The sequence below is a fragment of the Motacilla alba genome, chromosome 2, assembly GCF_015832195.1.
Source record: "Motacilla alba alba isolate MOTALB_02 chromosome 2, Motacilla_alba_V1.0_pri, whole genome shotgun sequence".
Taxonomy (NCBI): Eukaryota; Metazoa; Chordata; class Aves; order Passeriformes; family Motacillidae; genus Motacilla; species Motacilla alba.
In genome coordinates this window covers 137,551,123-137,623,211 of record NC_052017.1, presented here as the reverse complement: position 1 = coordinate 137,623,211, position 72,089 = coordinate 137,551,123, and the positions used below count along the sequence as shown (strand labels likewise).

At 40.9% G+C, this 72,089-nt stretch overlaps 1 protein-coding gene across 1 annotated transcript; it reads right to left on the bottom strand.

The window, feature by feature from the left end:
* Positions 1 to 41,481: 41,481 nt before the first annotated feature.
* Positions 41,482 to 62,447, bottom strand: SLC30A8 (solute carrier family 30 member 8). Its single transcript, XM_038130096.1, has 8 exons — positions 62,198 to 62,447; positions 53,823 to 54,031; positions 49,796 to 49,942; positions 46,091 to 46,244; positions 45,386 to 45,575; positions 44,896 to 45,001; positions 43,136 to 43,270; positions 41,482 to 42,128 (listed from the first exon to the last, which is right to left on the bottom strand). Exons 1-8 carry the CDS (start codon positions 62,275 to 62,277, stop codon positions 41,983 to 41,985), a joined length of 1,167 nt encoding a protein of 388 aa, XP_037986024.1. The 5' UTR covers positions 62,278 to 62,447; the 3' UTR covers positions 41,482 to 41,982.
* Between the last annotated feature and the right edge of the window lie 9,642 nt (positions 62,448 to 72,089).

Here is a 72,089-nt window from a genome sequence, read left to right as displayed (position 1 = left end):
CTCTGCTATCTTATTTCTACAGTTGTGTTAGTGTATTATTATGCTGGCAATTATTGTTATTTGAATTCTTTGCAAGTTCTACAGCATTTATTCCAGGGAATGACAAGATTTTGGGCTGGGCACTTCTTCAGTCTTCTGTATTACTAAGAGTCACTTGCTCTGATTTCTTACACCTTCATATTTTAAACTGTGGGGAACTATGGCTTAATGAAGCTAGTGCAGTCAAGTAATGAATTCTGGAATAGCTCTGTGTATCTGTGATTGATACAGTGCTTTTTATATGGCCATATCAAATCACCTGGAAGTAACCTGATTTTATTTTCTTTGTTTCAGTACTCTCCAAGATTTCCTGATTTTTAGTCTCTTGGCAAGCTACCAGAGAAGTTCAACCTCCTGAAATAAGCTTCTCAGTCTTAACATGGACCTCTTAGCTTCCAGCTATTAGGGGGTCCTTACCTACTTCTTTATCTTCTTACTTTAGCCAGCTGGCCCCCTTTCACATCTCTGATGGGAAGACATGGAAAGGAATCCATTTTCACAAGGACTGCAGTTTTCCCAGGCTATCAACATCAATATTTTTCTCTTCTAGCAATGTCATTCACAATGTCATTCACAATGTCATTCACAATACAGATAGAGGTAGACCAGCACGTGGTTTTCACAGTCTGTCTTAAAGGCTGAGTACAAATAAGCAATTGTCAATGTAATAAGGCTCACCTGAGTACAGATAAGCAATCGTCTATGTAATAAAGCTCACAGCCATCCCCACTTAACTTTGCTTCCTGGCCAGAACAGTTTCAGACACATTTTCACTTTGCAGAGCTAGTGCTGATTTTATAGTTGTATAACATTAATTACTCTAGATTCTGGGGAGAATACACATGGAAGAGAAACAGACCACATACAAAACGATGTTTGGATTAGGATGTTCTATGCTGACAATGCCTGGAGTCTGACAGAATAATAGGGGGAAATACCTTACATGCTTGCTGTGGTCTTACTTATCCCCGGCTGTCTGTTTATGGCTGCTGTTAAAAAGGAGATATTGGGCTAGGAAGACCTCTGGTCCAACCAAATGCTGCTCTTTTGTGTTTAGCAGTCATGTCACAGAAGTCACTACCAGCATATATGCCATGCAACATAAGAAGAATTTTCAGCCTTTTTCAACAATGCGTGAGCAGCTTCTGCAAAAGATTATGGACCTCAAATCTCTAAAGAAGCTCTTTGTATTCTATATTTGAAGCAGGTATGTAAAGTGTGGATGCTTTCCACAAACCATCCAGGTGGACAAAGCAGGATCTATGGTTGGGTGTTTCATGTAAACTGTGGAGAAGCTTTTTGCTATTCATAACTAGAGGGAATGCATGGGGCCTAATTTGGGCTGAGAACTACTCAGTGAGTGTCCTTCTCAGGGCCAGATTCAACTTCCATGTGCCATGAGACACTGAGACTTGTTTGCCAGGAGTAGGGCCAAAGGGGCCTGGCTGGCTCCATGGCTTGTGGATGGAGAAGTCATGCAAAGTTAATGCTCAGGGCCATGAGCCAAGGCACTTAGGAAATTTCTTTATGTTTTATTTTACTTTTTTTTTTTTTATATCACCTTCTATTCACATTCCTCTGCACAGAACTGACCCCAGGGATCAATCTTGTGCCTCTGAAATGAATAACAGGACTTCAGTCAACTTCAGCAAATATCATGACCAATGTTTATTCAAGTCTATGACAGCTTAAATATCCATGCTGCTCAGATAGATAATGTATCATTGCCATCCAATTTCATACACCAGTTGCAGGGACTCTTTCCTTACTCTCATAATTGTTCCTCTCATCTCTGTTTTCTTGCCACTGTTGTGTTCCCTGTCCAGAACACCACTCCCAGCACAGTAGCAGTGTCTTTGGCAGTGCTAATCCCATCCCTGCCATCCAGTAAAGGAGCATTGTAACTTTAAGTCGCAGAGTTCAGCGTGTGTCTGCTCAGGTTTTGTATATAGTTTATCCAGTGTTCTTTACCATAATGATTCACCTTCATGTCAATCCAATGCATTTAAAATCTGCCTCCAGCTAATGGGTTCATGGTGCCAGATCATTTTCTGACCTCAGAAAGCCCTGATACTTCATTTTCTAAGGGGAAAGTCTGTGTCATTGAACAAAATTATCAAGTCAGCCTCTTAAAAATGCATTTTTCAGTCTCTTCTGGTTCCCTCCTAGACCCCATCCCTCCAGCTGTTTTTTTTCACCACATAACATGTAGAGAATGGTCTTGCTGAATCCCTGACATTATATCTTGCTCTCAAACAATTACTTGGATATCTGTTAACTAATAAATTCTACAGCCATAATAAGAAAATAAAATTATTTGTGGTTATAGAATTCAAAGAGTTATATGAATTTGCTAAAAACAGAGAGGATTTCTTGGAAAAGTTCATTGCGGTCTACATCTTTCAACCTAAATTTATTGGAGCTAGCATTAGTCAAGACTGACCCTTTTCTTACTAGAATTTGTGAGAATCACAGTTCACATAGCTTTGTCAGGGCAGTCCTGAGAATCAACTACCCTGATCAAACACCAGGCACTGAGAGCAGCTCCAGGCACGATGCTTGGGGCATCTTGTGCCATAACAGCTACCGCAGAAGCCCCTCATCCCAAAATTTGATTTTCCATCTTGAACTTTATGGCCTCATGATATAGTGTCCCACAGGGGAATAACCTCACCTTGAAGAGCCTTAAAGGAGAAGGATGGGACAGCCCAGAATCAGAACTCATGCTTTATTCCTGTCAAGAACCTAAATACGTTGGTGTGTGAGGTGAATGACACTGGTCATGGGCAAGCAACAGACCCCGTATCTGTCCCCAAGGAACAGCACTTGCATGACCATAAAGTACCCAAAATCCTGGAGAAACAGGACTGTTTTTGGAGAGGGTGAGGAAGGGTATGTACAGTTGGGCACTGGAAGGGTGGGCACTGGTTCAGACAGCTGGGGTGTGCTTACTTCCACATGTTCAGCTTTGTAATATTTCAACAAGTTTCAGGGGATATTGTCATCAGAATAACTGTACCTGAGGCTGTACAGAAACTCCTGATGGAGGAGCTCTCTCATGCAGGCATCTGGAGAAAACAATGACATCTCATGAGGATACCTTCACTGCTGGGCTGTGCTTCCCCAGCATGTCCTTTTCAGGAAAAGGCCCATGTGCAGCGATGCCAGGGTGGGAAGGCAGGCTGGCTCTGGGGGTGCAGCAGAGGGGAAAACAGCACAAAGAGGGTGGCAAGAGCAGCCTCAAGCAGACAATGAGCTGGCTCAGGAGTGGGGAAGCTCCATGGGGGTCCTGGCTATTTTCCCTTTAGCCTGGTACTGTAGCATGTGGGAATGAAAGGTCAAGTTGTTGGCAGCAACAGAGATGGAAAGCCTGAGAAATCACTGATGTTGGGCTCTGAAAGGAAAATGTTTTCTCTCCCACTGAAGACAGATCCTGAGTGAAATATGTGTATTCATGAATTTGAGTGTTATCTTTGTGCTATATAGTGACAAAAAGGCCATGTAATATCTATTCCACCTGGCTCCTGCTCTCTGGTGGCAAAGGACCTTGGTTAGAATTTTGGGCAGGAGGGAGGTCTGGTCTTGGAGATGGGCTGTAAAATTTGCCTGTCAGTGGAGGCAAGCTGGTGTAGGACCTGCCATCTGGGAGGAGGGAGGGAGGGCTGCCCATGGGCCTGTATGAGAGATGACTGGGCAGCCTGCATGGACCATGTGGCTTTACAGGGAACATCAGGGTGTGATGTCACACTGTGTACATACAGGTAATCTGATCTTGCAGATCCAGCAGCCTGGATGCAGTAGGAGCCAATGAGTCCGGGGATTGAGACCATGCTCCTTGCTAAAGTATTGCAGCCATGTGCAGCCCATGGCAGCCATGATTACCAAAATGTGGGAGCAAAGGAGACATCCCTGGAGGGAAGATAGCTGTGAGCCCATGAGAGGAAAGTGCTGGCATAGCACCAGCCTACCTCTGTGTCTGGTCCTAATGTTGTCAGCAGGACTTACTAGCTTGGGCACAGTGCCACAGTAATGCTGCTTTTGGACACAAGCTAGGTTATATCTGGCCATTTCAGAGTGTTAGCAGAGAGAGTACGGTTCAGTCTGCTCCTTCCTGCACTAACATGTCCTAAGGGGGTTGGAATGGAGTCACTCCTCTTGGTGGAATTTGCTCAGGAGATTGTTAGGTTTTAGTCACTGAAATCTACCAAATTATATTGACTAGTGAGTGGTATACCTCACTTCTGACTGACATTTAGTAGGACTAGTCTCCTTAGCAAGTCCAAGGACACTGCCATTATCTTCAAGCAAAAATTGAGCAAAACTTTCATTAATTTACCGAGAATCCCATGTGTGTGTGATTTACAGTGTGGTAGGTTACGCTTCAATATCAGATGCTCTAGGCACATACTGAATGCCACACTGAACCTTACATGGGACCAACATAAACCAGAACTGAGGTCAAGTAGTTATATAATATTGCCCCCTAAGTACAATGCCGCTCAGGAAGAATTCAATTTATTTTTAATCTTTAGTCATCTGTTGCTTAATATTAAAAAAAAAAAATATATCTGCTAGCAATTCTCCAAAGAATAAAAATGCATTCATCTTGTGACAATATAAGGCATATGGTCCCATTAGAATGGAAAGGGATTCTTTTAAAACACCAAAAGCTAATGTTTCAAGTTATAGTTTGAGAGGCAAATTGACATCTAGATGTCTGGGGTAACTGAGTTTGGGTCTAAACAGAGAATTTCATCTGCAGTGTCTTACATTTGCAAACAACAGCAAGCAAATTTGCTAACCCAGTGGGACTGTTCAGTCATACAATGGATCCAGCAGGAATTCAGGAAATGTGTTTCTGCCTTAGAGGTTACATCAGACAACATGAGTAAGGATTCCAAATCCAGGAGCTATGAGCATTGCAAGTACTCACAGAGTGTGAGAGACAGCTGAAATACAAGACCTCTGGTCCCGAAGGTGGTACTCAATGAAATGTGTCAAGTTCAGTAACATGGCAATTTTTTCAGTGAAATGTTCCAGGAACACTACTGCAGTCAGGTTGTTGGGGTTTTTTTTTATATTACACACCCTGGAATACATTCTCACCATCTTCACAATGAGCACCTTGATAACTAGATTCATTCACTCATAGGTTTATATGTTTTGATGTACTTAACCCAGAGGGAAGAAATTCCACTAGTGGAAGGAACAATGCCCTTCTGCAACAGCAGTGCTGATATACTTTTCTGGACAGAAAAATATTTTCTTCCCACTTTTTCTTCCTTTGGGAAGGATTTGAAGTAGACTCTTCTCCAAGAAGCTGAACTCATAGGGGAAAAAATTAGAACCAAGAGGAACCAAGATGTGGCCCACCACGGAGCCCAACTGCCTACACTTCCTTGAAACTGTCTTTCAGGTAAGATAGAGTGAAGATTATAAATATAGATCCCAAAAGATTTAAATTGAGGTGGGCATCAAGTTATGCAGCACTATCATCTGAACTGAACAGCCTCTGTTACAAGAGGACTTTAGCACCTAAACATAATCTCATTCTCTTGGGATCCTCTGGAACACAAAGTGGTTATGACAGTGATGTTCCTGAGTCACACTTTTCAGCAGAGCAACACCAGGTACAGCTGGGTCGTTATCTCCTGTTCTGAGTCTTTTACCTTTTGCACAGTCGTCTCATACTATTTTCCAAGTGATTCTGTGTTTTATCGGAGACTTATTGCAGATCAAGTAAAGCATTGCTCTGGGGAGTATGTGTAGATTGCAGAGCTCCAAGGCAGCACAAGGAACAATGGAAGGATTTGGAGATTGGTATGAAATTGTTACTTAGCAGCAGAAAATAAGGTAATAAAATGAACAAGGATACAGTTAACAAGCCAAGGCCAAGAAAAATATAAGATGCCAAGAAGAGAAAACTTTAATAGAGGGAAATGTCACAAGAATCAATAAAATGGGCAAGAGAACTGTGTCTTTCTGCATTAAATGATGCAGACAGTGTGAAACAGATGCTCTTTCAATGTCATCAGCAACTTGACAAGTTGGACAAATAATTGTTGCCAAGAAAAATAAAAACATGTGCTGTCAGTGTGGGTGGCTGCTATGATTGCCATGGCCTCTGGTTCAAATGCAGTTACAGAGATGATGAAAAAGAAAAGAAATATGGCAATGGCTGGGGAAAAACAATTAGCTTCCCACAGATGGGCCTTCGGCATACCATACATTGTAGCTGCCTTTTTCCTCATTACTTGGGGTGGCAACATGGGAAATAATAAAAGGTGGAGAATTATAGGACAGCCTTTTTCTGAGTCCTTCCCATAAAAAAAAAGAAGAAACTGTTGGTCTGGAACTGTTGGTTCCTCTTGTTATGAGGAATCTGTAACAGACAATTCAGCTGCAAAACAGCTAGACTCAAAATTCCCACTGGATTGCTGCCAAAAGTGTCAATACCTTCAGAGCTCCGACTCTGCAACCATGTACCACGAGGCCACTGATATGTCATTAGTAGTTCTCTCAGAGAGCTCAAAGTTTTCTTCAAGGCATTTCTACACTTGGGGCTATCAGTTGCAGTGTGATGAGGGGCTCAGCTCATGTACAAACCCCCTGAGGATGGAAGGAGAAGGCACTCCAGTGCCTTGGAGTATCCTTCTCACATAATAGCTGGATGCCAAGTGTTCATATAAAACCGAACAGGAGGAAACCCTTGCTCAGGTCACTTGGTCTAGATATGTTTACTTCATTCCCATCTTTGTCTGATGGGAATAATTCCACATCTACAACCTCTTGGATGAAAAAAAGGTGTCTTCTATGCAGAGTCACAGACAGAATCACCTGAGTATCACATTCATTCTCGACACACATCCTCTAAATCCCATAAGACCTGAGAAACAGATTTATATTGATGCCAATCCCACTTAAATCTTACTTTAGGAAGGTGAGAGACAGGAAAGATGTGTATTGAGTCAGTCACTTGGACATCTTGTCTCTATCTCAAGGACAAACAATGTATTTTTATACCTCCTCTATAATTTTCAATTCCTTAAGCATTTCAGCCATTGAAAATCCTCATCTCAGTCCCTGAGCAATTTCACTTACATAAACACAGAAGTGGATGTTGGTATAGTTTGCTACAGTCCCAAATAATCTGTGAGGTAAATTGTCAGTAACAAAGCAGGGAGTGAATATCAAATAAAATACAATGTTGTTCTTTACTCATGACACTTTGTGAAAGAAATAAAGTCTGGCTGTGATTACTTGGGAGGCTGATTTGTGTTCTGTACTGACTAATGGGTGAAGGAAGAGAGTACAGAACTTTAGACTATTGACAGGATTTGTCCAGTTAAAATGCATGCCTTGCCTACAACCATATAAAAATAGCACTGTAATAAGCATCAACAGTGGTGACATAGCTAGAGCAGTGACAGAAAAACTCTCTGCTTTAACATTTGGTGTAAGGCAAAATTTCAGGCTGTTTATTCATTCTTGATCTAGGACTGAAATCCACTGAAGATGGGTTGAAATATTTTGACTAGAAGGAAGAACAACCACAAACCACGCATCTGAACTGTCATTGTGGCTTTGTCCTGCACAGGACAAATCTGGTGGCCTGGCTGGGCTGCCATTGGAAATAGAGCAAGGGTGGCACAAGTATGAGCTCCTGGCAGGGTCTGGGGTTTCTGGCTGGAATGGAGGAACTGGGAGGCTTGGCTTGGCTGTCTGGTGTCATCTTGATCGAGGAGGTGTAAATTTCAAATCATCAAAGGGTATTAGCAGTTTTAGGCTTCTCTGAAATTTCAGAAAATTTACACCCTTAGTCCTCGTTACTTTTGAGAAGAGAACTAAAAGCTTTTATGGGAGCACTTCTGAACTTTGGCATCCAAAATACAAGTTTAAGGTTTACTTTCAGCCCTCATCCCTCATCCCTCATGCATATGATGACTTTGCTCCATCCTTGAAGCAGATGAAGGCTCATGCTCAAGCTTGGCTCAGGTCATAGGTTTTGGGTTGCTCTCTGGTTTTGTTCCCAGACCAAACAGAAATGTCAAGTGTTTTATTTCAGAATTTTGCTCTAACATCAGTAGACTAAGACCAAAGCCCCAACAGTAACACCTGTTGTTCTCTCTGAAGATTTAAAAAGAGCAAGTAATACAATTCATGAGCAGAGCTGGCAAAGTATTTTGTGGTCAGTTGGGAACAAGGAGGGTCTCAGAAGATTCAGCAAGGACAACTGATCCCTATCTACTGCTCCTCAGAAGCCACTGGACGATATGGTTAATGTCTTGCTGATTCTTGAACACCTGCCCAGTTTCTCTGTGTGATCCTATCACTAGCATTGATAAATAGGTCTGCCTAAAGCAATAAGACCACAACATATTTGCCTCTTTGAACTAGAGTAATTCTGCTGCCAAACCAGAGCTCCCAGCCTTTCAAGGTTCAGCTGGCAGTTACATGTATATTGACATTTCTTTTCACCTCAGGCCAGATGAGGGAAAAACAGTTTCTTACTTTGTAAAGCACTTTTCTTCCCACTGTGTGACAGCTTTTAATACTACATTTTGAAAGGAGAGTGAAGGTGGTTTCCACAGAAATAGAGATATCTTCAAACTTTTCTGTTCCCAAAGAGGAAAGACACACTTCATTTAAACACACAGGACCTGAAACACTTTCAGACTTACCTTTCCAGTAACCTACAGTGCCTTTCCTTTGAAAGCTGTCCTCTGAAGTTAATCAAGATGCTTCCCAGCCTGTTTGTAGATTACCCATTCTGGAGAGGAGCTTTCCTTAATGCATTGCTTTGGTGTACATTACTTTTTCATATCAGATCATCCAAGAGGTTTTGAGAAGGACTTACAAAAAAAAGGGTAAATACGTGTGTCATGTCACAGAAAGAAACTGTGTCCATTCCATCATCTGCTCTTCAGAGGATTTAGTTGTAACGCTGCAGACAAAGGTTTATGTGTTATGAAAGATTACACTTCTACATTTCTTAACAGGTTTAATTCTATTTTTTGCAACTTTATGTGGAAGGAAATCTGAGTCAGGCTTCTTTCTCAGAAGAGTGAATTCTCTGCAAGAGCCTGGATCTGATGTCTGCATAAACCAGCATTTTTATCTTACAGTAAAAAATAGATAGCTATATGCCTATGAATTCTGTTCTTGCTGGCAATTCACATGATGTGCTGTATTCTCTATTCCTCTGCAGAGCAAATTTCCAGTATATTTATCTACTAAAGATTTAATGTTTGTCTGGCCCCCTCCCCTTACTCTGAGAAATGCCGTGGGGTGGCATCTCTCCACCTTTCTTTAACTCACCAGAAACTGCAGGATCTTATTCTTTCTTTTTGTGTATTTTCCCTGATACATTTAGGAAGCAGGAATTTAAGCATTAGGAATTTCAATCAGAGGCTGAGAAAACAAGCATAGCTGGTTTTAGGAGAATTATAGGGTCTCTTCCTATAAACTCGTTCACTATTTCTATATTAATGATATCATGTCTGAAATAATTTGATCTCTTCAGTTTAATGCCAAGGTAGAGACAAGCAGAGTGGAGTGCACAGAGTGGTTTTTTCCAGGCTCTGTCAAAAAGGGTCTGTGTCAGACATGTGCTAATTTCACTTTATTTTAATCTCCTAGTTACAACATAGCAGCAGTTGGAGATGGAGCAGACTACCAGGTCTTGCTTCTGATTTATACCCATGGACCAGCACAAGGTGTTTGTCATACATTTCATTAGTCTTGTCCTCTCAGATTTAAAATATAGCTTGATTGGTGGCCAAGTGTTGTCACTGGTCACACTCTAAAAGTTGTTACAGCAACAGCAATTACATGGAGGAACTGCAGTTTAGAAATCTGGTGGAAATGCTTCTATTTTGGGCTCTAATAGCTCTTCTCTGCTAGAGGAGGTAGACAAGTTTGGCAGTATGGAAGAACAGTTGTAAAACTGGAAGGTGTTGGAAAATCCAGATTTGTTCTTATAAAACCTGTCAGTTTGAGACTGATGATTTCTTTCTAAGCAAGCTCTATGAAGCTGTGAGTTGTCTTTCTTTTATAGCATACCCATGTACTCTTGAGAAAGAAAGAGAACCAGTGAAACACAAAATAGAGTTAAAGGCTTGTATACTCTCCAACATCATGCCATGATTTAGCTTTATATTGTCCATTTCTCTACTTAAAGGCAAGAGTTCAAAACTGAGGCAATTGATCTAAAAGGGTAGACTTTGTACATGGTACTTTAAGGGATAAAGATTGCAATAGCTTTTGAGTGATGGCACTTTCATGGACGTGAATGGTACATTATCAAATCTTTAGACTCTTTATTTTGATTTATTTTGAAGTGATTTTTTAAAAATGTGACCACAATCACACATCTATTTACAGTGCACTGTCCTCTCAGACCTGAAGGCACAAGCACAAACATAGAGCAGTGATTCTGCAAGGAGCCCTGACTCAGGGCTGCACATGGGCATTTTAGAAAATGAAGCCTTGAATATTCTTGCATACAACGATCCCCTCATTCTCATGCATTTTGTAGCCAATCCCTGTGAATCCCTGCGTAATCTCATGCCTAGGAAGCCATGTGTCACAGTCTCTTTTTCATTCTAACAGCTGCAAATTGTCTGACAGCAACATGACTAGCACTCAGTACTGTGCCCATGTCTATCTGCTGATGTGAGCAGGGTTTCTTGCCCTCGAATCAGTCAGAAAACATCTCCTGGGATGTATGAGGTGGGAAGGAGGATGTGGCTGGCTTTCCCCAGTGTATCAAGATCCCACTTAGGCATGCCCAGACACAGGGAGAAACTTTCATGGCGGACACAGCTGTAGCATCAGCCACTGGCTCCTCTGGGCTCCCCAAGTGTGTGCTTGGTTTTAGGAAAGGGAGTAGAGCTACCCTTGGCTTAGACTTGCCAAGGCTCAAGGCTTGCTGCTGCACAGAGGATTTTGTTCCCCACAGCACTGACACAAAGTACAATAGTTTAGCATGGAAGCCCAAAGGACTTCAAGGAGCCAATTTATATGATGAAAGGTACCTCCACCCTGAAGTGTTTTGCTGAATGAGGGTATTTTGAAATACTTTTTTTTTCACATGCCTTACACTTGAAAAATCATAAGCAGAGCTGAGAAGGCCAAGAAATAAAACCTGAAAGAAATACATAGGGAATTCAGGATTCTAGACATAAGTATCTGCAGCAACTATTTTGTGCAGCCATGCCAATTTGTGTGTGTATAAAACAGGCTTTTTTATTATATTTTATTAATTGCCTGTAGACTATGTAATACATAGTCTACAAGCAAAACATAAAAGAATAATGAAAAGAACAAGGTACAAATTAGTCTCCAAAGAGTTTTTATGGCCTTTGTCAGAAGAACAGCCCTCCACACCTTACTTTGTAACTGTCATTATCCTCACATAAAGATGCAATATTAGAACAAAATCTGTTTAGAATGTTCTTTCACTCTATCCCTACAAGAAAAGCTTTAGAATCTGTCACAAAATGAATACAATGATGCTGATTATGAACAACACAAACTGGCTCTTCATTTTGCTAACTAAATTGGGAAGCTGAAAGGGTAAAATTTAATTATTTTCCATGCCAAGCATAAATTCCTGTACATCATTAGTATTTTGCTGTTATTTTATTTGAATAATCCTATAATGCTGCAAAGATAAATGGTAAGAGTGTGCTGGCTGATGAGCATACAAAGAACTAATGTTTTGAGAGATATAGAGCATGGGCATGTGGAATTTGTGTGTCAGTCCATTTGGTTGAAAAAAGCCCATCTTCACCACAAAGCCATTTTACCTTTGCCAGATGCAGGAGCAGTTGAATGATTTGTGTGATATAGTCAGAATATTCTATGATAAAAATGAGGTATTGATTCAAGGAGATTTTAATTTAGATTAGTTCACTTAAAATGAATAATAAATTGAAATGAACTCTACAGAGCACATGCTCAGAATGAATTCTCTTGCCACCACACTGAAACCTTAGGTGAAGAATAGTTCTAGTTAAAACCCTAGCCCAAATAATCAATTTTAAATAAGAATTGTAAAAATAATTTGTACAAGAAAATGACAGATGTGATATCTGATTTGTAAATGAATTCTAGGGAAAGGAAAAAGAAGAAAACTTTTTTTCCTAAAACAAATCAGAAGGAAAAATGTTAATAATTTCAATACTATGCTTTAATGTTAACAGCTTCTCACATATCAAAGACTGCATTAATATTTGATAAAAACTTGAATATTGCCACTAGTATTTATTTCCAATAATACTTATTTTTTTCTCATCATCTTGACCCAGGATTTTTATGAGTTATTCCTATACTGAAGCCTTTTACAATAACTGTCTATTCTGTCTGTCTGTCTATTCTGTTTGCTAAGATGTCTTGTGCTGATTTAACCCATTTTGCTTTGCATATTGTTTATCTATGCATGTTTACAATGGGCATACCCACCACCCACACTCAGCCTGTTAATGTATGTTAGCATACGTTCACACACTTCAGTACATGATTTTTTCTTGATTCTTTTTTAAAGTCTCCAGTTCCCTCTCCAGTTTCTTACTGTAATTCTGATTATATTTTTTCTATATTCATTTCCCTGTATATTGCTGAATTTATTTTCTACATTTGTTGAACTGGAAATACAAATTCAAAAATAGATAACAGAACAAAATTGTGATGTATTTTATGATGTATTTCTATTTTTTTTCTGTAATAATAGCTTGCTCTTTAATCTCCATCTTATTTATTTTATGGGACTTTTTTTTTGTTTTTGTTGGCATTGCTAATAATAAGCTTTCCTCTAATAAATGATGGTCTTTGTTTGGCTGTCATGGTTTAAGCCCAGAGGGCAACTAAATTCCATGCTGCCTCTTACCCACTCCCCTCACAGTGGGATGGGGGAGAGAATTAGAAGGGTAAAGTGAAAAAAACTCATAGGTTGAAACAAAAACAATTTATCAGATACAGCAGAAGCAAACCAAGGAGTTCATTCACTGCTTCCCGTGGGCAGGCAGGTGTTCAGCCAGCTCCAGGAGAGCAGGGCTCCCACAAATGTTAACAACGATGAGCAACACTATCATGCTGAATGTCTCACTGAAGGGGGACTCACTCCAGGGATGGGGCATTGACAACTTCTCCTAGCAACCAGTTCCAAGGTTTCAGCATCCTCACCATAAAGAATTTCTTCCTAACATCTAATCTAAAACTGCCCTTGTTCAGTTTAAAACCACTGCCCCTTGTCCTGTCACTGTCTGCCCACACAAAAAGTCCTTCTCCTTTTTATAAGCTCCCTTTTTGTACTGTAAGGCTGCAGTGAGGTCTCACCACAGCCTTTTCTTCTCCAGGTTGAGCCATCCCAGCTGTCCTCAGCTTGCATCCAGAGCTGCTCCATCCATCTGAACATCTTTGTGGCCATATTCATGGAACTTGTGTCCAGGCACTTGTAGGACCAGGAATTGTAGAGAGTGATAAGGTTTCCCCTGAGCCTTATCATAATGCCTGTATAAGCAAATTCACAGATGCCACTGCCCATGGCATGGCTGCTTTGGACTTTTGCTACCAGCTCCTCTCTGCTTATGGAACTGCCCTGCTCTTGCTGGCCCCTGCAAATGGGACTAGAAGGTGATTGACAGGAAAACATTGCAGATTTCACTCACACTTCCACACACAAGCACCAGGATTTACATACACTGGTGGTCTGTCCAGCATCAAAGATCCCTGAATTCGAGTGGTCTGTCCAGGGTTCCTAGTGGAGGACAGGACACCATCTATTGAGTCCTCATCTTGTCTCCTGGTTTGGGAACCCTGTGCTGACTTCTGCGTGTGCCTTTTTGTACTCCTTTGGGCCTGATGGCTCTTTGTGTCTCCACTTCACCTCCTCTGTGAGTTGTCAAGATTTACTCACAGTCCTTTGCCACCTGGGTGACATGTGAAGCCGCACTTTGCTGCATGCTAGGATTGTGATGAACTGCTGATCTCTAGGTGTCTTCAAAATATGGTCTGACATTTTCTTTCATTCCCCATTCACACCAGTCACAACACCCCTATTACTTTTCTCTACACATTCTGCACATGTTTTTTTATGCACTGAACACTTCCAGTGGTGGTCAGATCTAAAAATGTATCAGGGTGCCTCTTCTCTTCCCAAAGGAATAAATCAAATGGTGCTAGCAAATTTTAGACACTTTAATTTAAGAAGAGATACATTTCCAGAAGCAGAGATAAAGGGAAAATTAATAAATTCTCTTCATGTCACAAAATAAATTCAGGTCTAGACTTAGAATGGATTGTATTTGACAACAGAAAAATACCATCTTTACTGTTTGACTCAAAGGCTAACAAGGACTCTGAATGGGGAAGAAAAAAGCAACTAGCTCTTTGACAGCAGTTTCTGTGTTGCTGTAAACCTGCAGCATTACAAAGAAAGGCATTTAGAAATGGGCATCCACTTTCAACGAGATGTTTAATTGGGATCCAGTACAAATAGGTCCTTTCTGTCACCCTCATGTGTCTCTGGCTTCTGCAGTGAGTGAGAGGATCCTAAAGTTGCTTAATGCTATCCATCAAATTTATCATTTGTGTCATTTCTAGAGAATGTCATGTTTCCCTGAGGAGTTTGTGACCACACAGGTAAATTAAATATGTCCGGGCCTATTCTCCACTACTGAGGCCACCTGGTATGCTGTCACCTGCACTCATCAGTCCCAAGGCAGGTTAGCCAAGTGCAGATTGCCCAAGTTGGCTGTGCCAGCTTTTGAACCTTGCCTGGGAAATATTTAGAAAGGAAGCTAACTGGGTTTGGGCAAAATCATGCCAGAGATTGGTTCTAAGAGTTTACCACTATAAAGGAATGGGTTATCATTCTAGGAACCTTTGGCACAGTCTCATTTATGAGTACAGGCATTGCCAGTATGGACTCAGTTCTTTGAAAAAAATAAACGTATCTCAGCATTTAGTGTCAGAGAAGAGAGAAGACATTCACTGCACTGTGTCCAGATGTGTTGTGGCTAAATGGTTTTTCTTCTTTTCCTTCTCTGTGTCTGCTTTAGTCATATAATCTCCAGAATGGATATGACACTATTTAATCCTTCTTCTGACTTTCTTCCAGGAGATTACATAGTTATTATTTAGGTAGTAATTAATTTTTCTCTAACATTAGATCAAATCCAATATTAGTAGATATAACTTTGATTTTAATAAGAAAGTATTTCTATTTCATGGACAGAACGAGCTAATTAGTAGATAGGATCGTAAAGTCAATACCTTTGAGCCCCTTCCTCAGATTTAATTAAATATTAATTGCAGAACTGCCATTTGCACATGAAAATTAATAGCAGGTTTAACCTTGCATGTTTTATAAAACATAAAGCTTTTCTTAGTTTTTTGCTGCTTATTTCCCTTCCAGCCTGATTCTTAGCTGCAGGCAGTTAATCTCCATTCTACTGCCTTCATCATTTAGAAGAGAAAAAAGTGGATCTAAGATGTTTCAGACCTGTATTTGACAAATAATTCTTTCTCCTGGTGACAGTAGGAAAAATGTTTTGAGAGTGATTTGGAGACAGAGGTGGTGCTTTGCCTAGAACTGGGCAGGGGGGAAATTTTTTTTATTTCATTTTTTCTTCCTTTCATTAATTTGCTGTTTTAAAAATTCCACTCCTCTTAAATGACAAACTGGGGACACTACTGTACTCATTCCTTGTCTCCCAGTGCCTCAAACAGATGGATGTTTTTCTTAACAGAACAAATCCTTGTTTCGTGGTAGTTTTCCTCCAAATCTCAGAATATCAGCAACAAGAAATAAATGTCCTTGCGATTGTTAGGTTCAGTGATGGGAGCAACAGGGGCCACACATGTGGCAATCAGAATGGTGCAGAAAATGAGCCTGGATATTGAGAGAAAATCGCTTCAATCTCCTCAAGCAGTGTGAGCTGCCAGATATGAAGTAGCTGATGCAGTTGCCAAGACACCAGGATCAGGTCATGATTCACACAGCAGAGAGTCATACTAAGATATACTTTTAAAAGCAACTGTAATTTGAAGGCTGATGCAATTTTTAATTATAATAACAACAACAAAAAAACCACAAAAAAACAACTGGTCTGCTTGTTATTTACCCTGTGTAAATTTGCTAGAAGGCTTCAGCTTTCTGTCAGAATAAAACAGAATTAATTATAAAGTTATATCTTAAGTCAGTTCACACAGCCATCTGTGAATGAACCACTGAGATTCCACAAGAAGACTCAGGTGTCTGGATACTTCCAGTGGAATCCAGCACCTTCCTATTGATTCCCAGACATCTGGTAAGATTTTTCTGCATGTATTTATACAGATATATAACATGATAGACATTGTTTCTGCAGACCAAGGTTCATTTGTACAAAAGGTACAAGAGAAAAATTGAACTTTAATCATGCTGAAATTAAAGATACATCCTGTTGGTTAAGGACTTCTAAATAGTGTAACAATTCAGTGATCACATACTGGGGAGCAGTCTGCAGGTGCAACAGAGCTCTTGAGCAGCTTGAGCACCTACTGTGCTGAGTTCAGGGATTAATGGCCTTATGGGAGGTTTGTCACTTTGGATGCAGGATGGGTGGTGGGCATGGTGATCACCCTGCAGGCCATGCAGGGGAGGTTCCTGTGGTGCAGCTTTGTTGCTCAGCAGAACAAGTAGCTGCCCTGATTTTGTAACGAAGCTCCTCAGCTGTGTGGCACTCCCTGGTGAGGAGCTGCCAGGCATGGGCAAACATCACCACAACTGTCTGCATCGTTTACAAATGAGGATTTCAGGCAGCCATGCTCATCCCATGCCAGTGGTGAGTCATACCCTGTCTCTTGGGCTACTGTCATTGAGGGAAGGAATGAGTTGCTGCTCCTGGCCTTGGACTCCCCCCAGCCCACTGGCTGCAGCAGGAGGGGAGTGTTGTGGGGAGCTGTTCTTGTACTTTCCACTTGGCATCCTACGCTGACCAGCTCTGGAGACACAATAGAGGACTAGGATGTCCATTTGCTTCTGCCTGTCCTTAGAGTTTCATTTACTTATGAGTTGCCTCTGGAATTTCTATCTGTTTCCACTGATTTTATATGGGACTGAAGAGGTTAGCTTAGACTAGATGCCTTATTTTTAAAGTCAAATTATATTAATTCTTACTTAAAATCTTAACATTTCTATTCTGGGAAAAGCAAACATACAAAAGGTTTTCACTCCTTAACCTGCGAGTAAATCTATAACATCACTGGGACTCAGCATGCATTTAAAGGTTCATTAGTGCCTTAATAACTAAAATGATACTGAACCATTTTGGCAATTATAACACAACCGTGCATGAATGGAATATTTTTCACTGCTCTGTGGTGTGCGCTGCAGTGCGCTTGCAAAGTAAACCTGCGAATATTTGCTGCTTAGCCTTTCTAATCTCTGAAATTTCTAATTAGTTCAATCAGGGACTTTTCTGTTTACTTGAACTGGCTTTGATTTGAACAGTAGTTAAGATAGCATTATGCAAATTCATGGCAGATGTGCAGAAAATTATTTTTCCGCTGTTAATATATTTGTCCAACCCCTTTCCTCCAATTCTTAAAAAAGATCTCTTTTTCAACATTACTTTCACTTTCCCAGCCCCACAGACACACTTGAAAGAAGTGAGAAAATTCAGTTTTAGCTAGGGAAATAATGTCTTATTCCCTACCCTTCAAAACATCTGAAATACTGGTGTGACAGCTCCCTTTAAGAATTCCCTGAGATGGAGCCCTCCTGCTCAAAGCTGTACACAGAAAAGTGGAAACTCCGGGAATCTATTGTCAGGGACCTGTGTTGTTTCTGAAGTTGCAGCAGGAATGTTGCATCATGAAAAGAAATGTTATCTCCTGTTGAGAGGTAGAAAAAAAGGTCTAAATACCAATTTAGCAATAAAAAAAGAATAGGCCAGAAGTCTCTTCATACGATGAGTTTAGGTAGGTGGTCTTCATGGATTTATATTCCGCTCATACTTACACTACTTCGAAAAGATTTCACAGAATCACAGAATGTGCTGAGTTGGAAGGGACACTCAAGGGTCCTTCTGGCCCTGCACAGGACCATCCCCAAGAGTCACATCGTGTGCCTGAGAGTGCTGTCCAAATGCTTCTTGAACTGTCAGGTTGGGTGCTGTGACCTCTTCCCTGGGGAGCCTGTTCCAGTGTCCAAAAACCCTCTGGGTAGAGAACTTTTTTTTTAATACTCAGTATAAACCTGCTCTGACACAACTTCAGGCCGTTCCCTTGGGTTCTGTCACTGGTCACCACAGAGAAGAGATCAGTGCCTGTCCCCTCTCCCCACTCTGCTCCCCCTCACAAGGAAGTTGTAACTGCAATGGAATCTCTCCTCAGCCTCCTCTTTCCCAGGCTGAACAGACCAAGTGACCTCACCCGCTCCTCATTTGGCTTCCCCTCAGGGCCCTTCACCATCCTCACTGTCCTCATGTGGACATTCTCTAATAGTTACTATCTTTCTCATATTGTGGCACCCAAAACTGCCTCCAGCACTGCAGGTGAGGCTGCCCCAGTGCAGAGCAGAGCAGGACAATCCCCTCCCTTACACAGCTGGTGATGCTGTGCCTGATGCCCTCAGGAGAGGGTTGGCCCTCCTGGCTGCCAGGGCACTGCTCACTCACATTCATCTTTCCATCAACCAGGACCCCCAGGTCCCTTTCTGTGGCACTGCTTTCCAGCCTCTCATCCTCTAGTCTGTCTGTACATCCATGGTTGCCATTCAATGGGAATTAATGCTCAACTCTTGCTATTAATTGGATACCTTAACTCTTTAGCCATTTTTAAAATCAATTCCCATATGTCTGGGTAATGAAATGTCATTCTGCCAACCAAAGCAGTTGTTATACTGCAATGCAGTGGAGGAAAAATATAATGTGCTGGTGTAAGGAAAATTTGTCTGGCTTCACATTCCTCTTCACTCAAAGTTCTGAAAATATTGCACAACAGTTCCAATAAAGCTCCAGTATTATAATGCAGATACAATACCTCCAGAGGTATTCTCATTCTGGTGTTATAAGCATTAATACATGTGTAATAGCTGGAAATCTTGGAAAAAGAAAAATAATTGAACTTGGATGTCAGCATACTTTCCTTCTATTGCATTTCTCCTCTATGCAAATGTGTGTTTTCACAAACTGTTCCTTGTTCACTACAGAAAATGCACCTGCAAGATAATCATGTACCCTGGTCTATTTTTGCAAGAGTCCTGAGCAGATTCTTTCTTGATCTCTCTCTCTCTCTCTTTTTTTTTCTTTTTTTTAATAGCTTTCTAGTGCAACAGAAACATTCATGGAAAATACCTGCTTTCCCTCAAAGCCTGTTTTTTTTTTTTTTTGTCAGGAAATTAAATCCACGCTCAAAACCCCTTTAATCCAGAACTCTAAACTTCATCTGATTTATGCTGGCATATATTTACATAAAGTTGGTGTGCATAGGTTTAAGACACTGCGTAAGCACTCAATATTAACATGTCCCATGGAACTACCAGCCTCATTCCTGTTTATTCATGATATATGGCAATGAGGCATCCTTGTTCTGCAGCTTCTGTCATTACAAACTTCAATTGCTGCTTTCTGCCATATCTTCTTGTTATTTTCTTGCTGTCATGTGTAGCCAACAGTCCATCCATCATGGTTGCTTTGATGATTGCCAGAGCCCTTGCACCACACTGCCAGTTTGACATCCTGTGGGTGGAATAACCTTCCCATTGCAGTAGGGATTTCTAGCAGCACAAGTGCCAATGAGACAGGCTATTCCTTGCCAATGATAAGCATGCAGATGAAAAACTCCTGTCTTTCCTAGGTTTACATTTGTTTGTTTGTTTTATTACTGTCTGTTTTGATTTGTGGTCTTGGTCATTCTGATTTCTCTCCTATGCTCATGTTGCTGCTGTGACACCATCCTTTATCCCAGATAAAATATCTTTTGGAAGAAGTGAACATGATTTTATTTGCTCTGGTTAACCACAGTTAGCAGGAGTGCATCGTACTGTCTGTATTAGGTCTGATTTGTCAGTAAATACCTCTAAAATGGTGCTGTGAATGCTAACTCTCCTCAGTTTTCCCTGGTTTGTATCAAAGTAGTTTTAAACAGCATGTTTAAACAATATGTTTGCCTTCATCCTTTCCCATGTAACCCTCATGCATACACATACACCTGTATGTATACAAGTGTTGAATTATGTACATAAGACAGGATAAAGCAAGTCAGATTCAAGGCATGAATGGACCTGACATGGAAGTAACCATGCTACATCCCCTGAAATTGTTCAGCTTTGGAAGTGGCTGTGTGTCCTTCACTTGCATTGCTGGGAATTCCTCAGTGAAGGAATGATACGAACACCATCTCTCTACCATGTCTCTACAGTTTGGGACATGCAAGCAGACTCTGAGGGTTTCAATTTTAATCACTCACAGTCAATTAGTACACTTATGTCTTTCATTACATTCTTTTATTTAAAATTCAAAAAATAAAATCCCAAGCAACAAAAACTAACCTCAGAGAAATTTTATTTTGGTTTAGAATGTGTTCTTTTTATAATTCTTCCCAACACATATTTGTGCTTTTGAAAGTCTTACCTTGAACGGCTTTTTTTTGGTAGTCAGAGCCTTATACTATCAAATTGCCTAATTGGTCAGTCCCACAGCCTGGACATAAAACCTTCTAGAACATAGGATCTTGTAAAATATCTGTTTCAGGAGCATCTTCCATTGTTCTGTATTTGTTGTATTTTTCATTGGTGTAATCCAAGACCACTCAGGCAGCAAAATGTTCCTTTTTTGATGTTAGGGGAATGATGTTGCCACAAAGAATTTGCATATTCCTTACTGCAGCAGAGGTTTTCCTGATGCAGTCAGCATGATGCACACACACCAACAAGGAGATTTGCCATTTTTCTTTCTTCCGAGGAATCAGCTAATGCATGTAAAAAGTGAGGAAGCTTGAACATGTGCTCAGAGATGATAAAAATAAATAAAATTATATTGGGATGATTTGCTTTCTACTTTGTTATAAAAAATTATAAGAAGTAAGGAGACAGTCACTCTCCTTGTAGTTATAGGTAATGTGCAGCATCATATAATAGCAAACACCTGCTCAGTTTCTAGTTTTCCAGGTACACCTGCAAATGGAAAGGCAGGACCTCCAGGTAAAAGAAAGTGTAAAGGAATAGAAAGTGTTAAGGAAACTAATAAGAGGCTTCTGTACAATCTTGTAGACAGTATTTGACACAGCAGAAAGATGAAATAGTCTCCAGAACTGGAGAAAAAGTATTTTGGAAAGGAAATTAAATTCAAATGTTCAAAGTTGCTGAATTATACAAAGTGCTAATGAGTACAATTTGATGCAACCCTCAGAAAGGAAAATTACACATAATATCTCCATGGCAGAAAGTGCACCAGAAAACAGAGGAAAAACTGCACTTCATTACTGGAAAAATGAGCTGGCTTTTATTCCTGAAGACATTCAATTCCTGACCTGCCAGTACATGGTCTGCCTGTGCCCATGGCATCCCTGCCTGTCAGGAATTTCTCCATTCCTCTCACAAAGTTTATGACTAATTCTGCCATTCCTTGGTCAGGTAAATTCCAATTTTGGTAAATATGTGTCATTCAAACATAAGAAATTTACAAAAAAAAAGGTAGCAATGAATTTATACGTGAATATCCAGAATCATAGCTATCAGTCTGCAGTAAACATAAATGTCAGTCTCTTCCAGTCCTCATTTTAATCTGATGTGTCCAATATTAGCTTAATCATCTTAATCAGCTGTTTTGGGAGGAAGATTTAAAGGCACGCAAAACACTCCCAAAAGGGAAGTGTCACACAGCCTTGGAGCAAGGATCTGCACAGGTGCAAAGGGTAGGATCAGGGACAGAAGTAATGAGATGAGGACCTTCTCCACCACAGCAGAACTTGCCACTCATCCTGGTCTGGCTTTGTGTGTAAGCAGAGCTGCCTGATACCAGAAGAAGGAAACTGCAAGAAGAGAGAAGAAATCAATTCAGAAGAAGGAAAATGGGTATCTCCTGTGCAATTGCCACATTCTTTCTAATGTAGTTTTTGCATTAAATGCCCCATGGGCCAAGGATACTGCCAGCTTTGAAGAGAAATTGCCCTCAGAAGAACCAAAAGGACAGACCTTTTGTCAAAGAAGACAAGGAGACTTTATTATTGCCTCTCCCCAAAGTCAAGCTGGAGTTACAAATATTGAGACTGACTTGAAACTCACATAACTGAATGAAAGGTTAGATTTATTATATTTACTATCTGACTTCTGAGCCTGTAGTTAGACCCATTTATGTTACATTCTTATATCTTCTGATGACCATTAGGGTTGGACCTTGTGGCTGCCCTTTTTTCTCTTCACAAAATGGGCTGAGATTGGCACTGAGTCACCTATTTACAGAGATAAACCATAAACTATTGCAAGAATCAATGAGATGCTGACAGTTGTTAGCACCTGGTATCCTAAAAAGTGGCAGTAATCTGACCCTGTCTTTGCATAAATAATATGAAGTGCAATTTCAAAGCAAATAGGACTCGGACCATCAAGGTTTCTGTCAGATTCATGTTCTCATTTCCCTATGGGTCTCTCCCTCTACCCAGCTGGCTGCTTTTCTTTTCTACTGGTCACAGGATTTTTAGAACAATTTGATAAAGAATATTCTCCTTTATCAGTGAGTTTTTCTTGCCAGGTGATTTTTGCTGAGGAATTTTTGCACTCTAAAGCTTTCTCTGTGTCTACAGAAGTTATCTTACAGAGGAAGATATTTTGTTTCATGTTTCAAGCATTACCATAGGCTTTGTAGTTTAGACTTAATTTGATATCTAGAAATGCAATAATAAAGACATTTCATGGCATCTAGAGCAGAAGGTTGCCCCTTTTTTCCACCCTCATTATTTGCCAGATAAGGGTCAAGGTGTATTTTCAGTGATGTTTGTTTGATTCCAAACCCGTTTTTGTGAAGTGAAAGTGGTGTGCTGAAGAGAAGGAAAGCATTTCAACTCACTCCACATTAATCTATTAATCTCTTACCGTTACATTTCTTTGCTTTATTGTTATTGGATGCTGGTCAGTGTGCCTGTGGCTCTTGCAGAGCCCTGGTGCTGTGCTGCAGCAGGAGTTTCAGCTGAGCCCCAAGGTCCAGCTCAGTGCCGCACCCGCAGTGACACCGGCTGAGCTGCCGTCCCTGGCCACGCACGGGTCAGTCAAAGGGCACGGCAGAGACAAAAGGTTTATTAAAGTTTAAATGACATGGTTGCTGTGAAGATATCTTTTATTTTTTCTGACATCTCCACTGTCAGCAAGAATGACAAAGTGTTCATCACTCACTTTCTTTCTGTAGAGCTGAGGCATGGAAATCTGAAAGGCTTTAGCTGGGGCATCCAGTCAAGAGGAGCTGCTGAGTTTGATGGTATCACAGCAAACATTAATGAACAGGCAGGGCAAGGGTTGCCAAGAAAAAGTTTAAAGGACACCCATACAGCTTCACTACTGATGTTCTCAAGCTGCCCTTCTTAGGGAAACTTTGTGGCATGTGGTGAGGGTCTCCAAGCAAGAATATGTTTTGGACCTGCCAGGAGAGAAAAGGCAACCAGGTCCCTAATATTCACTGAAATCTGCAGCTCCAAGGATCAAAAACTGAATTCTCAGCACTAGGAGGATGACTGGCTGCAATTGTGACAACATAAAACAGCTTTGTTTTTTTCATGTCCTTTTTATGCTTCCTTAAATTCTCAGTTACCTTTGTGTTACCTCATTCTCACCCAGTTCCTCAACAAGAGGTTTCCTGAGGTGCTCAAACACATTCATCAAGCTTTCTGAGGTAGGAATATAAAACTGAGTGTCATCAGCATGCCCTTTAGGCCATACCTCCTCTGAACTGAAATGAGCATTTGTAAAAGAAAAATTATTCTGCCTTCTCATTCAAGCTCAGGGGCTGAAGAGGAATTTTCCAGCTTTACCCTCAGGCTTTCCCTTTTCCAGACTTTGCAAGTCAGTACCACACTACTCCTTGCCCAAAAGTGTTTGCTACATCAAAGCAAGGACATCTAAGGACTAGTAGGAGTTTCCTTGTCTCTAGCAAAAGATGCTTCTTGCTCTCAGTCATACAAAGCAGCTGGCAAAAGTATGGCAAAATCTTCAGTAGATTGGCCAAACAAATGCAGATGCCAGAGACAGGGACTTTTAAGGCAGAGATCTTCATTATGGGCTTTTCTCTTGTTTCTTGCTAAGTGCCAGCAGTGAAACTACAGTCTTAAATTGGTTGATATTTTGTCATTACCTTGAGGAAAGTAAAGACTTCACCTGCAGAATTTGAGACTTCTCTGCTAATGGGTACAGAAAGGGCAGGGTAGACTTCCTGGGGAACCAAAGTGAAGAAAGGTTTTTCTTTTAAAAAAAAGAGCCACTTTTTTTTATAAAGCTAATTTAATCTTCTGTTTCCCTTGCCATGGAAAGGACAAAGCAATGACTGCTCTCTGTTTGATATTGCTAGGTTAGAGCTGAAATAACTTGTATTAGAAGTGATTTTAGGCAAGGATTTTTATAGACATAACAAGGCACATGCTAGTTATTTGGGATTACAAGTAGATCAGACAAACAGGATAATCTTGGATCTTGACCCTTGTAATTTGGTATTGTAAGAGTTAAAGACTTTAATACTTATGTTATAATAAATAACTGATATTTTGTATCACATCATAGTTACTGTATGAGTATTTTAGATGACCTTTTATTTCTGTTCATTAAGACATGGCACATTTGACCGTAACTTATTGAGATCAATAAATGCTTAATGTGTTAACTTCTCAGTCTAATTTTCTGTGACACCTTGCTGAGCCAGCAAAAGGAATGGAGGACAGATTGGGATGTGCAGTGATATCTGAGAGGTATTTATATACAACAGCTATGGATTTGTGGCATGTTTGCCAGGGTTATTAAACTATTTTCACATTGCTAAGTCCTCTAACTACCTATCCATAAAATGAAGAAAGGGTCATTTTGCAGTTCAAATGCAGATTTCAGTAGATCACGATTTATCTTCTATCCATACTATAGATTTTAACTATGACCTTGGGCAAATCACTTATTCTCCCTGCCTCTCAATTCTCTGTATACTGGAGTAGGGATAATAACTCCTTAAAGGTGAGAATGAATATGTCAGTGTTCATGTGGCACTCACACTGTTATTCAGCTCAGGTTCCTACCTCTGCCTTCAGCTAAGACAGAGTTGATCAAATTGAATTTTTCCCACAGTTTGTTTCAAAGTAAATTTCTTGCTCTTGTAATTTTGACACAGTCATAGATGGTGATTGGCCTGAGACTCTTCACAAAATGTTCAGTCTATAGCCTGACAGACTGAAAGACCTTTGTTCACCCTGCCTTTGGTGTGGAGTCTCTTCTCCTTTCCCAAACATTAAGCCAGATTCTAACACATTCAGAAGCTGAAGACTTTCTGGGTGCTCAGCATTGTCACATGGCCACAAGTAGGACCTAATTTCATCAGTGTAAAAGGAATACTTAAAAGGAAAAGACAACCCTAGATTTGTTGGTTTTTCTTCAGTGCAAGTTATACATTGATAATGATTTACATAATTCAGTCTGGTCAACAGAATGCCAGGGCACAGGTGTCTGCTTATCTGGACAGCAGTTAGCCAAGGCAGTCAGCAAACACATTTATGTTTTGTTATCAATGAAGACTGAGTCATCTCCCTGAACATTCAAAATGCCCAAATGTTTGCTGTTGGAAAGATTACCAGAAAGCCTTTTTATAATTGTAGTGTGTTATATATCAATCATTGGAGTGCACGTGCTGTGGTTCTCTGCTACGGTGGTGGGCTCATCTGTTTCCCCTTTACACAAAGTCATCTTCATAATGTTACGCATCTGGCACAGGAGTTGTTTCATGCCACTACATCACAGGCTGTGGAAGAGATCTAAGAAGGTCATACCTGTGATCTTCTTTCCTTTTCTTTTTCCATACTGGATAAATAGCTCCTAAAGATTGCTTCTTTTTTCCTTCTCCAATGGACATGTTCCAAAAGACATTTGGGCAAAATCAGCAAAATTTCTCTATGGTGCCAAGGTCACAAACCCCAACCACATGATAACTATATGGTTTTGCCCCAGTAAAACCCTAGATTTTCCATATGCCATTGCATATCAGTCATCCTTAGATGCAGTGATAAAATAAATAATGTCTTGTTAAGTGTTCTGCTTTTAAAATCCCAGAAAGCATCCAAAGCAGCAGGAAACATGCTGCTCTGATCTTGTGAACAAAGTAATTTCTGTCTCCTCTCCATCACAAATGCCAAGCCACTCTGGTTACCCATTGAGTCAGCCCTCATGCTACCTGAGATATTAGCAATTAAAATCTGTACACTCTGAACTGAAGGGATTTGTCTTAGTGCCAGGAAAAAGAAAAGCTCCAAAATTGCAAAAGTCATACTGAATCCATCAGCCTGCCTTTGAATACAAGTACACAGAAAATTCCCAGTTGACATAGGATCAGTGCAGAGACCAGCACTGGAATTACAGGATATAGCTGGCCAATTATTAAAAAATGAAAAGCTGGAACCAGTTGTGCCTGCTTTATCTCAGATGAAACCATCTTTTCTATTGGATAAACAAACTATCTTAAAAACAAAGATTAAAAAAAGAAATTTTGGATAAGAAAAGGGTACAATTCTTTTAGGTCATGTCAAGCATATTTCATCCTGAAATAGGAACCATGACTGATAACTGTTTGTTACTGGTGGCTTAAGTTTTTTAATTACAATAAAAATCCCATTCTTATTCTAATTTCATAAAAGGAAACAGAGACCTTACATCTGTCCTGGGGCACCTCTGTGGTCTAGAGTGGCTCAGGTGAAGTCTTTAAAAGTGCCCTTAAAATTAAAGAGAGGGATTTTTACATCAAAGGGGACAAAGGGCATGTTGAAACTGTCCAGATTTACACAATGCAGTGTAAAAGAAAAGGTTGTGAAAACCAAATATGAACTAACAAGCACAGTTTACCAAGGGTGAACCAGATGTCAGGTCAGCTCCAGCCTGTGCCAACACTCTCAGACACATAACCTCTACATCCTTTTGGGTTTCAAAAGCAAGAAGGGGAGTGCTAAAGAGATTCTCCACCCTTTATTATATGGGGGGAGAAAACGTGGTGACAAAGGATGAGGGAAAGGCTGAGTTATTTAATGCCTTCTTTGCTTCAGTCTTTAATTGTAAGAACAGGTGTTCTTCAGGTATGCAGATCCCTGAGGTGGAAGACAGAGAGGATGCCATAATCCAAGGTGAAATGGCCAGTGACCGGTCACACCACCTAGACACACACAGGTCCATGGGGCTGGATGGGATTCACCTGAGGGTACCAAAGGAGGCGACAGAAGAGCTCACAAAGCCATTCTCCATCATTTATCCTCTGTCCTGGCTAACTGGGAAGGTCCTGGTTGAGGTTGACTGGAAGTTAGCAAAAGTGACACCCATCTACAAGAAGGGTCAGAAGGAGGATTCGGGGATCTACAGGCTGTCTGGCCTTGATGCTGGGAAATGTTGTGGAGCAGATTGTTCAGAGTGCCATCACACAGCACATGCAGGACAACCAGGGGATCAGTCAGCATGGGATTGGAAAGGCAGGTCCTGTTTGTCCAACCTGATGTCCTATAACAAGATGACCCTCCTGGTGGATCAGGGAAAGGCTGTGGGTGTGTTTACATGGACCAGTAAAGCCTTTGAACCCGTTTCCCACAACATTATCCTGGAGAAACTGGCTGCTCATCGCTTGGACAGGTGAGCAGTTTGCTGGGTAAAAACTGGCTGGATGGCTGGGCCCAGAGACTGGCGGGGAATGGAGTTAAATTCAGTTGGCAGCTGGGTCCTGAACGTTCCCAGGGCTCAGTACTGGGGCTGGTCCTGTTCAGTACCTTTATCAGTGATATGAACAAGGGGATGGGAGTGCCACTTCAGAAAGTTTGCAGCCAACACTGAGATGGTAGGAGTGTTGAGGTCTGCCCGAGGGTGGGAAGGTCCAAAGGGATCTGGACAGGCTGCATTGATGGGAAAAGGCCAATGGTATGAAGTTCAACAAAGGGAAATGCCTGGTCCTGCACTTGGGTCACAACAACCCTCCGCAGCACTACAGGCTGGGGGACAGTGGCTGGAAAGCTGCCCTTGGGGAAGGACCTGGGGGTGCTGGTTGACAGTGACTGAACATGAGCCAGTGTGTGCCCAGGTGGCCAAGAAGACCAATGGCATCCTGGCCTGGATCAGAAACAGTGTGGCCAGCAGGACCAGGGCTGGGATTTTCTCCCTGTACTCAGCACTGGTGAAGCTGCACCCCAAATCCTTGGCTCAGTTTTAGACCCTTCATTACAAGAAGGACATTGAGGGGCTGGAGCATTTCTAGAGAAGGGCAATGGAGCTGGGGAAGGGTCTGGAGTACAAGTCTGATGAGGAGCAGCAAAGGAAGCTGGGGTTGTTTAGCCTGGAGAAAAAGGAGGCCCAGGGGAGACTTTATCAATCTCTACAACTCCCTGAAAGGAGGCTGTAGCCAGGTAGGGGTCAGGCTCTACTGCCAGGTAACAAGGGACAGGAAAGGAGGAAATGGCCTTAAGTTGCTCCAAGGAAGGCTTAGATTGGATATTAGGAAAATTTTCTTCATGAAAAGGGTTATCAAACATAGGAACAGGCTGCCCAGTGGTTTAGTTGCCATCTCTGGAGGTATTTAAAAGATATGCAGATGTAGCACTTAGGGACATGGTTTAGTGGTGGACTAGGCAGTGATGGGTTAGAGGTTGGACCCAAGGATCTTAAAGGTCTTTTCCAACTGATTCTGTGGTTCTGAAGCTGTAACATATAACAGTGACCTTGCTACTTGCATGTAAGTTGCTGATGAAATTGCTAATAGTATGAATGAGAAAAGTCAAAACAGCTTCTTCTGGCCAAGCTTCTTCAAAATCAGCCTTTGCCTTACAAAAACCATCCCCTCTGCATCAGGCCCCTCTAGTCTTTTCAGTAAATTTGTGACTGGAAAAGGCTCTGTCCTCATCTGTGAAGAGTTTGCTTCAGTTAAGCTTGGAAGAATAAAGATAATGAAACACTTTGTGTGTGTTGTGTCCCCTGAGGGAGAAGGACTGATACTCATAAGAGGATTAGAGAAACAACTTCAGTGAACTGATGTGGATTGCATTCATCTTTATATTAAACTTCATATTAAGGCCCCAATTTCAGCTTCCAATGAAAATTTATGGGTAAGGCTGGTGCTTCTTGGACGTTTGTACTCCAGACTGATTCATCTTAACCTGTTAAGATCTTAATGCTAAGATAGGCATGTCCTGGATAAGACTGAGGAATGTTTTTATACAGGTTCCCAAAGCTCCTACTGAAATGTCATTATTCTTTCATGGTTGATTCCTTTGGTCAAAGTCTTGTTTGCAATTATAATTTCAGACTCCTCAGTACAAGAAAGGCATTTATAGACTGGAGAAAGTCAATGAACAGAACACCAAAATGGTTAGGGGTTCAAGCACTTGACTAGGAAAACAGGCAGAGAGGGCTGGATTTTTTTCAGCCTGGAGAAGAGATAGCCTAGGGAGATCTTACTGCTCTCTGAAACTGCCTAATGGGAGGGTGCAGAGAAGACAAGACTCTTCTAAGAGCTGTGTGCAGAAGCAGGATCAGAGGGCAACAGACTCAATATGAAATTTGGGAAATTCCTCTTTGATATAGGGAAAACTTTTATTGTGTCAGTGATCAAATATTGGAAGAAATGGCCTTGAGAGGATGGAGCATCCATCCTTGAAGACATCTGAAACTCAGCTGGAGTTGAACAGCCTACTCTAATTAGGCCTGCAATGAACTGTGTGTTGAGCTGGGTGACCTCCACAAGTCCCTCACACTTAAATTATTCTGTGGGTTTAAGAGCCAGGAAAACAAAATGTTTTCACTGGCTGATTCAAAGGCTTTTGGTTTCCACACTTGGAGATTCTCTGTTTCTTACGTGTCAGCAGAGTGCAAATCCAAGGGGAGAGTGGTAAGCCTTGGTCCCAGCTTCTGCTACAGTGGGCACTTGCATGACCTGCTTGGATCTTCACAGTCCTGGGCAAGACCAGACCACCTTCAGGCAACAGGAAGGGGCTGAATGGCAGGACCACAGGTGACAGCTAAATTCAGCATTTGGAGCATAAAATCTTTGTTCATTTATCTGTGCTATGCCCCTTGAGAGTTTTTATTCAAGTGGAAGTATAAGGTCTTTGGAAATCTTGTAAAATGTTGCACATTTCAGCTGCAGCTGCTGGTTCAGACTCTTAGGAGGACAAGAGAAACTGATGAAGGCCATTTGGTATAACTACAGTAAAATAAAAATATATAAATACTCTGATATGACCAAGCCTGCTTCTTTAAAAGTCTGAGGGAAGTAAGTCAAGTGAGATAAACAGAAGTAGATTAGACCTGAGAGCATTTCACCTTGCTTTTCTCTAAGAACCAAGCATTACTCTGTTTTTTCAGGTTAATCTTGGTCCTGCATCTCATTCCACACTGGCATGCTTGCAGATCAAGGAAAGGTTTAGGTAGAATAATTCACAGCACTCTTTTTCTTCCTTTATGAACCTACTTGTTTGTTTTTTTTTCTTTTCTCTACACTCCCCATACACATTCACCAACCCAAATTGTGCTTGTTACATAAGCTGTCAAGTTATCTGTGTAATATTGTGTTAAGGATTTAGCTAGAGAAACGAATTCCCTTGGTGTGTGAGTAAGATTAGAACAGCAAGTGCATGTGATGGATTTGTGGACTGAAAACTCTTTCCATTTTATTTTGATTATGAAGGCAAGGTTAAATATGAATGATATTAGCAGAATTATAAGCCTGACTCTTCAAAAACTCATGAACTTTTAAATATCTGCAAACCTGTGTTTGGCACAGCAACATCACATTAAAATTGGCATGTACCTCCTCACTAGTTTCCATTTCTTCCCTTAAGCAACTAAAATTGCTTAATGCTTCAGGAATCAGCTTTCTAGCCCGACTTACTTTTCTCAAAGCCAAATCTTCTGGACACCCTCACAAGAAGAGTTAGTGTGTGCTTTTTGAAAGACTAAAAAGAGCAAGACAAAAGCCCTCACTGATGCTGCAGCTTGGTTTCAATGACACCATTGCCACAGAGACACTTTGAAACTTTTCCAGGAGTGCCCCAAGCTCTGGAAATGGCAAAACCAAACACTGATGCAAGAGACTATGCAGCAGCAGTGAGTCTGCTCTCAATCAAAATGCTCTCAAGCTCTTTTCTACTCTTTCTGCCTTTGGACCAGTCAGAAAACATAAGTCAGGAAGGACAGGCTTAATGTCATGTAACTTATTGCCCGCAGCCATCCCCAGCCCAAAGGCATCCTAAGCATCAAGAGGCCACTAGTGTTAGCTATGAAAGGGGCACGTATGACTGAGTGAAACACACCTCCCTTCCAAAAGTCAGGTCTACATAGGACACCAGTGTAATTGAGGCCGCCACATCATATTTCATGGTGTTTTCAGATGCGGAAACATGTCAGCTGGAGTGGTCTCCTAAGCCCAAATTCCCCACAAGTCTGCTGATGAACTGACTAAACTTAGAGAAAAGTCTGGATTTGATCTCACTGTAAAAAGTAGATTTTGATAGTCATTTTAAATAGACACTTTCACATTACCAGAATCAATCCAGTCTGCTGGTTGTTGCTACTTAAGTGACTTTCTGCAGGAATTTACTTCTACATAGCAAGATACATTTCTCTGTTAGAGTGCAACATGACCACTGACATGGACTTCAAACCTCTTCCATCTTCCACTACAAGAAAAGTGACTAAATAAATCCATGCTTATGACCTGTGGTGGCCTATTGCCTTTCTTGTGTGTGCTCTTGTTAATGATCAACAGAATGATGTAAAAACATTTAACAGGCAAACTGAGACTTGAAGTCTTCTCCTTGCAAATCTTCTTCTCCAGGTTTCTGTGGGAGCTGGACTGCATTTTGCTCTTTAGTTGTTGGAATAAAAGCCTTCCAACCTAAAAGCCTTTGCATTTTGAACACCTCAAGTCAGAGGAGTCAGCAAAGTTGAGAACCCCACAGTTTTAGATCTGTTATAACTCTTTTTATCACCTGCTTTTGTGGTACAAGGAATTGTTTGCAAACTGGAATTGAACACTGGCAGCCCCAGAATTTCTTCCCAATATGCCAACTGCTTTGTGTCATTATCTGTATTCTGTGATGGCAGAGATTTCAGTCCCTGTTGCATGTCAGAAAGTTAGGTCATCTGCAGAGGGAGAAAGACATGCTGCATACTTCACTGTGGATTTACTGTTACTTCATGTCACAAAGTGCTGTGTTTTGAAATACAACCTTTTGGTCCTGGCTTAAGGGCAGATTCACGTGCCTTTATGCTCCAAGTTGTGTCCAAGTAAAGCAGCTTTGTTAAACACAGGTTTTTAAGTAGAGACCAAATAGTTGGTGACTACTGCAGCTGTTCTAGGAGGTGGGGTAGGTGTTAAGCATCAAGGGAGCAAAGCCTGCACTGAAACCACAGCCTGTCCTCTGGCATCAGTAGGTGGAAGTGATGGAAGTTCCTTCAAGTTCTGGTACACACCTGGGAGACACTAAAAGCAAGAGAAAGCTCTGCCTGACATCTCAGATACTGGCAATTACAAGACAGGAAAAAACAGATTTTCCAGGCTGCTTCTGACTAAACACTAACAGGTATCTTGACACATAACTGGAAACTTCAGCATCATCAAAAATAAAGCTACAAAAAAGTCACTTTGAGCAACCAAAGATCTAGAATCCACTGCTCCTCATCAGTATGTTTTCTCCACGTTACTAGTAGTGCTAGCTCCTGCTGTGAACTGGTCAAAGCTTAAGAAATATTGAAATCACAACAGCTATGCAAGATACTAGCATACAAATCATAATATATGGGTCATGACATTTTCAGCTTGTTCTGGTCAGCCTTATATTTCAGTAGGAGTAGGAGAAGTGGAGGACTTAGGAGCAGAACCTTTTGAGAGCAACCATGGTTGTTCAATATCCATGATTTTGAGTATTACAACAAAATATAGAGACACAGCCTTTTTTGGGGGGGAGGGGGGTGGTGGTGGTCTTTGTTTGGGGGGGATTGTTTGGGTTTTTGTTTGGTTGTTGTTGTTGTTATTTAAGAAATGAGAGAAATATTAGGTTGGGCTTTCTCGGTTTATCAGAGATTTTCTATACCCCAGAGAATTAAAGGCAGAGGTGTTGCTGGAATGCAGCAGATTTTTTTCCTTATCATATTTTTTTCATGTAACAAAGCAAAGCTACAATTTGAGCTAAAACTGCAAGTAAAAATTATCCCTACCTTATTTAACCAAAGCTGTCTCCTCTGGTACTAGCAACATTATAATCCTGTTTATTCTCCAGTGAGTTCAGTTTGTAGGTTCTTTCAGGGGAAAAGACTTTGCTAAAGCAAAATAAAGCACTGAGGGAAAATTCCACATTTTTATTCCTTGAGCAAAGAAGATAAAACCCCAGACTTCTCCCCTTTTGCAAATCCTCTTTGAAATAGCCCAATGAATTCAAATGGTTTAATGGTTCAAACTGAGAACAAACACATACCTACTTACTCTGTTGAACAAACACATAAAACATAGAGCTATGGTGATAAGGTAAGGTTACTGAGGCACTTTGTACTTACCAGAGCTTTAGCCTCTCTTATTTGATGGACTCCTAACCAGCTTTGACTTTTCATTGACTTTCCTCACCTTTAATTTAAGACTGCATTGACTTTTCCTGTCACCTTAATCCATTTCTAGCATTAAATTGCTGCACAGCTAGCTATAATGCTACTCAGTATTGATTATATTCTTTCCTCTCAATAATGTTTTGTTACATACATTGAAAAATAGTCCAAGAAGTCTCCTACTGCTTTGCTGGTTTTTAGTAGTTAATAATTCCACTTTTTTTTTTTCTTTTTTTTCTTTTTTTTTATGTTTCATTGCTCACTTAAACCCAGGTCAGTGTTTTGGAGAAAGGAAAGCTGTAAATTACATGTGGTGTAGTGTCTATACAGAATGTATTTGATCTCTGGGGTTTGCCATAAATGAGAGCTGCTTGAGAGTAAATCCTTGCCAGGTCCCAGCAGGGGCTTTCCAAGACACCAAAATCTTGTTCCCATGGCTGATGCACAGCTGGTGTCCAAGCTGGCTCACCATTGAAGGAGTGGGTGACAAGGAAGAATGAAAGCTGTCTCAGCCTTGGGACTTCCCAAATCTATAACCTGCCAGCAGGAAAACACAGCACCCCTGGGGATTTGAAGTTCACGCTTAAGACACTCGGAGGAGCCTCCACGGCTGGGCAGCTGCAGATGAGCTTCTCAGGGATGCAGCAATGCTAGAGAAGTGAGACCTGTCCATGTGCCACGTTTGCACAGACAGTGCCTGCAAAGCCAGCACTAATTTCCTCCATGTCCTTGCCCTAAAATGGTGGCAATACTTTCTTTTTATGTGTGTGTTTTCTCATGTAGGTTTTTATGCTAAGGTAGGACCTTACCTCCATTACAACAACCCAAGCCTGATTAATAGGCATTTATTTCTTATGAAAAAACTGGAATTACAGAAGTGAAAGGTTGAAACAAAATATAGTATTCTGCAGGCAACTACCAAATGGAATAACATTGTGTTAGCTGAGGCTGAAAATACTCTCTGGAAACTTAAAAGTTGCCTGAAGAATTACACAAGGAAAGATAAAATCTTTTTTTCCAGCCCCAGGATTTAAGCCTGAATTTATTGTTCCATGACAGGGTGTCTCCTCTCACCATTTGTGGATCATAAAAAGAAAACTTAATTTTTCTTGTAAAAAAATGACTCATGCTCTCAGCCAGGCTCAGTTATGTGCCTGGCTGGGTAGGTTTTCAATGCTTTTTTGGTAGAGAAAGGATGGGATATATCCATGATAAATATAAAATGGTTTTTATATTTTTTTGCAGGAAGAAAAGTACTGTGTTCATTGCTGTCTGTCTCCTTGGCTGTGCTGTCACTATGCAGGCTCATTCCCTTTCTTGGACATTATGCAGGGGATGTAACATGGGGCTCATGGAGAAGTCTGCAGACTCTCCCAGGGCAAAAAGGTGCACTCTTGGTTGTCCTCAAAGTCAGCCTGCTTAGGTGGACACACTGCTAAAAAATAAAGTAATACGAGGTGATATGTTCTAATACACCTTCCTTAGCACCTTTAAAATAAGCTTTTGGCTTGTTGGTTTTTTTCCTTCTTGGGTCATGTGTTTGGTATCCCTTTTTTTATTTTTTTTGTCATGGATGTTAAGTCCTCTCTGACTTGCCTTTCTTCTTTCCCATAATATTAACGTAGCTGTCTAATGCAACTCAGTCTGTACAGGTAAGTGCTGACAGGTATTTGTGGTTCCTGGGCAGGCCATTAAAGCACACTCAGAGAAATCTGGTTTGCATAAGAGCTTCACCACAGACCTCAGATATGACCTCATAAAAATCACTCTGATTTCCTTCATCATGTTCCCTCTCCTGTCCCTGGTCTCTCCAGCCCTGGTAGGGCAGAGACCACAAAAACCTGAGCTGTGCCTGCTACAAACTGTGTGCTAAGAGAATACAAATTAATGGCATTAAACTGCTATTGAAAAGCCTTATTGACTCACGTCTTTTATACAGTATTGAAGCCTACATGACTCTTAAGCCTCTGTCACAGTTAATACCAGCTTTCAGTCATATCTTTGCATTTGAAACTCAGCAGGGGACTAATGGATGACCAGCTATTTTCTGCTAATACACCATAGAAATGAGTGTGCCTGATCAATTCTTGAAAACAGAGTGCAGAAAGTACTCCAAGAAAGCTGAAACTATTCTGTTTACAGAACATTTTTTTTATGCTCCCTGATTCTGCATTTAATTCTGTAAGTGTAGTTTAAAGGGCAAAGGGAGTTTTTAAATTTCATTTCACATTCAGACTCTTCTGCTGTTGGCACTCCTGTGGAATTGTTGCTGCTGCTCATGCATATTGAGGGGCAATGTGCACCTTTGCAGGCAGAGTATATCACTGCAGCTCATTCCCAGCCATTTCCCAGGTGCATGGTACCGTGATAACATTGCAGCCCATGAGGTTTCCCATTTTATAACCTTATAATTTTTTCTTCTTTCCTGCAAAAGATTTGCTTTTGCAAAAACTGTCTGCATGGTAGAGGAGAGCAGGATGCAATGTCCTCAGCTCATCAGCAGTTTTTGCTGCTCCTTCAAAGTGCACCACATCCTTCAAAGCACAGCATGTCTTTCAAAGCACTGCTAATGCTTGTCTGTCAGCAAATGAGAAAGCAGGGCAGGAGCCAAAAGTTAAAGACCCAGGTTGCAGGCTGCTGCTGGGAAGCACACTGTTTCCAAGCATTTTGATATCAGAATTACTGCCTAGACCAGGAGCAGGAGCTAGCCCAGAGTGCCTTGTGCCTCTTTGTGGATTAGCAGGTTGTGCCATGATTAATGAATTCCTGCTCTTTCTTATTTAGACAGAAGGTACATGAACTGTTCCAGTCAGCTTCAGTCTCCAAGAAAAAAATTAGCACAGAATATAATGACACAGTAGGAAAAAAGAAGCCAGTGCTTCACCAAAGCCTGGGTGATGGTTCTGCCCTTGCAATTCACGAGGAGTCCCGGGAGGTGAGAAGCTCATAGGAGAGACAGCACAGCTGCCAGAGCTCGCAGCAGTGCAGTCTGGGGGGCAAAGCTACAGAGCCCTGCTGTTAGACTGCAAGCCATGGGGTAAAATGTCTCTGCTGCCACCAGGAATGTTTCACAATAAAACCCTTCTAGCTTCTGTTCATTCATTTCTTTTCATCCTTTTTTCAAAAATTGAAAGTCAAACCCTGAGACTGTAGTGAAAAGCAGACATGTCTCTCATCAACATAACACCTGGGATGGAAAATCCTGAATGTGCACCAGGAACCATGTTAAAAACCCTCTGTTGTGCTTCTGTTCCAGACACTGCTCTCACCGGGCTGCTGTCCAAAACTTCCTTTGCTGCAGTGCACTCTTGCTAGACACTGACTGTCTGACACAAAGTCCAAGCAGAGAGAAGTCAAAGGAGGTAGTTAAGCAACTGGAAGTCTGTAATTTCTTTCTTGCTTGAACTGTGTGTACTCAAGTGAGAAAGGATTTCATTTTTTTTTAGCTGAAAGAGATTATCAGAAAGCTTGAGAACATGAAAGAGTACCTTAAGCTGGAGACGGTTCAGATAATTTTTTTGCTATTTAACATTCTAAATAACTTTAGTACAAAGCAAATATATAGCAGTACAGGACATGTGCTAATATGTGATGTCTGGAATGGCTGTTGCTCTTTGTTTTTTATTAAGTTCCTGTTGTGAAAAAAGATGCATCATTATACCATATTTTCAACAAACATGGAGCAAAAGGCAGTTTCTTTCTGAGGAGCTTTTATCAAACCACACAGGTTGAAGAAGAATGGGAAGAGCTGTAATTAGAAAGGATATACTCCAAGTCCATGTTGGCATTGAAATTTGAATAGATGGGTAATAGAGGCATTGATGAAAAAAGAGACATGGGCAAAAACAGAAGAGCAGAGAAGAAGGGGACATTAGTCAAAGGGAATGGAAAAGGAAGGAGAATGTATCTGCTATGGCTGAGGGGAAGGCACTGTGGAATGTGTGTTGGGGCATGCTAGCTGTTACACCAGAGGAGAAAATGCTCCAAGACAAAATTGATATAACCTCTTGACATTGGAAAGAGATATACTGCAGACCTGAACAGTCCTTGTGCCTTAGACCACCATTTGCTGCCATGGACAGGGATATCTGCCTTCCTCTGGAGATGATGAATTACTCTTGTGATTTCTCATGCTAAGCGGACAATATAATCCTTGATTTCATATACAGTTCTCATAACAACATTTCAGGAGAACACAGAACTATGTCTATGACCTTAGTTGCAGTGAAGCACTATTTTATTGGTGCTAATAATAGATTTGTTCCTTAACTGTTTCCAGTTTGAATAATTATAAATACTTCTATCAGTGCTTGGTGGTCATCTCAGCACACTACTGGCACTTTAAGCTTTTTTTCATTGCTGAATTAGGAAAGTTTAGCTTTGCATTTGACTATTTCAAGATTTCTACTCCAAAATGTCTTGAGTTTCTAAAAACTCCTTATCCTTGTGGAAAGTGAAGAAGAGAGAATATTTTAGGGGATCAGAGAAATACATAATTTACAAGCTGCATAATGACTACCTTAAAATTTAGAGGGAAATGAGTATACGCGTGTTCAGAGGATTTCAGCATGTGCTACCCAGTAAAGTCTGTACTTGCCCATATGAACTGAACTCCATCAGAAAACAGTCAGGCATGGAAAACAGGCCACTTACATGAGAAACACTTTTCCATTTCACAGTGGTTCCAAGAATAATTTAGATATAGCAATTTTTGGTCAGTTTTTGTGTAGTTATTCTTCTGACAGTCAAAAACATGTAAAGTTAATAAAAGCAGACAAGTCTAGAAATTGTCTCTGACCTCTGCATATCTCAGTAGCATTTCTGCAGAAATCCTCCCCAGTCAGTAAGGCAGTATTCTGAAGACAACCTTGTACCAAGATCATAACCCTGAGGATCAGACTAGACAGGAATGAAGAACAAACAAGGATTTTACATTCATTTACATTCGCATATGCATAGCAGGAACATTAAAAATTCAGCTCTATATAGCAATATTTATAACTACAAGTAAATATTTTCTCTAAATTCATTCTTCAATCTATCACATTTAGGTAAAATTCCTTTAGGTCTCTAGCTTTAGCTAAAGACATGTGGTTAAATTCTCTTTGCTTGAAATATATTTACTGCTGCTAACAAACCCAGAGTTCTCCTGTGCCTTCCTAATCCTGCCCTGACCTTTGCTACTCACATACCCAGGTTACACTACTGTGGATGGAAGCTGCTGCTTCACCTCCTACTTAAAACTTTTCACCACTTTCCCCCCACTCTCATTACAGATCATTATTTCATATGAACTCCTTTTGTTACATCCCTATATTCCACTGCTTCTTTTTCTAAAACATAATGAAACACTTTCCCATTTTCCCTTTCAATTAATCTCCCTGATAGCCTCAGCAGTCTTGGTGAACTTCAGGCTGCTGAATCTTCTTTTTTCCAGCCTCTCTTTTGTTGCCTCCAGATTTTTCACAGCTCTACTACTCAGCATAACTTTCTTAGTGGACCATATCACTTGCTCATTTAAATCCTTTCCAAAATCCAGTCTTGCTCTTAAAATTCTGGTCTTTTTCCCTACCTCAACCTTAATCATAGAACTGAATCTATGTCCTATATGGACGTTTCTGTCACCCACATGTTATCTTTTACATTGTCCTTGACCACAAAACCCTTCCTCAGAATTCCCTATTATATTCAGGTCTATGTCCTCCTTTTATTCCAAACACTTGGAAAGACATTTTCTTTCATATGAAGGCCACACTATTAACTTGTCCTCTCTAAGTAATGAAAAGAATACTCAGGTTACCTGACAAGCACAGCTGAGTTGCCTTTGGAAGGAGGCAACTATGCTAAATTATACCAGCAGAGAAACTGGCTGAAATACAAGTTAACTTCGTCATTTAGAATTTCTTACTGTGCTTTGATTTATTTGGGTCTTATCTTCTGGAGTCTGAGCTGTGAAGGGCAAGAATTGTCTTTATCACTGTACTGAACATCCCTGCTATAGCCTCAGCTCTTTCAAGCTGATAAATAATGAGATACTCATGAAATTCCTAGCGGGTGTTTTGTTTTAATACCTCATCTGATTTCAGTGGGAGGTTTACCTGAGTAAGATCTTCCACTAAGCAGAATAATTTCTTGTTCCCCCTACCAGGTAACAAATGCCAGCTTAATACATCAATCCATCATTACATAGTTATGTGTTATCTGTAGTCAAAAGCCCCAATAAAAAATTCTAATCTCCTTAGAATGATAAAGGAGAAAACTAATGTGAACCTATTGCTAATAAAACTGAATTTCCTAAAAAGCAAGGGCCATTTATACCTTAATAACACAATGGTCCTTCCACCTATCAGTCTGGGAAGTCAGTACCACTTGGTATCATGTAATTTATTTTGCTCTAACAAACCTGTTAGTAAAGTGAGCCCTACAGCTGTTGGAGAGAGGACTGTGGAATGGGAAATCATTATGTCCAGTTCTGCATGGTAAGCACAGTTAGGGCCAGGGGCAGAATTGAAGCTGGTTTTTTGAGCACTGGAGCATGCATTTTGAAGTAAAACCCTTGCTTTTGCCAAGGGGTGAGAGTTTAATTCAGTTGGTTGGACAAAAATAGAGGGACTGCAGACAGACCTGACTGTTCTCAGTTCTGCTGTAAGCACTGCCAGGTATGTAAAAGAGAATGGTTTAACACATTCTCCTGGTTCTGGCCAGGGCAGGGTTAATTTTTGCAGCACACACAGGAAGGGGGCATGGCCAGGAGCTGGAGGTTATTGTACACCACCTCCTATCATTTCCCAGGGATGGGGGAAGGAGTCACATAGTGTGGCAGCAGGGTGGGGAATTGCCAGGGGTGAGCACTTGCATGTCAAACATTTGCCTCTTGTATACTCTGCCATTGCTATTGCTGCTGTTACTGTTCATTTTCTTACTTCATTGCTGTTTCCAGTAAATGGTTCTTATCCCAACCTACAACCTTTCCCTTTTGTACCTCCAATTCTCCTCCAGTGCACCCCAGGGGAAGGGTGAGGGGAATGTGGGAGTGATTTGGAGTGTGTTTGGTGGAAACACTCATTTGGGGAAGCCATGACTCACATCTTGTTAGGAAATGTGGGAATTAGTTACCTGAAGGAGAGGCATGTCACTTCCCTTTACAATGAATGGCTGTGTGATATGCCAAAGGGTTTTTTTTTTTAATTTTCTGGTATAACTTCAGGGAAGTAGTGTCACTGGTAGCACCCCACAGGCCACCCTGAGCTGTGACACCAGACAGGATATTCACAATGGGTCCCAGTTTTTCCTTGCCCTAATTATTTTTTCATTTTCTAAGAGCACCCATTCTGTTTTATTGTCATGACTCAGTGGTACCTTGTGACATGGACACACAGAAATGCACCTCAAACCTTCTCTCATTACTTACCATGGTGCAGCACTATTCAGGTTATGGGTTAATAGTTCAGAATACTGCTTATGGCTGGCAGAAAAGAGCTTGCCTGAAGGCTAGCTGGAAACATAAATAGGGCTAGCTAAAAAAGAAACAAAAAACAAACTGTTTGCCAAATATGAATGGAATGAACGCTCTTGTGAGCCATTCTCTTGACATCCATTCTCTTGGGATCCATGGTACCTGTCTGATACTTCCCTTGTAGGCAGGAAGAGGAGTGTCTGCCAGCAGGCAGGGAAAACATCATCACTTTATTCCCCAGATTTCTTCAACTCTTGTAGTAATTTAAATATGCTCTTACATCCTGAGTGAGTGCTGAGTTTGCTAACACCAAACTCACATTTCATTACACCTGTGATAATTTTTCTGTTGGTAATTTGAAGGTTGATTAGTTTTTTGTTACCTGTAATTACAGACAGTCACTCTGAATGTTGCTTTACCGCCAATCTGCTGGTCTAGTCAAGAATAATTTACATATTTCTCTTGTAAATGAAAGAAACAGCTGATGGACAGGCAATCTAGAAAACGTCTGGATTTAATACTTGTTCTCTCATGGTAGATGACACCAACAAAGAAAGGCCCATGCTCTGCTTGCAATGGCAGGGCTTGTCGTGTCAGCTAATTACCATTTGCTGTTAATCAATTACATTCAACCAGCACATACAGTCTCCATTGACCTGTGAGAGGGGTGATGGTTATTTGGCAAAGCACACTGCTCCCTTTAATCCCTGGGCTCTTGGCAGAAGACACAGTCTGGTTTCTGATCCTCTCCTGATTCAATCTGAATGGTGATGGAGTGGAAGCTGTAGTGCTCAAACAGGGCTTGGGTAACATCTCTCAAAATCTTCTGGCTGTCTGTTGAGTCTGCTACAGGTAGCAAGCAGAAAGTAATCAAAACATACATTTTGATAATACTTTAAAGTATTATATACTTCTAATATAGACATTGATATCTAATATAGATATTGTATAATTCTAGGATGGAAACTTTTAACAAGAAGTTTGTTTGAAAAGTGTTTCTTGTCCTTTTTATCCTCCTTTCAGGAACCTCCATGTCAGCAAACCTTTGTTCATTCAAATGTGGTTGGAATATGCAATTTTGGCAAGAGTTAAGCTAAGCTAAGTAATCACCATAGAAATTCAGTTTGGCAGAAGAGGAAAGCAGAAGTACTTAATAAAGATTAGTTCATCCAGCCAGGGAGTAGCAGCAGTGCCAAGTGATTTGGGTGGCTGATACACCCTCTGTTTTTGGAAAGTGGGGACTCCATGGACGACTTCACCTCTAGCCCTGTCCTTGGCCAAACACAGCTGGCTTTTTTTTTTTCTTAATGCATAAAAAGCTGACAGACAGATAAGAAAATTGATCTGAGTAATGGACAGTTTGTCAGTTGGGATAAGAACTACAATTTAAAATAATATTTTAAAATATGAACTGCAGCTACCTCTAAACTCCATCTATTTTTAAAGATTGTTTTACTTCTGGAGATACATTAGGAATGCATATTGGCCCTGTAAGATTTTCTTGTAGAGATCAACAGTTTTCAAGTTTGACAAAATTGTGATAAAAATCTGGTTTGAGTCTAATTCTTTTAATTTATTTTAAATATCTTGTCATTTACTTTGCTGTCCCACAGCCTCTGCAGTTTTCAAGTTTTGGGATAAGTAGAGGTCCCTGTTGTTTAGACAAGGTTTCTGGGAGGAGGATCTGAGAGCTTTATTTGTTATTATTGTTGATTTTATTTTTCCAACAAAATCATGACGATTTTTTTTTAACAAGCAACAGATATACAGTCAACTTAATCTGAATCAAGAAAGACTGACCTTTACTAGACAGCAGCTGAATAGTTACTCCCTGCTTACAGAAATTTACTGACCTGTGGCAATGTGAGCAGAGAGAGCAGTTTGATTCATTGTCAGAGACCAAAGACGAAGGTCGTGAACAGACTCCACTTTTTCAACTGTTAAAATTCTTGCTTTTACAGCATCATAAGCAAATCCTTTTGATGTTCCTGAAAAAGAGAAATTGATGGAAAAACAATATTTTTAAGGGATAAGAATTGTGATCAATAGAGGAAAATGAATCATGAGCCTTTATTCACTTAGATGTATGATTTTTGTAAAAGTATTCAATGCTTTGGAAAGCCCATCTATTTCAGAGTTCACTGTGCTATATAATCTTCTCCCTTGGCTGAAACTTCTCCATGGAAGGTTGAGACCCATGCATGTTTTAGGGGACAGTCTGAATGTCCAGTTTACATAGGGTAGTGAGCTGTTTAGCCAGATCATGTCGTAGTTTTGCACCAACATATTTTGTGAGTGCATCTCTACGCCTACGTGAACAGCATGAACTCTACTTGGATCAGTAACCTGAAACAGCAGCTCCAGTTTCTTTTCAGAAAATTCTGGGTGGAATATTCTACTTAGGAGATAGGACACTCCCCAGTTTCCCAGGAGGACAGTGGGTTTGGTGTAGAGGGAAACTGAGCACTGCTGACTTTGGCATGTCAGCTCTCCTTACAGAAGCTGGGAGTCACTGCTTTAAGAAAGAGATTCCTGAGTGTTGGGGGTTGCTCCTCCTTCCTGGTAGTTTGATTTTTTTTTTCCCCAGTAACCAAGAGATCTGCTATTTTGGCAGCCAAAATACAGTCAGTTGCCATGCTCTTGCCTAGGTACACTTCTACATGGAAGTGTCTCTATCTCACAATCACTGAAAGCAAACCAACCCTCAAATGAAACTACTGTAATAATATTTTAAACACATATTTTATTTTTATTTTTAAACAGATATTTTATTTCTTGAAACAGCAGTAGGTGCAAGTGAAAGAGAGAAGAAATAGCCATGCAGGCAGTCACACTGAGTACCCATTCAAAACCTGCACTTTTAGAGCTACATTTCCCTTTAATCCTCATGTCTTCAAAGCTGAGAAAGAAGTTGCATCATAGTATTCAATGTGAGTAAGGCAAAAACATGCATCTGTGACTGCTCAAGTCATTTGGCCTTGCAAATCAAATATTCAGGCCCATAGCTGACAGGATTAAATATTGCTAAGCCTGGCTCTTCTTGCTGCTGCTGTGCTGAGAATGGTCTATTCCCATGCACTGGAATGCAACTGGAAAGCTCCAACAGCTTGCTTCTCTGGACTCACGTGACTAAAAATCTTTTAAACTTCTGTCTCTTGCACTCAGCCTATTTCACAGACACAGTTCAAAGCACAGAAAAAGCACTTTTTCTTGGCAAAGACTTATATTTCACAGGGGTAAAGGAAATAAACAATGAACAAGGTGAGTAGGCATCTCATATGCCAAAGGGGTGATAGAAAGAAATGCTACACATATGGCAAACAAAAGCAACTCAGAGCTCATTAGCAAAATACCAGTACAAAGGTTTTTACAAAAACTGGCATACGTGTAAACCTAATGTAATGATAGAAAACAGTTTTGATTAAAATTTGAAGTAGGTTTAAAGTATGATCAGAATTATGAGAATATTGGAAACTGATACAGACATGTATATATACTTTTTATACTTTATATACTTTATATTTATACTTTTTTCCAACAAATATAAGCATTATGGCAAAAGCAACAGACAAAAAATCAAAATGCAAGTATTGATTCTGGAATCAGGTCCTACCTTCCATTAACATAGTTAAAATATCCCTTAAAATCGTGATGGTAGTTGCCAAAACAAAGATGGAAAACACAAATGTGCAGATTGGGTCGGCTATTTTGTACTGTGGCTAGAAAAATATGAACACACCACTTTGTTAATTTCATTATTGTTGGTTATTGTAATTTTAATTAGCATGAAAGAATAATAAATTCCATTCATCTAGTGCGGAATGAGTGCTGGCCCCCTTTGCCAGTTAGGGAGCCTCTGCACTGGGAATGAAGGTGCTACAGATGAAGAAAGGGAGACACCAAAGCATCCAGTTGAACCAGCAAGAAGCAAGGGTTACACTCTCAACAGTTATTTCAGTTCCCAAGAATAATTCTCTTTAATACAATTACAGTGTGTATGATTAAGACAGAGGAAATATTTACATAGTACCCAGTGTCACAACGCTGTGAAAATAGCACTTATCCTTGACTGCAAGGCAGGCATATGAACTAATAAAACCAACCTTAAAGAAGATGATAAGTGCACTAATTAGCACACTAATACTCTGGAATAGATCTCCAATGGTATGCACAAAGGCTGCCTGCAGGCTGGCATTGATCAGAGCTGGCTTTTCCAGAGGGGCTGAGATGCATTCCCTGGCTTGTGCTCCATGGCTGTGCCCGTGGCCAGTCTGGTGCAGAATCAGGCTTAGCCTGCAAGAGATGTAAAGCTGCAAATATCAGAGGATATACTGCATCTCTGAAAGCAGTGAGGCCATACACATCACCACCCCTGTCACTTCTGAATGCTGAACAGTAAAATCTGACACATTAAGTAGAAATGCAGAGGTGGCTGAGCAGACAGTTCCTAGGTTTTCAGTGATTTGCATAATCAAGAAAGTCTGTGAATGGGGTAATTAATTAGCCTCATTTTCTATAGAATTCTTGAATATTCTGACATTTAATAAAAAGTGAGATGGAGAATAATTTTTTCTTGGGGTTTATAGATTCATAATTTTTCTTCCCAGTGTGGCAGCTAACAGAAAGGACGAGAGCAACTGCAACTTCCAGTGAGAAGCAGGAGCTCTCTTTTTGACCCCTTTCCATATCCTTATGGAGCTCATAAACACTTAATATTTTTGAGGCCATTATCTCTCTATAGTTTTTTTTAATTACAGCAGCAGGTTCAAGGTTCAAATGTCATATGAGAGGAGAACAAAATAACTTACAGGATGTTGGTGAGCACAGCACAAGCAGAGGTAATGAGCATCACTGTAGCATCAATATCATAATCCGGGTGTAGCAGCCTCATGCAAGCCAAATATATCAACACACCAGTCACCATCCAAACTATTATCATAGACATCAAAGCTCCCAGAATTTCTAGGAATTAAAAAAGTCTGATTTTAACAGTCAGAATAGGAATGCAAAAATTTTTAAGAGTTTGATGGTAATGGTTCCAGGTGTATGAGCTTTATAGCCAGGAGGGCTGCTTCTTGTATGCTGGCAGTCTTAAAGCTCACAAAGAATGGGCCAAACTCCTTTCTGATCACAGCAAATCCAGTGGCTGTCCAGGGTAACCTTGTGCATGTGGTGGTCTAACCCTTTTCTACCTGCTCCTACTACTTTTGTCCCCTTTCCAGTGCTGAGTTCATGCAACATTCTAAGAAATTGGAGAGATGTAAAAGATCGTTTGGGGAATTCCGGGAGGAGCCTGGCCCTGACTGTGGTGTGAAACCCATAAAGACCAGCCCTCCTCTCCCAACAAGATTATCTTCATTGCAGGAGCAGCGGTTTGAAGGAAGGAGAGAGGCACAGCCTCCCCTGTTTCTGCACACCTCTCACCACTTCACCTTTCAGAAAGACAGTAGCAGCTCCCAACGAGGTCCTGTCAGCAAAACTTATCCTGGAACTCATTCTGCCAATGCCACAAAGTCATTTTTGTGCCACCAGCTGTGATGAGAACAAAAGAAGTTATTTTTTCCCCGGGGTAGCAAAATTTAATTTTGTCTCTATTGGCTTTGAGTTGAGCTCAAATAATTCCAGTCCCCAAGGCCAGCTTTTATTGCACTGTTATAGGAGAGGTCCAGGGAAGTGCATATGAACGTGCAGCATGCTTTTAACAGCATACAGGACTGGTAATTGCCATGTGACTTGAATGGGTAAATGAGCACAACGAGACAATACCAAAGAAAATGCCAGCTCACAGTAAAGTGAAAGGCAGTAGACAGCCAGAAAGCATTTGCACAGACCTCCACTGACAAGCCATTAAAACTGCTTATTATTTTTTATATAATTTCATGGGGATCCCCTCTTTTGCAGGCTGCAAAATCTTATCAAATTACTGTTTTGCCTAAAACTGGAAAATAATAAATCAAAGTGCACCGACAGGGAAATCTAGTTTTGCTTAAAAATAGATAGAAGCAAACATAAATCATACAATGTTTTTTTTCTGCAAGTTGTAGGTTGAACCCCTGCAAACTTGGCCCAGCTGAAGGTGTTGATGGCTGTGCTATCATTGGAATGAAAGCAGCCGAGAGCTCTTGTGAGCACATGTATCCACCTGTGTGGATTTATGCATATCTTCAATAACAGAACATGTTAGTGGTCATTTACATATTAATTTTCAATGGAGTATCTTGGCAAAAGTTTATTTAAGCTTACAGATCAGTTCAGCAGCACTCAATACTTCACTCAAGATATTTTCAGTTCCTTTTTTTCAGAACTACTGGCACTAACAGAGCACTGCAAACAATAGTGTAGGATTGTGGAGGAATCTCTGAGTACAGCTGAGAAAAATTAAGGTGCAAGAGAAGTTTTGTATCTGAAAATAGTTTGACTCACACTATCAATCTTATTCAATACTGTGTTTCTGTGTTTGTCAAAGTAGCTGGACTGCTTTGACATGGAGGGCAAGAGACATTCAGATGGCTAAACCTGGGCACTTCCACAAAGAATCTTTTCATGACAATATCTATCAGTCTGAGAGAAGCAGTGAAGAAACATCTTCCAGTGTCATGGAGGGCTGCACCTGCAAGACCTTGGTAGTCAGCGAGGAGTGACTTTGCCACCTGACTGCCCTCAGCTACTCTATTAAGGTGCCCACCTGCATATTAAACTGAGAATATAGCTGGGAAAATAAGCAAGGAACAGGGTAACAATATGGAATGCAATTAAATAGCTTCTAACATTTGACGCAAGGCCCTTTTTGCTACCAGGATAGAAAGGGCAATAAAGGATTGGTTTTCAAGTTCTGCATTGAAATGACAAAATAAAAATAACTTCGTTCAGACTGAGGATGAAGTTACATGAAGTGGCTGAAGCTGCCTACATCATCAAGAGAGGTGTCTCTTTCACTTTTTCCCCCCAGGATAAGAGATAATAAACATGAAAAGTAATGGCAGATGAACTGATGTTAAGTAGTAGTTTACTAAGGCTGCAAAATTCAGCTGTGTGTTGTCTGCATAATGCCAACCATGCTAGGGCCATACTGAACCTCCCACTCACCCAGCAGCCTGTTTCCAGCAGAGCTGGTAGAATACAGAGCTACAGAAAGGCAGGATGAGTATGGCTTATGCCTTCCCTGGTACTCTCTGCAGCTACAACCAGCCCTGGCCTACAGACATCTGAGTCAGAAGCTGTTTCTGGACTTTGCTGCTGAACATCCTTGAAGCATTTATCATCTGAGTCCTTGGTTCCGGTGCACAGGTGTCTAGAGTCATTTGAGACAACACTATCACCTCCATGCATGGCTTGACACCACATGTATAATTGACACACAGACTTCCAGAGTGGCAACTGGATTTCAAATGGCACAAATCATTTACATATAAGCAACAAAACTGAGCTCTGAGACATCCAACATGAGACTTATTTTCAGACAGAGACAACTAAATTGCCTACCTGTAGGCACTACCTAAGTGTCTAAGCTCCCTCTGTGGGCAGTGGACATCAAATTAATGGTGATTGACACAGTTCCCTTCTTCACTGGCTGACTGGGAACACTTCCTGGTTTCTTAGCTATGCGTGTCTGGTCACATTTGACAGGCCCTGATTTTGTGCTTGGCACCTTGTGCAGGTTCCTACAAGTCCTTGTGCAACAGCTGCCATTCCCATACATAAGCCTCTGACATCCTAGGGATATAACACTGGACTTCCATGTTTAGGAAGTCAAGATTTCTGTTGAATATATCAGAGACTTGGACCCTGTGCTTAAAGGTGCTCATGTGCATGTAGGCATTGATATTTAAGTGTCTAAATCTTGTACAGACTCACACTTCCAGAAAATTATTCTCATGGTTAGTATTTTGCTAGTGTCTTGTCTTTTGTTAAAACACTTATGTTGGATTCTCAGGTTTTTGGTGTTAGGTATCATCTGTAAAATGGTTGGTTTAGGTCGAGGACAGAGTACTTTAAAAACCTGTTTGCATCTGATAAAAACCGACAGTGATAAAGAGATATGAAAGGAGAGAATCTAGAAGAGGGTAAATGTTAAAGGATCTTACTTTTCTATAAATGTAACATTGTGAACGCTTTAAAATAATTTAATCATTTGCTTTAGAAATGGAGAAAACCCTAAGTTTTATGGTTATTGTTGCTTTTATAGAAACTTGTTTCATAACAAGTTGAGAGCTCAGTCCTCTACACACTCAAGTCACTGAGAGAAGTTGCTGTTATTTCAACCAGAGTTAGCACCAGCCCAAAACTATGGTAAATAATGAACTGAAAGACATGCTTTTAGAGAAGGGGTGATTCTTTACTTCTTTAGAATTCACTGTTTTACAGTTTTTCATGTCCTAAGAGCTGTGGGAGAGTTAGTGCACGGTCTCTAAATGCCTGCAGACCTGTGTCGGACATCAGCATGTTCTCCAGTCCTTGGCTATGATAACTTCCTTTTCCCATTCCACACATTCATAATGTGACATGTTTGCTACCTGCTCGGTGCCACCCAAAGGTGAACTGTTTGGTAGGAGGTTTGGAGGTGAGCCACAGCGAGAAGAGGCTGATCAGGAAGCTTGTCAGGTCCACCAGGAGGTGCGCCGCGTCGCTGACCACCGCCAGGCTCCCGGCGATCTGCCCACCTGTGTGAAACACCCGTCTGGGTCACAGCTCTGCTCAGAAGTTTGAGCCAGCCAGATCCAACTCAAGACCTGTTTTGCTGAGAATCAAAGGGAAGACTCCATTTTCAGTCATCATACACAAGACCCAAATCTCTTCAAAGATGATTTCATTTTGTACCTCATTCATGAAGTGAAAGGGATTAATTAATAGAAATACATAAGCCAAATTTCTTAGCTAGAGAGAGACCTAAGAATAATAAGAGTTGTGATACATTAGTTCTGTAGTTACATTACTATTGTACTGTTTGACTATTTTAATATTAGATTTTTTTGGTGAAAAGCCATATTTTTGTGAAATTCCATCTTTGGAATCACATTTCCAGTATCCTCCCACTATCTTTTCACAGAACGCTAATATTTTTATGTATGTACAACTGTTCAGGGACCTCGCTTATGGAATTCATTTCCTATTTGTTACAGGAAAATATGCATGTTCTTCCTGCTGCCTGACTGTTTATTTGTCACAGGCGACACTAAACCAGGAATACATGGAAAGATCCCAGTAGAAGAACAGTGATAAGCAATCAACCATTTTAGTGAGGGCATAGAGAAAAATGTTCTGTTCTCAGGACCAATCTATCATTTTGAATCTGTAATGCATGACTTAACTTTCCCACTAGAGCTCCAAAAATGTGGCTGAATATCATTTTACTCTGTGGAGGTTTGGATTTATGTGGATTCTGAAGGAAAAAAACCCCACCAAATTAAAAACATTTTGGGTTATTTTAATTCACATTTCTTTTACTCAGTAAGCCAAATATCATTATTTTGCCAAATTCTTCTAGTCATATCTCAGGGCTAAAGGAAAATCCAAATAAACTAAAAGTTTGCATTAAACTGCCCCAGCTCCTAGTGGCTGCAGGAGAAGACAAGGATCCCAGGCAGGACACTGTCCTTCCAAGACATTACAGCAGGGGAGTCTTTTCATCAAAGTACAAATGTAGAAAAGTAGATGTGAAATAATAGAGCCAAAACACCTAGTTTCTGCATTTGGCAATGTATTTCCATTCTTCAGTCACTTAATTAATTTCAGCTCACTCATTTCTCCTGACCACAACCTGTATGAGAATTAATGAATTCTTAAAAACATCATAAAATGCCTCATTCAAATCTTTGGCAGCATACCACTGCCAAAAGGACATGTAGATATATCTCTTGTTTCCTTATAGTTGGAGCATTTTCATGCCAGCTGGATGGACTGTCTGTTTAATTTCCTCCTGTATGCATATTTTACATTAGAATACCTAACACCATGAGTTTTCTCAGTGCAGAATTTGGCTCAAAGTTACTTCCCAAAAAGGAGAAAGCATATCTGCAGAATTTGGGGGCATCTCATTCCTTGTGGTAAAATGAAAAATTCATCAGAATAAGTATTTCCCAGCTCAAGTGTAAATGCACAGATACTTTTTGGTCATGGCACATCTCTTAGACTTTCACTTTTTTCTAGGTAACCGTATCTCAAGAGGGAGGCAGTTCTGCTTAGCAGGGGGAAGAAGGCTTGTCTGGGAGTGCCCAGATGTCAATGACCCAGGCATCAGGTATTTTTCAGCAAATATGTAGATCACAAGCTCTGGGCAAAACCCTATTGCATTTTATATACTCTATTTCCATGTTCTGTGGGACAGCATCTTAAAAGCTTGCTGCTAGCCTACTGCCTTTGAAAAATGTTTGCAAATTATTATTTTATGCATTGCTGGCATAACTAATGCCTTGGGTGAGTTTCAGAGATCTCAGCCTGCTTAACTTAGCAACTTGTCTCACTGATCAAGTTTTTATGTCCTGCTCTGACATGAGACCACATGCAGTGCTCGTCTTTCTTTCTACTGCCCAAGTGGAAGTGCTTTGAAATACATTTGGTCCTTAACCACCAAAAATCATTGGAAAGCACTTTCATATCTGGGCTCCACACTGGGTAGTATTGGTCTGACTGATACCTCCAGACCTATGAGATTGTGAAGGTAATTGTCTTTCAAAGAGAGTCAGTAGTGTATCAGTCTCAGCCAGCAGTGCCCCGTTTGGGAAAGCAGTAATGGCCAGCACAGATGGTTTGAGAAAAAATATCATGGAAAGGTCTAGGCATTCAAAGAAGCACAACTTTTCAACCTCTCTGAGAGTGATGCAGCTTTGTTTCTTCTGTTTAGCAGAATAATGCCCACAGATGTTGTTTGCCCTCACAGGACAAGGAGGGGAGGGGAAGATACTCTTTGTCTTCAGGAGTGAAATAAGTGTCATAGTTATAAGCTTTTACAGCTTTTTATCAATACTCCCAACAAGTGGCCTTTAAGACTTACCATTCCCTATAATGGATGTTTATAGATTTATAGACCACAAGCAGTAGAAATTGTCAGTCACTCAATGGTCAATCATCAGGCACAGCAGCCTTGCCTAATGATTAAAAATATTAAATGTATGGTTCATAATTACAAAAATCTCCACAGAGAGCTGTCTGTAACTGCAGTTAATAACTGGTTTGTCAAAGTTTAATGGTCTGAAGCAAAACGGTCTTCAAGCCTCTTACTTAAGCTGTCACTGCAAAAAAGCTGCATGATTCATTAAGCAAAATGAAACATTTAGTTAACATATCATCTGTCCTTCCAATTACCCTCTAGCACAGCCACATGCACCAAACTTAAGCCTCCTGATTATATGGTTGTGTTAATAATGCATTACTTCTGGCACTGGAAATTACTCCATGGGGATTAGCAGCATGCACTGGTTTTCATGGGGGAAATGCATGTGACCTACAAACAACAGGGCTTCATGCAGAGGGAGCATGTGGGAGGGAAGAGTCGGAGAAGTCCCTGCTGGCTTTGGCAGCCCAGACCCAGAGGAGGAGAAGGCAGAAATGCAGCAACTCTTTCAGTGCCTCCACTTCTCACTTGCGAGGAAGACAAAGCCTTTCTGTTTCGTTTTCATGGGGCTCCAGAGATGTCTGAGCTGGGAAAATATGGGTTTCAGCGGCCTTCCTGGCTGATTTTTGTTACATCAGCTGGAACATATGGCAAAAGTCTGTGGGATTCCCCATGCCTTCCCTTACCTCAGCTCACTGCAGAGAAGGGGAAATTAAAGAGCCAGGAACTATCAGGTGGATATAAATATCACAGAATCCATGGAGAGAGCAGAACAGTGAGACAAAATGAAAGCCAATACTCTATGAGCAAGCCAAATGCTTATATTGGATGTTGTAGGGTGGGTCCAGAAGTGAAAGCTAATTAGGTAGGGGAATAATCTTCCATTGATCCAGAGGCACACCAGCAGGCCAATTTAAAAGATAAACGTGCCCTGATATAGATACATTGACTTAGCTGTAGAAAACCAGATGGTGAATCTGGCCCTGGATTTCCCTGGATTTTGAAAAGACTCTTGCATTTAATTTCAGATCCTACTGCTAGCAGCCTCTATCAGTACTGAGGTCTCCTTGGCCTGGATAAATATGTCTTTTAAAGAATCTTTTAATCTTTTAAATCTTTTAAACTCTTTTAATCTTTTAAAAAGATTAAAATATTTTAATCTTTTAAAAAGAATATAACTCAATTTATTAGAAAACCTTTGTGATGCTAAGACATGCATCAGACAAGCTTGAAGACCTGGAAGAACAGTTCAGATCATTAACTGATCTTTGTATTCCTACCCAGATGAAATCCTAGAATGAATATATGAGAATATTTTGATAATTTCACTTAAACTCTCTCCTCCCCCCAGTTCTTTAATGATCAGGGATGAAGGAGAATTATTTAGCGCCAGGTGTGTTCACCCCTGTCAGCATGGTCCCTGCAGTCACAGTGCACTCTGAAGGCAAGGATGTGGCTGTGCTGGGCACCAGACTGGGCTCTTTTTGAACACACATACTTCCCTGTTATCTCAGCAATCATGAAGAAGGTGCAAATTACTGATGCTGCACAGAGCTTCCTCCTGGCTTGATGCTGCTCCCTCTGTCTGTTCTCATAGGCCTGTGAGTAGCTGTGACAGTGATATGCTGGATTAGCTCCTGTAACTTCTGCTTCCTGCTGCTGCCTCTCTTCATTTGAATTCTTCTGAAGCCAGCTCATCCTTTGGGATAGAAAGAAATTGAAGGTTAAAGAAGAAAAACCCTAGTTATTCAGGCTTTTGGCCCTACAGCCCCAGAAATGATGTAATTAATGCTTTCAAAGGATAAAAGCAGCATTGGGAACAGCAGAGCAGGTCATAGAAGAGGCTTGCTAGCACAAGCAAGGCTATGTAGGAGGGAGCTGCACATGAATGAGTGTCCTGGCTGTGTTTCTCAACTCTTTGGGATCTCCTACATCATTTAGCAGTTTATGAAGCACAGGGTGGCTTTCTTAGGCTGTGTATCTCATGCACACCACATGACTTTAAAAAAAAATGTACCTCATGCAAATAGATACCAAGTTCAGCACAACATGGAGAAAATTCTACTAAAAAATTCAGGATTTTATTCCCAACAGCTTTATCAGGAAGACTAGTCAAAAAAAACTACCCCAAACTTCTTTTTCTTAAATATAATCAGTTAAAGATATTTCTCTCCTTTCTTTGCACACAGAACTATTTTATCTCAAATTTCCACATTTGTACAAAATCTACCAATATTTCAGCATAGAAATAGAGAAATTCCAGCTCAGCATAGAGCCTGAGCATAGAAAATATTAGCCAAAAAATCTCAAAGGTATTCAAAAGTCAAAGAAATCAATTCTCCATAGTACCTATAACCCACAGTACATGTAGAACCCTTTGTGCCACTGAGTTCATGGAAAGGTGAGAAATCCAGCAGAAGTGGCTCTTTGAGCATTGCTCCATCACAGAGTGATTTTTCAGCCAAGTCTGCTCTGCCACAAAACCTCAGTATTGTGCCTCTCAGAGTTCCTGCACAGGAAACATGTGGTGGGGGTAGAGAGGTCTGGGGCCAAGCTCACTGCATGGCAACTGTGGAAGCTCCTGGATGACCACAACGTTTGGTGCTCTCAGTAGAGCAACCAAGAGATTCCCCCTGGGAGGCCTCAAGGTGGTTTGCTGAGCAAGGATGTTCCCTTCTCCTTATCTCTCAACAGAAAAGAGCCCAAATTGCAAAAAAACCCTCTAAACCCCCTCCCAGGGGGACTTAAAACCATTCTGTCTCTCCCAAGACAACACTTGTTGCCAGAGCTACTCCTAGTGTGATGAGTGCACCGAGACCATGGCACCAGAAGGTGAATTCTGCCAAGATGCACATGCACACAGTCCCTATAATCACGTGTTGCAGGGGCAACTGTTTGAGGTTTGTGCGTGCAGGGGCTACCCAGGAACACAGCAAACTCCACTGCTTTTTTTCCAAGTCTGAAATTAGCCTGGGGACAGGATGTGGGACTGGGTTTAGTTGCCCCAGTAATAACAGTGGCTTTTCCCCATTTTGACTTCAGACTTTCCTCTGGGATTAGGAAGAATTGTTTCTTCAGCTGAAGGAAACCTGTGCTCCAGGAAGTAACATGAATCCTGGTGACTTTCTCTAGTGTTTCTGCACTGTTTGTAGAAGTGTCAAGATGCCTAAAATCTCGCTGGAAAGAAATTAGATGGTGCCTGCCAACCTGCAGTAATCAATGTCCAGAAAAAAAGCTGTACTAAAATCACAAGCTCTTTCCAGCTGCTTTTTTTGGGTGGCCTGTGGGGGCTGCAGCTGCTCAGCAGGTTTGAAGTCCTGCCAGATGCCCCATACTGGTGGGCAAGAGGCAAAGGCACCTGCAGAGCTGATGTCTTGGCCTTTTACATTCATCAACATCACAGAGATACTGACGAAAGAAGAGCTGAGCCACCTTGGCAGCCAAGCCCTGCAAGTGTAGATAATCAATGTGGATTTGGTTCTGTAAATACTGAGATGTTCCAAGGGTGCCACGTTCCCCTGAGTCAGCCTGTTTCCCAGCCAGGTTAGCATGTGGTCTCTGTTTGCTCAGGGGAGGTGACTGATTCCCCCTGTACGTGAGGAGCTTGTGTGAAATAGCAACTGCTCACATTTAATGCCTGATGCTTGGAGACAGGGAATTTTCTTAGTCCTTTTGTCAGCATTTCCCTTTATTTTCCTCACATCAACAAACAAATAGGAGTTGGACTGTCTAGGGAATGAGCTGCCCATCTGGCAGCTGGGGTCCCCACCAGCCAGTCCTTCTCCAGTCCTTTAGTTTTACATTTATCGGGTTCCTTATGTGCACTGTGTCATTTTTGTACAATATTTTACTGATGAATTAGACACAGAAGGTACCACAAATTAATTCCTTCCAGATGGCTGAATGAAATGCTGTAGTTCTCTCACTCTCCCCTGGAGATCAGGGCAGGCAAGGTTTTCTTTCTCATGATCTCTCTCTGGAGTTAACTTCCAATGCTTTTCTATCCTTTGCATGTAAAATTAATTTCCCCTTACCTCAATTTTCATCAGCTGGCATTGAACATTAAAATCATCTTAATGACATGAGTCATGATCGGCTCAACAGCCTCTCAGGCAGGAATGCCAAAATTACCACTGCATGTTCTGAGCCACCAAGTCCTTTCCTTGTTGTTAACAAAATAGGTCGCTCTGTGATCTCACTCTCCTTTGTTTTTTGTCTCTCTGTCAACGAACAAAGCCTCAGGGCATCACTGAGGGGCAGGAAAGCTCTGTCCACAGATCTTGCTGGACAGATGCAAAAGCAAACAGAGACTGTATAAACCCACAAATGTCACATTTTTCTGTCTAAAGGGTACCTAAATAAAAGTGCCCTGGTTGCCAGAGGTGGCGAGCATTCACTGCTCCCTTTGAACTTGCAGAACAGCATCTGGCCTGATGAGTTGGGAAAACTCCTGCCAGCTCCTGTATGTAACCATTATTTTTCTCTTTCAAAAGCTGCCTGCCACTAATTAAAAGAATCTAAGAATCTAAGAGGCAGTTTTATAAAAGTGTGAATCAAAAGCTTAAGGTGCAAAGATCAGCTCTGTTATACCAGAAACTCCTTCATAGTGTTTTAGAGCAAGATGTAGCCTTTGAGCTTCAGGTCTCTCTGCCAGCATATTGCAGAGTCACAGATTAAAAAATAATCTTTTCTCCATTTCAAATTCTCTTTTTCTTTGTAAAAAAGATAGTCAAGGGAATGTCACTGAAAGGCTCCTACTGAGTCATGCCCAGAAGGGGGAAGCAGAAAATATTAATACATATTGCAGATTTCACAGAAATCATTAGCAATAGCTTTTTATTACAACTTCCTTTCTGTTTATTTTCACTTGATCTGCCGGGTGCCTTGATCTGCAGGCTTGTGGGAATAATTGCTATCCTCCTAGACCATTATGAGTTCTCCAGTCACAAGAGGAAAATGTGGAATCACTGTGCTTTCCACAGGAGATCATCTCCTTCATGAGGGAAAATAGTAATTTTCTGCTGCCTGAAAGGATAATGAAACTACCTTCAGAGAAAAATGTACCAAAGCCATAGTCACCTCCCTTATGCTGGCACCATTCTGATTCCAATTGATGTACCAATCTTGAATATTTTCAAGGTATTTAAGACCCTGTTAATAAGCTGGCCATCCAGTTTCTCCTTTTCCTTACTGTGGGCACAAAATTAAGGCAAGTATTTATATGTTTGCATGCATTTAGACGTCCAGGAGATAGGAATTAATGCTTTGGTTATCTTATGTGCCTCATTTTGAGGGCCTGGCCCTGTATGCATAAATGTATTGCCAAGAGTTTTCCTTCTACATAACACTATAACAATAGCTGCCTGGAGACAGACCAGAGGTGCATGTAGCCAAGTATTCAAATTCTGTCATGAACATGAAGGAATACATAAGGTCAAAGTACCAAAGAGGAACATTCCCAGAGAGTTACTGCTCCCCAGTTCTGAACCAGAGCTCCTGTCCAACATCTCTTTACAGATCTTTATTCCACAAACCCAGCTGGCTTGAAAGTATTGAGTTCCATGGTTTAATTATGGTGTGTGTAAAAAAAATATGTCTTTTGACACTCTGGAGCTGTCTGCCTGCTATTTTAATTAGTTCTAATACTGTTAGAAATGACTGACTATTCCCTGTTTACCTGCCTCACATCATTCATGATGTTATGTATCATTGTTATACCTCTGAACCATCAATTTTCTGAGCTGATGCCCTAGCTATTTAATTTCTGTTTCATATAACTTACTACCTTGGTTCTAATTTTCGTTGTGAGATGAAGTGGGAAAAACTGAATTGGGCATGATGGAGATGGCATATGGCCAGTAGTGGGAAGACACAGCCCATTCTGCAGGGTCCTAGTGTCACCTGCAGGGGGGCAGAGGCAATGGGTTTGGGTTTGCTGAGTCTGCTAAGTTACTGTGTGCTACTGGGCCAGCTGGCAAACCAGGGCAAAGGAGACAACCACAGGGCCCTCAGCTAAAGCAGTCCGAGATCACAAGAAACACCTATCATCTTCCTGAGCATTGATTCTGTGAAGGATAAGGAGTGGTGGAAAGCCTATATTTGATGAGGACTCTTTGATCTCGTAAGAGTTTTCATATCACCTGCAGGAAAGGAGAAAAGGAGCAAAATATTTCTTATGTGCTTGCTATAGAAAATCACTCTTCGCCTGAAGAAATCATCTCCCAGGTTCGCTTCAAACATTTTGCTTACAGGTATGAGCCTGGCAGACAGGAACCAATTAGGAGTCCAAGGCCTATAGACAAGAAAATCTACAGGCAAATGCCCCATGTTTAAAACTTTTGCATGAAGACAAACCCTAACATTTCTACACAACTTTCCTACTATCAGCAGTGCCCACCCCTGGGTTTTCCCCCGCCTTCTCTCTTGTCTCAGAGACAAAATAAAAATCAAAACTTTGAGACTTACAGCCTTGAGTTTCACTTGTGTGATGGTGTTCAAAATCTCAGTAAAAAGACAGATAAAGAACATAATAAGAAATCCATGCTGGATCAACCCAAAATCTAGCTCATAGCATAGCTGGCACAATCAGATGCAAACCCACTGACTTATGAAGTGGGATATTGAATATTTCTGGTCACTATTACAGTGATCTGTTGCCAGCAAGAAATAAAAATACTCTTGCCTGTCTTCATTCACGGAAACATGAGGAATTTGGTCAAGCCATTACCTAGACAGTGATAAAGGGTTATCTGGATCACTATATAGGTGATCTAACAAATAGGAAAAAAAATAGAATATAAATGATTAATCATTAGGAGAAGTTATTTTCTTTTAATACCACCATTGACTGTGAAAAGACCATACAAAACTATCTCAGAGACCTAGTTCACACCTAATTCAAAGACCTGTATGACCTACAGACAACGCGTTTTGCATGAAGCAGGAGGTTCTGGGTGCTCAGTATCAGACCCTGCAACCATTATGGTTCATAACCTTCCTCAAGTCTGGTGGGAAGTGGTGTCCTGTCCTGAGACCCACCCTGTGTAATGTCTTCCTCTGTTTCCTGGAGGAGGAGGTGTAAGACACCCTGATCATGTTGCCAACCTGGAGGTGCAGCTGATAGATTGGAGGGCAAGGCTGCTAAAAGGAGTCTGGAGGAAGAGCTCAATAGGAGCCATCTAATTTCACAAGAACAAATATAAAGTCCTGCACCTGGGACAGACAGATTTGTGAGACCTTATCTACAATATCATGTCCAGCTTTGGGGTCCTTAGCACAGGAAGGATCAGTAAATCAGAGCAGGTTCAGCAGAGGGTGACCTGGATAATTAAAGGCTGGAGCACTTCTGGGGGGACTGGACTTTTTGTGAGCACCTAGATGCAACCTGCCAATATTCCTGAGGAGGCTATTGAGAAGATGGAGCTTTATTGTTCTACATGGAGGAAGGATGAGGTCATTGGTCATAAATGGAAACAAGTTCTGATTGAATATGAGGGAAAAAAAAAAAAAAAAAAAAGATTGTGAAGTTAATACCCTACTGAAGCAGATTGCCAAGAAAGGTTGTGGAGTTTCTATCCTGAGAAATTTTTTTCAAGACTAGACTGGAGACAGCCCTGAGCAACATTATTCAATCTCTTGGTTGGACCAGAGACATTCTTAAGGTCCCAATGTGAATTGTATTATAAACCTACAACTGATCTGACTTTCAAAGGGCTCAGTTGAAGCCCACCCCCTTTTGAGCATTTCAAGTTTGACATGGAAAGCCTTAATGCATCCAAACCATCTAGTGACTACAGACAGGTCTGGCATGTGCAAAACACTCTCCTCCACAACCCTGAGTGCAGGGAAAGGGGTCAGGTTTCAGGCCACGTGGTCAAGATAAAACTAGTTTTGTTCCCTGTGTATTGTAATGATGACATTTATTGTAAAGAAAGAGGCTGGGGGTTGGCAAGGAAATAGGCAATCTGTGTGCAAAATAAATTCTGTTGAAAGCATTAGAGCTGCTCATTAAGGCTACACATGGGGGACAGAAAAATGTGGTAATTTATACCAAAGGCTAAGATGAGCCTATTGCTACTATTGGTTAAGGCAGCTGCTCTATGAGCCCTGGCCCAGAGGGCTGCATCCCCTCACGGGCTGGCTGAGGCTCACAGGCTGGTACCCTGGGTCACTGGGCTGGCACCCCAAGCTGCTGGGTGCAATAGGAAGCAGGGCAAGGGCTTCCCCTGTGCTACCAGCTCTTTCCAACAGGAGGGAGACCCTGGCTCTCAGCCCCCATTTCTGGTTATTTTTCTAACAGAGTAATTAAATTGTGCAATTAATCAAATTTCATCTGGCAGAAAAAGCAAAATGGAGAAGCAGCACAAAAGCCACCTGGCTGGATGACACGTCCTCTTCATTTTGGAGAGCTGTGCTACCACCTCCATCATTATATGGAGCCACCTCAGGACCACCACTGTAGAGCCCTCCTGGGACCAGCCCTCCAGCTTGGGGGCTATTGCATGTGGCTGCAGCATCAGTCCAAAAATTGCAACTGCTGCAGCAATTCACCCCAACTAATTTAAATCCTAAATTAGGAAATAATTATCAGAAAAAAAAATTGACTTCAGAAGGTGTGTCAGCTCTCAGATGGGAGCATCAGCTGCCAGGGATTCTTGCCCCCAGTGTGCATCCTACCCTTCTGCTTAGCAGGGATATTCCACATTACTAGAGATCCGGGGGAAAAAATGCTTCCTCACAAGGCAGCCTAACATCTGTCCCTCTCTCAGGGGACCGTATAATGGGTTTGCCCAGTGTTGTCCTTTGTGTCCAGAGGTTGCAAGGGGCCAAAGGACCTCAAACACTGAAGCTGTGTGCACAAAATTGCAAACTTTAAAAAAGCCACTGTCTTCAATAATTAAAATGGACTGCAGAATCCTACGAGGTCTTTTTGAAATATAAATATTACTACAGAAGTCATTTTGGACAGTGCCATCTATATTTATGGAGCCATGAAATAATATTTAAATAATAACCCAGACATTCAAATGACTAAAATACGATGGCACTGACCCCAGTATAAGAACATGAAGAGACAGATTTCCATTTGAACTGACAGTGTTTACGCCAAGTTTCTGTCCCACATGTTTTAAGAGAGCCAAGCAATAAATAACCCGAAAACCAATGAGATAATGGAAATGTCAAGAGGTGCTAAGCTGTAACTGAGCAGCTATTTTCTTTTAAAAATATTTGCTAGTCTGAGTCAAGAGGAAGAATGAAAAAAGGTTAAACTGCAAAACTATTTTGTGATAGACATTTATACTCTTTTTTTAACCCCATCTACAGTATCTCATGTTTTCAGAGGATCTTCCCTCACTCAAGCAAACATTTACTCACCAGACTTCTGACATACAAGAGGTACATTAACTCTAAGCCCCACAGACTGTCCACAAGAATAAAGCATCGCCTTTCTTTCAAATCAAATGGATAATTTAGACATTCAAGCATGAAGGAGCCTTGAGCCAAACATGGTGTCAATAGCACAATTATAATTCAGCCTAAAATTGCAGCATAATCCATGAGGTTTTGCATCCTACAATAAATCTACTATGCTTATAAAATACATAGCAAGAGACACTTGCTTCAACAGTAGATTGGTTCAATCCATCACAGACACAGACACATCAGACTGCTGTCTAGTAAATGCTTCAAATATCTAATGAGAAAGTTTGGGAAGAAAAAAATTGCACAAAACATTTTGAAAGTAGTAAAATGTATGCACAGTGAAACTCTCCAGACTTTGACTCCTGCAGCCAGTTGGCAGATTAGTGATCTCATATTGCTCTGACACAGAAATGTCAGTGAAGGAAACAAAGAGTTGTGTTACCTGTCTAGGGCCAACGAGTACTTCTTGGTGTCCCTCTCGCTCACAAGGCAAGTTCTTTCAAGACCCTTTTCAGTAGCCATGAAGAAAGTCAATGGTGTTTTGCTTGGGTTTTGCCTTTAAACTCTCTTTTCTCTGTCTGAAGCGATATGGGCAGAAATGTCCTCTTGACTTATGCAGAAGTCCCTGCCAAATATTTTAAAATGAAAATGTTTTAATTATCTTCCCAATAAACCCGAGAGAAACTGCAGGGGAAAGCCTCTTTCCTAGTGCCGGTGGCGTCACTACCATGCCAACCAGTAACTTGCTGAGCAAGTCAGATTGGAGACTTTGGGCCTCCCTCCCTGTTTTCCTTTTTTTTTCCTTCCATGTTTGATGCTGGATCTGCTCTTTGGTCATGTGGGAGGTGCGTGCTCTCCCAGGCACAGGCCCAGGGGCCAGCACAGCGGAGCACACATGGGCATGCACAAAGAAGCTCACATGGATGCGCTGAAAGAGAGAACCAAGGTCATTAAAACAGCCTGATTTTCCTGGAAACAGCCAAACCCCTGTTTGCCTTTCTGCATGCTTGGCTTGGGAGGAAAGTCAACCTCCCTCACTCCAGCTTTGCGCAAACCTTTTAATCTGAGCAATCACTCTAAGGACTGATTTCTTCCCCTGGCATCTTCTCTCCTAATGGTTCGAAACAGAAGAGGCTGCTTATTATTGCCATTTGCAGCACAGGTTACTGAAATCTTCATTTCAGCAGGAAGGACTGCAGGTTGTTATTTCTGCTTTATTCAGTTTGTTAGTTCTATCAACAGCTGCAGTCCCTGGAGGGGAGGAGAAGCCCTCCAGCCTCACCTCTCTCACAGCCTGACCTCAGACATTTGCTTCAGCACTAATGGGAAATCTGCCACCGGTGCTGGTTGTGTTTTACCCTATTAGTGGCAGAAGCAGATTGTGAGTGAGAGCCCTACCTGTGCACTGCTTTCGTGGGAGAGATTAGAACAAGGCAGTGGGAGGCTGCATGTAAATTCTGAAGTCTTTTTTTACCACAGGTACTCTAATATGAATATGATGAACTGGGATTGCCCCTTCCTTCCCTCAGCTCTCAGAGCACATACTCTGTCTGAAATTCATGGGGACAGGTGGCACATTTGTACATATAAATTGAAACAACTGGGCTTAAGCCATCAGAAATCCACATGTTGCCTCCCGCATGTGAGCTGTGCAAACATTTCCCTGGAACCTGTGAGCCAAGGAGCTGACTGTACCTCAGGCATTTTTCTGAACAGCCATGGCAGAAATGCATTTTTTTCCACAATGTGCTGTTATCTTTTCTGCTCTGATGCCCTTTTCTTGAGAGCCTTTTCCCAGGTTCTTATATCCACTTATGCACCCTTATTAGGTGAAAGAGATTGATTTTATTACTCCTTTCTGGAACTTCCTGTCTTCATCGGAACTGTAAAATGTTGCTCTTTAATGTTTTTTAAAGTTGATGCCACTTCCTGGACCTGCAAATGTGGTTGTCCAGCAAGGCTGGTTTGAGAAGAGACTCAGGTCCAAGGATGTGTAGTATCGACTCAAGGCATTTGCAAAAATCTTACAAAACAGAAATAGCACATTTCTTGTCACCCCAGTAACACCACTAAGGAGTAACTTTATTCTGCTGCCAAGAGGGTGTAAGGGAGGAAAACGAAGGTGGCCTTTCCAGCTGTGCACCCTAGAACCTGACACAGGCTTATAATTCGCACCCAGTGAGAGATTCTCCTGGCTCCCCATCCCATAAATGGCACCATTATTTGCAGAGTCTCTGTAAGCATCTCAACCTATCTTTCCTTCAGAAATTACCAAATAGCAACATCCTGTTGCAGACTCAGGATATCAGAAGAATTAACCTGACCTGGAACCTGATTTAGAGTGGATCTCAGCTTTTCTAGGGTGCTAAGCCAAAGTATCAGGTCTAAGCACCTTCAATTAAGAAAAAGTTAAAATCCACCCTCAGAAGATTACAGGTAAAGCCAGTTTCTGTTTTGAATCACTGTAGGCATGTAACTTTTTTTAGTGAGATAGATGAGTTTCCATCATTTTGCAAGAGGATCTTGAGCCTCAGGTGCATACCAGCAAAACGAAGCCATAGATCATTCACAGCATTTAATCTAGACTTCTGTTTTGTGTTTATTGTTGTCAGTGCTGATGGCTGTGCTTCTCAGGAGACAGGCTGTGAGGCAGGATAGTAAGAAATCTCTTCTGAGCTATCCACAAAGACTTGGGTTTCCTCTTTATCAGAGTCTGAAACTCATTAAGAGAGAAGCAGCAGCTGTCTGTGGAATTTCTGTTTCAGAAAAATTATTCAGACCATCTCAATAAATTCATCTCAGGCTTTCAATAATAATGCAGTTTGTTTCTGAGCCTACATTTAAAATGCCACAAATCCAATCATACCACTTTTAATGACCCTAGTCAAGGACATTTCTCAAGATTTGCAGCCAATACAGACACATGAGGCATCACGCTGGCTTTTGCAGTTGAAAGCTCCTTGTCATTATTATCCAAAATCTCCATTAGTAAAAAAGCATATCCTTGATCCCATTTCAACTTTAATCAGCTACACTTTAAATACGAAAAAAAATCCAATCCCTCTCATCCTGTCATTATGGGAGCAGATACTGACAGCTTAAATGTACAGAGGAAAAATCAGTGCATCTATTAATTGAAAATGCCACTGAAGTAGATCATTTTTACGAGCCATGAGACATCTTGAAGATCATCTGCAAAGAGTTTCTCTAACTTTCTCTGGCATCAGCTTTAGTAGCTCTGTACTGCATCACCAGCAACCTAGGGATCCAGGCATTTGTGATTTCTGGGCCTTGGTGAGTACAGTTTTCACATTTGTAGTGAGAATATGCTTTTTTCACCCAGTGAAGCTCCAGTGCCTTCCAGCCATCTGTCATTTTGGTATCCAAGGCTGGAAGCAAGACAGATTTAAAGAAAATCCACTTTCCTCTTCTTGTGAACCCACCAGTGCAGTAACCCATTATAAGTGAGTGTCAAAAGGAAAATATCTACCCCGATTTAGATCCAATTTAAAAATCATTAAAAAGATGTTAATGTTCAATATTTTAAAATACTAAATTTTTAAACATCAATATTTTTATCTTGGGTTTGCAGCCAATTTTTCAAAAGAATGGAGACTTTTGATAGTAACTGACTGAGGGGTAAAAGTCATCTGCAATGTTTTAGATGGATATTTTAGACTGCACAAAGTCATTGAGGAGAAAAAGACTTTTGAGGCCCCTGCCAAATAAATTCTAACTTGCATTGGGAGTGGGGATCTAGAAGGAGCATGGTACTACTCTGGGGTGTACGCTTTCCTTCCAACAGTAAAAGTAAATGCTGCTACCAAATCAAGTAGAAATCCTTCTGCAGAGCCTGGAGCTTCAGGTCAGGACATCTACTCCTCACATAAGTAGTTTCCAGAGTGTCCAGAGTTTCTCCTGGTGAAGCCAGTGGTGTGAGACAGCCCTTCCCAAGACAGGAATCTCTGGAGGAGTTCAAGGCCTTGCTATGGATGTTGAGAGAGCCCAGGGTGCCCCAGCTGGGCAGGGAGCACTGGTAAATAGATGAGGAGATAAGGATGAATCTAGACCCCAGGATGGGAATCCTGAAGGACACCACAAACATGACCCTTGCACAGATACAAACTTCCTCTGGCCCATGCAAGGCCTCTTGAAGGTTTTTTTTCTCCAAACTGTGATATGAATATGGGTCTAATCTGTGTGGTGGGATGGGGAAAGGAGGGGAAGCAACCTTTAGCATTTTTTATCCTTTTTATCTTATTTATTCAAACTTTTATCTTGATCTCACTTTCTTAGGGCCAACATTTCAGAAGTGCTTGGAGTTAGCTTCCCAGCGTCTCAGGTCTCACTGTTGAAACCCCATTGTACAAATAACCCAGCTGTCATTAACATTAAGTTCCTTGGAGGCACCAGGCCTTCAGAAGTAAGTAGTGCCAAGAAATGTTATTTTGAAACAAAGCTACTTTGATTTTCTGAGAATAGGGCAAGGTGCTTTGGTGTCTGAGTGTCCCAAAAGGCCTGTCCAGGAGTAGCATAGCCTAACCTTAGAAGAAGTTTTTCATTCTGGGCTGTAGCTGAAAAGAAAAAGACAGGGCAGTTGAAAAACTAATGCTAATGTCATCTCAAATGTTACTGTCAAAGACTGTTTCAGCTTTTGTTATAAAAATATATTATCTTTCTCTGAATACTTAGTGGTTTTCTGTCTCTTTTCCATTGCAATTGCAAAGGGCTTCTGCTTGGTTTTGTTTTTATGATGTCTGAACCTGGTTGGGGAATTAAGCCTGTAATTGCATTGCTAACAAGTATTTCTTAGATACATTTATTTTTCCTTGGGGAAAGAGACTGTTAGGAAGAGAGTACACATATTTCGGCAGCAAAAGAGACAGCTATGACATTTGGCTCCTAAGTTACTACCTGGATATAATTTTAATTGTTTTCTTCTACTAATAAAATATAGTAACTTTACTGCATTAGTTCCTTTATTACACTTCCAACATACATTTCATTGTCATGTTCTTCCTAAGTATATTTGGGTCATGAAGATACATTACAATATATTGAGAGCCAGTTTGTTAAAAACACAAGGAGTTCTGCATTATTTCTCACCGGTGCAAAACTAATTGGTTTTTCTCAGCTGCTGCATATATATTTATTTTCCATTTTATCATCTCTATAATTGCAGTTTGAATTAGGAAAAGGACAGAGAGACCTGGTAAAAGCAGTTGCAGGGACAATTTGTGTTTTGCTTCCCAGCAATCAGGATTTCTCAAGCCTGTTGCATTGCAGTGGGTGTTGAAACAGTGCTCACATCCCTCTTGCCTGGGCCATACTGACCATTGCTCAAGCACTTTTTCTTTCTTCCATGACTTCCAAAATTTTCTTTGCAACAATGTGTGTTACTGTAAGGAAGGAAACCAGGGCTCACAATTCACATGTTCAAGAACACTGAAACTTTGAAGAAATGAGATGGTTTTTTGCCTACTCCCTTTCTAGTTTCTGAGCATGTACAGTGCACTCAGGGCCCGGGGCCAGGACAGCCGAGCTGCAGTGTCAGGGCTCCCCAGGCACACCTGAGCCATGGCACAGGGATGGCATACCTGAAATTTACACAGGGGGAGGTAGGTAGCCCTCTTTGCTTTGTCTCCTGGAAATTGCTACTGGGTAAGATTTTCTTTGCAGCCACATATTTTCTCTCTCTTTTCTGCTAAAGAAAAACTGAAAAGTGCAGTATAAGTTCAGGGCTGGGACTTCAAAGGCTGCCACTCTTGCCCTGCATTATGGCATGCAGCAATGTGCCCATGAGGTAAGGGATCCAAATGGGACACACAGGCTCTCTTTCAAGGCAGAAAACACACAGGGATTCTGCATCTGGCATCTCAGAGGGCAGCACATATGTGATCCCCAGGCAGTGCCCACCTGGACTCCTGGACAACTTGAAGGGACATCAACCTTGCAGCCTGAAGCTAAACCTGTGGAAACAGTTGAAACACTTCTAGTTTGGGGAAGCAAAGCACACTAGATAAGCTATAATTTTAATGGCATTTTCCACACATGCATACCTTTGAGCTGCCTACCATAAGTCTGTTTCCTGCCTGGATTCTCTGGATACCTTTTATGTGCTGCATATGAAGCATCTGGAAATTAAATGAAGAGTTAAATAATGGCTCTCTTGTGTATGGAGCACAGTAAAAATTACACAGAGAGTTTTTATAACTTTTTTAATATAATAAATTTAAAGAGACTGAATGCTGGTTTTATGATATGAGATTTCCAGATTGCTCCCAAGTCAGCAACAAGCTATTCATAATCTTTTATTATAGCATTGTCATGATGACTGTAATCAAGTCCCTGAGCTACCTGATGATACCAGGGGTAGCATCAAGCTGGTGAATGTGGATAAGTTTGCATTTAATATGACGTTTAAAGAATCTGGCTCCTGCTTTTTTCTAATATTAAAACTCTGTTGATAAATTTGGGTCTAGTTTTCTCTTTAAAAGTATTTGGGTTTTGTAGATTTCTGTAGGATACCAATGTATGAGCTGATTTGGTAAAATTCAAGTTTGTGTCCCTAGAAGAACAAACTTCTTCACCAGCCTTCCTCCACTGTTCCCCACTGTCTGGGGTTTGCAAACACCAATAAAAATTTGATCTAAGCAAAATCTGTTAGGAAGGCATCTAAGTAAGAGCATGCTGATTATTACAAAGGTTGGTAGCACTCACCTGCTAGGCTTTTTGGCTTTTTCTGGCATATCAATACTAGAACATTGCAACATCAGCTGGACCCAGTTCCTGCAGAGCATCTGGGCTGACCTCATACCAAGGGCTGAATCAGAGGATTTGCTTTGATGCCCTGTTTGTGTGTTTTAACATTCTGAGGTGCCATCTGTAAAAACAGGCCTTCTGTTAGGGTTTGCACACATCAATAAATTAAGTAATTGCTCCAGGTAATCTTGTGCTAGTGCTATACATACAGCAGTGTGTTACAGCCATGAGATTTGCATTTGGAAAATGTATTCTCCTCTTGCTAGCACCCAAATCAGAACCCTTCCCCCTTTTCAGCCCCATGGCTGGGCCACCCATTCCTTTACAGCTTACACAGCCTTCTCTTTAAGCCTCTAGTGATGGATATTCCTCATGCAGTCTATTCCTGTGCTTAATTACTTTTGCTATTAGAAAGCTTTTCCAAATACCTAACTTAAACCTCACTGTAATTTAAGCCATTATTTCATAATGAAGCATTAATTCTTTCCCTCTTTACAGCTACCGTTTATATGTTAGAAGCTGCAGTAGTGCCTCTCTCTCTTTTTCTTTTAGCAAGCAGCTCCAGTTCCTTCGGGCTGTTGTTTTGGACTGTTCTGCCCTGGACACTCACCAGAGGCTGGATTGCTTCTGAGCATCAGTAGCTGGGCATATGTTCCAGCTGGGGCCATGCCAGTGCTGAAAGAAGAAAGATTTCCACCACGTGTCACATAGACAAAATCCTGCTTATAAAACTCAAGACAATGGACACTTCTCTGGAAACAGTATAATGTTACTTACCTTGTTACATCTTGTGATTTACTAAGTGCCCTTTCCACCCAGACAGCTCTTCTCCTGCTATACTGGTGCTTACTCTGTTTTGGCTATTGCATATTTGAGGAGACAATTGCCACTGTGTATAAATACTTTTCACTCGATATATTTGCATCTTCCTTTTTTGTTGTTGTTTTGTTTTAATTGTTTATTCAATTTGTCAAAAGTATTCTGAATTCCAATCCTATTTTTCAGTCCTTCAGGGAACACTTTCCAGACTGGGGTCATCTGAAAAATTAATAAACACATCCTCTATGCCTCTGTTCATAGCAATAATGAAAATCCTGAATAATGCTGGTGAAGGACAGACCACGAAGAAACCCTGGCTTAATGAATTAAAGTGCATGTGTACACAATCTGCAATTGATTTAGCACAGAAATCACAGATGTGGATGCCTACCTGTGGTCGCTATGGTGATGCTGTGATACAGAGCTGCAAGTCCAACAGAAGCAATGACAGCACATTGCTATAAGGAAGTTACCCTTATTTTGTAATAGGAGTCTAAATGCTTTCCTGGAACCATATTTTGACCAGGGTAATAGATGGTGTCCTGGAAAAAGGCCTCAGGACTTAATTTTTAACACCTGTGCCCAAGAACATGGGGGAATATTGGTCTGTATCTGTTCTTTTTCTGAGACTTTGCCATTCACACATGGAAAAACTCAGGTCAAGGCCTTGAGAGTGGATTAATTGTGGAGATTTGGTAGCTGCAGTTCCACACCAGAACCTGCTGAGTGCTGAGTACATGTTCCTGCTCGTGTGGCTCTGCAGGATCCCTCTTTTTATTAGGCTTCCTTCTCCCTGAAACTCACAGGGCTCCTCACCTTATCGACAGGGTCTGCAAAGAAGTTGATTTATTTCAAAAGAATTACAATTTAAACTGAGATTAAGAATCCTTTATTTATTTTAATATATCATGGATTAGGCAAAATAAAGGAAGAAAAATCTCCTATGCTCTCAAGAACTTTTTCTGTTGAAAGAAGTAAAAAAAAACAAATGAGAAATTGCTATGAAAAGGGTTGTTTTGCTTTAGAAAAAAAGTGTTTCAGAAAAAGTTCAAGTGGTTCTATGCAATGTCATGTCATCTGCCTCTGAAATCCCTGTAATGACTTTTGCTGTTCTTGATCAGCAAACAACATATAATGGTTTAATAGATGAATACATGAAGGGCAGCAGTACCAAAATGAAAGAGCAGTCACCTTTGGAAGGCAGCCAAAGGAAGGCACCAATGAACAGGAGGGAGTTCAGCCAATGGGCCACCAAGATGCTCAGGGTGGGAGCACTCGCCCTTTGGGGATGTGAGGACAGGCTGAGGGAGCAGCGTTGGCTCATCCTGGGGAAGAGACAGCTTGGGATGTACCTAAAAATAGGTCCCAATGCCCACAAGTTCATCAGAGAGATGAAGCCAGGCTTTGCACCGCTGAGTGCCTGGTGGGAGGATGCGAGATAATAACCATAAAATGAAAAAAAAAAAGAAAGAGAAATTCAGTCTGGATATGAGCAGAAGGACAGAGTAGAGAGCTCCTAAGGTCCCTTTCAGCATGAATTTTGCATGATCCTGTGATTTGTGCACTGCCCAAGACATGGCTGTGATTTTAACTTTCACTTTGAATCTGCTCATTCCTTTTGGTCGGGATCGCATGGACTCAGATATGTTACTTACTGTTTTTCATAATGTAAATAATCTGACCAGCACCCAGTGAGGAAACACTGGTTGTAATGTAAAAGTAAACAGCCTGCTTTGAGAGAGAAAAATACATCATGCAGTTTGAGGAAACATCTGCAATTAAAATAATCACTGTGCTGGAACATGGCACTTATTCAGGAAGAGCCATAGGTAGGGAAAAACAATTGTAATACATCATTTTCCTAGCAGTTTTACACCACAGATCTGCAGTTTAAAACTTTTGAGTGCAGTGAAAGATGATTTATTCGATTTATACGGTACAGTTCAAATGTCTTGTGATAAAAATGAGCTATTGATCTGAGGAGATTCTAATTTAGATCTGCTCACTTTAGAAGAGTAATAAACTGAAACAGTCTGGAAAGCTTATGTTTCAAATGACTTATCAAGGAGTCAAAAAATTTAGTAGCCTGAGCCAGCAATAACTTTAACAGTAGCCAGAGTCCCAGATTTTACTGAGCCAAGTTTTCCTGAATTATTCAAAGAAGTATGTGGATAACAGCTCTTCCTGTTACACTGATGTCGAGAGAGATGCTCAGTTGTAGTAGATCTTATGAAAATACATGAAAAGTAAAATACATTCCTGGAGTGTTCAAAATGTAACTGTAGCAGTCATAGAAAGTAATAGCTTTTCAGGCATAAAATGTTGTTAGTAAAGTATGAAGAGGTCAGCCCCATTTTCCAATAGATTTTGCACAGCTGAAACTTGAGCTTTTGCCAAGGATTTGGTGAGATTTCTAGAAAAAGCTTGATTAATGTTTTGTTGTTGAAAATCTGACCAAATAGGTACTTTGGCCATCCAGTTCTCACAATCACACTTTGTTTTTTACTGTCTAGCCTGTATAGCTCTGTTTTTTCAATGAAGTTTATGAAATTAGTGTGAGTTTAGTGTAATCAAACACTATAAAGGTGAATGTAGTAATTGCTGTAAGATTGCACTCAATTTCCCATGACTGATACAGGCTGCATCCTACACAGTTGTGTGTACTGTGCCATACCCCCATTAACAACCTGGATAACAAAAAGGCATGGACATTCTCAAATGTGAAAATAATGAACAAATGGGAACTGAAAGCT

Bases quoted from the DNA above. Each gene is read 5' to 3' on its own strand.
- SLC30A8 (XM_038130096.1), bottom strand. From the start codon at position 62,277: ATGGCTACTGAAAAGGGTCTTGAAAGAACTTGCCTTGTGAGCGAGAGG. The intron at 46,245-49,795 runs GTAGCAAACATG...TTTAATTCCTAG, and splicing joins CTTTGGGTGGCACCGAGCAG to AAATTCTGGGAGCTTTGATG. The intron at 42,129-43,135 runs GTCAGTAAATTT...TGCTACCTGTAG, and splicing joins CTCTGCTCACATTGCCACAG to CAGACTCAACAGACAGCCAG.